The sequence below is a fragment of the Dendrobates tinctorius genome, unplaced genomic scaffold (assembly GCF_039654945.1).
Source record: "Dendrobates tinctorius isolate UK_male_01 unplaced genomic scaffold, ASM3965494v1 ptg000107l, whole genome shotgun sequence".
In the NCBI taxonomy this organism is placed as follows: Eukaryota; Metazoa; Chordata; class Amphibia; order Anura; family Dendrobatidae; genus Dendrobates; species Dendrobates tinctorius.
The window spans coordinates 23,003,934-23,076,022 of record NW_027361775.1 but is presented as its reverse complement, the minus strand read 5'-3'; the positions used below and the strand labels follow the sequence as shown (position 1 = coordinate 23,076,022).

At 44.1% G+C, this 72,089-nt stretch overlaps 1 long non-coding RNA gene across 1 annotated transcript; it reads right to left on the bottom strand.

Annotated features, from left to right (window-relative positions):
• Positions 1 to 46,317: 46,317 nt before the first annotated feature.
• LOC141100648 (uncharacterized) lies at positions 46,318 to 50,599 on the bottom strand. The gene is made up of 2 exons (XR_012234732.1): positions 50,510 to 50,599; positions 46,318 to 47,427 (listed from the first exon to the last, which is right to left on the bottom strand). It is a non-coding gene; the product is annotated as an uncharacterized lncRNA (long non-coding RNA).
• Positions 50,600 to 72,089: the final 21,490 nt, after the last annotated feature.

Sequence of the window (72,089 nt, the reverse complement as noted above, 5' to 3'; positions counted from 1 at the left end):
ATCCCGTGTGATACTGCTCTCCTGAAATACTCTGTGCTGCTGTCACCCTGCTGGTTTTATGTGTGATCTACATGGTAGTATTGTGTATGATCTATATGGCGGCATTATGTGTGAACTATATGGTGGTATTAGGTGTGAAGTATATGGCGGTATTATGTGAGAACACTATGGCAGTATTATCTGCAGGAAGGGGACCCATTCTAGGGTGGTTCTGGCTGAGCACCTGCACACGGGTCAGGGGTAATAAATGCAGTCAGGGGAGGGCTGGTGAGGCAGCTGAAGAGAGGGGTCTCATTTTTATCATTACTGTATGGCTACATTTCCCACCCAGCCTGCTTCCCAGCGTCACCCCGGACTGCGCCTGTCGCCTCGCTTTCACACATCGCCAGGACAGGATCTGAGGAGAGGAATGGGGTCTTTGCATGCAAGGTCTGGATCAGAACTGGCCATCAATCAGCAGAAATTTTTCCTGGATTTCTGTGGTGCTGTCACCCTGCTCCTCCCCCTTATATCTCCCTCTGTGCCCCCCATAGACCAGCACACTGCTCTCCTGAAATACTCTGTGCTGCTGTCACCCTGCTCCCAGAATCCTTCCTGCCTGCCATCCTCGGTGACAGAAGACCCCATTCCTCTCCTCAGATCCTGTCCTGGCAATGTGTGAAAGCGAGGCGACAGGGGCCAGATATATGGTGGAAGGAGCCGGGTGACAGCAGCACAGAGTATTTCAGGAGAGCAGTGTGCTGGTCTATGGGGGGCACCCTGTTCGGTGCCAGGGATTGTACATAGAATGCTGTGTTTTATACACCTGGATGGACCGTCTGTTTGTCTGCTCCACAGAAATCCAGGAAACATTTCTGCTGATTGATGACCTGTTCTGATCTAGACTTTGCATGCAAAGACAGTCAGTAACTTTGCAGGCCCCATCAAAATGGCTGATCACTGTGTTCCTACATGTCATCCTCGCTTTTCCCTTAGCAAACACCCAGAAGGGGAGGAGAGGAGTGACATCACACCTATGTCAGCAGATTCCGCCCATAATTACTGCAGGGCAGTAATGTGAGCTAGTTGTACGCTAGGTTTTTGTGCCAAATTTCAGTAACTGCTCCCCCTAGTGTTAACAAGTGGAAATGCCAAACTTTTTAAAATTATTTTTCATATTTTACAAAATTAAAAACAAATAATATTTTTTAAGAAAATGTAAACATTAATTCTTTACATTTTTTCAATTGCTGAAAAAATTTTTTTTGGATGGCACCTTCCCTCCTTTAATAAGTTTAGTCCTCTGAGAAACCGCCTCTTCTACAACAGGATTAAGGCTCAGTGATAACTTAGGTACTTAAAATATTGTAGTACAAAAACTGAAATGTTTATAAATTTAACACTTTCTAACTTTTTTTTATATTTACATGTCTGATCTCCTCAAAGAGCAGAAAAAAAGTAGAAAGTCAAAAAGCAAACCATAATTACCTAGGGTTTATTTTGCTCAAAATACAAAGACACATGCTTGTCTAACAAGAAATTCAATACTGGTCTAGGGAGTGCTAATAATGGGTTCTGGGGCGCAATATACTGCCTTGCCCAAGGTATTGGCAATTATATTGGCAAAAGCTGAGCTGGGCAGTGCAGCTGATAACCAGCTGCAGAGGTCACCTTGAATATGAAGAGCAGTGGGTGTAACACAGGGCAGCCGTCATCTTACCATGTGGGTGTTACCTCTTCATTCCAATGTATTGTGAGTCCTGCTCTTTCCCCTGGCAGAGCTGACACTAGAGGTATCTCTGCTCACTGAGAACAGGAGGATGCTGCGTGCATTGTAACTAAAGCCTATTGGCCTAGCCGATCGCTGCAAACGACTTTCGACTAACCTCTGCACTAATCCGTACCTCCCACTCCCGACTCCAAGACTTCTCCCGTGCTGCTCCTATCCTCTGGAATGCCCTACCCCAAGAAATTAGGACTAACCACAATTTGCATAGTTTTAGGCGCTCCCTCAAAACACATTTGTTCAGAGCGGTTTATCACGTTCACTAATCAAAGTCATTCTATGTGTAAGTGTGCGTGTGTAGCAAATTCACTATATCCATCCATCCTTCACTCCCTCAAGATGGCTGGACCTTCATTGTAAAAATACAATTGTAAATACACCCCTGTACTCTGTATCTCCCCCACCTCATTGTAGATTGTAAGCTCTCACAAGCAGGGTCATCTTATTTCGTCTTATTTTGCTTTAATTATTGTATTGTTAACGTTGTTACTTATGGCTTGTGTTTTGAAACTGTTAAACTGTAAAGCGCTGCGGAATATGTTGGCGCTATATAAATAAAGATTATTATTATTATTTATTAAAGCATCCTAAAGCTTTTTTTTTTCATTTGTGTGCTGGGTGGCTTGGCTCCCCCTCTCCTCACAGCGCAAGTGTAGCTGTAAAAGAAACTTTGCGCTTGATATCTCTATATATAGAAATGAATGTATGTGTGTGTCACCAACCAATCACGAAGCATCTTTCATTTCACCAGAGCTGTTCAAAAGAAGCTCAGCTGTGATTGGTTGCTATGATCAACAGTTTTCTCACTGCATGACAACACCTCAGCAGACACTGACATGGTGGGAGAAATCTAGCGTCCCCAGGAACATAAGCTCCAGCCATTGTCTGCCCCCCAGAAAGGAGCACAGAGCACATGACAGAAATGAATCCCCTCTCCCGTGGATCAATGGTATGTAAGTTAGGGCAAATCCACTCAGCGTTTTGGTACTGACCCCAGGCCTTTCTTAAAGGGATCTCCGGTATGGAAGGCAGGGTAAATCCATCCAGTGCTTTGGTTCTGACCCCATGCCTCTCTTAGGGTAAGTGCACATGTTGCGGATTGTGCTGCTGATTTTTCTGCGCGGATTTGGCAAAAGACCTGCGTTTTATCTGCGGATTAGCCTGCAGTTTTCCCCTGCGGTTTGACACCTGTACAATGGACCAGGTGTAAAACCGCTGCGGATTCTGCACAAAGAATTGACATGCTGCGGATTTGAAACCGCAGGAAATCCGCGCGGAAACATCCGCAGCATGTGCACTGCGGTTTTCATTTTCCATAGAAAATAAAGGTACTGTACAACACAGCAGAAACTGCTGCGGATCCGCAGGGCCAAATCCGCTGCGGATCCGCAGCAGAATCCACAGCGTGTGCACACACCCTTAAAGGGATCCTCCGGTATGGAAGTCAGGGCAATTGCCTTCGAATGCTCTGGTACTGACCCCAGGCTGACGTGTGATGATGTAGGATATTAGGGGTAGTAGTCCGGTGGCTCTGGCTGATGGGATGATGGGGGATATTATAGTGAATGTGGCTATGCGGAGTGGGCAAGGCTATACATATATATATATATATATATATATTAGATGGATGGATGGATGGATAGATAGATGGATAGATATAGATATAATCATTATAATTTGTTATAACTAAGCGTAGTTAGTTACTATGCCCGGGCAACGCCGGGCTCTTCAGCTAGTAGTAAATATTGATCACTGCAGTGGGAGGCAGCGACAACTGTCACCCCCCTCTGGAGTCTGGAGGACTATGAGGAGTGCATTATACTGTATGGAGGACTAAGGGGGTGCATTATACTGTACTATATGGAGGACTATGGGTTGTGCAGTATACTATATGGAGAATTAGTCTCAATTATACTATATAATATTGTGTGAAGAGCTGTGTGGGGGCCAATATACTGTTTGGATTGGTAGTGGGGGTCATTATAGAGTGAAGAGAGGTGTGGGGGCTATTTTTCTGTATGTAGGCCCATTTTATGCTGCATGGAGGGCTGTGGGAGGGTCACAATTGGGGAATCATACTTTGCCTCAGGAGTTGAGGGGAGGTACAGTAGAGTCATCATACTGTGCGTGTAGAGGGTACTGTGGAAGAATTCACTGTGGGGGTATCATACAATGTTAGTGGGGCACTTTTGTTGGCATCATACTATATGGGTACAATTTTCCCCTTAGATACCCTGCCCATTTTTTTTTACTTTTCTGGTTTTCCCTCCCTTTCTTCCCAGAGCCATAACTTTTTTATTTTTCCGTAAATATGGCCATGTGGGAGCTTGATTTTAGCATGACGAGTTGTACGTTTGAACAACTCAATTTGTAGAAACAACAAGGCACTCAAAAATGGTAAGTCTCTGTTTGGTGCTCAAGTAGGGTATCCAGCCCTTATATAGCAAAGGTAATGAACTTGGCACTCAAATTATGATGAAAAAGAAATCAATTTTATTGGCATCCAAAAAAAAAAAATACTTTAAACGTTTTCGGTCCAACATAGGACCTTCATCAGAGAATTTTTGATTGCTGTTGAGGCATGTACGAAAAAGAGAATAAAGAAATATAATTGAATATTACATGATGCACAAAATAGTGAATAATAAATAAAGAAGTAAATTATAAAAAATGAGTCAGTCAATATGGCGCATCTTTATAGATGGGACACAGGAGAGTGTTCCACAAAAACCACGTGATCTGTGATTTTTCTGTGAATGATATCTATGTACAACTCGGTGTCAAGGAAATAAAATCAACATTAAAATGACTTATTCTTATGCTGGTTGAGATCAGCGGTGTTCATTCTCATAAGACCATTCAGGATAGTGAAAGGATATAGGTGCCCCAAGATAATAGATGCGCATTGTGGCACATTTAGAGAGACAAAGTGATGTTTGTTATATATGCAGATCGGGTATTTTTTGGACCTCCTGGGAGGAAAGAAAAGAATAACATCAGGCTATATACCACATATTGTATTGTACAGTGCAGTGAACATCCTACAGTGAAATGCCCATTTTATGTATGACAGTCTTATCTCCCATAGTCATGCTCATAATGGGTTAAGAGGCGGGGACTATCTCTGTACTTACCTGGATGCTTTACTTATGAGTATAGATAAAAGCGCACTTTGGTATGGCGACATCCGTCGCTGAGGAATAGTGCTGAAAAAAGGATTCCATAAGGTAAGTGTAGATGTTAGCTTAAATAAAGCGCAGCGAAGATCAGTAGCCATATGGATTACCTGCGATGGTGGCCCCTTCTGGCGTGCGGTCTGTACCGCTGTATGTGGAGGACGCCATGCTTAATTATGTGCTTCCGGGTTTTTAACCTGGCGGGGTGATGCAATGTACCTCTTTATCGCGGTCATGTGATAATGGTAATGGCGCCTGCGCTGTAAGAAAACCAGACGCTTAGGCCGTGTTTATGTGGTCATGGTAACGTTGCCTGCGCTCTGAGTAAGCAGTCGCTTAGGCCGTGTCACAGTGGTCATATGACCTGGATAAGCGCGCATGCGCTGTCTGGGGGAGAAGAGAGAAGGGAGGCGCTGGTCATTATGTGTGTCAGTACGCATGTCCTGAGAGAGTGCTCAATAGTATATGGGTCGCCCTCGCACACCCAGGGCAGCGGGGTACTCGATACCGGGCCGGTGTCAAGGTGGGAATGTGTCACAGCAGCGGTGACCCGGTCCGTGGCCCTGGGCGCCCAATATCAATGGCGGTGATGTTAATGGTGTTAAAGTTTATTAGAATAGTTTGTGACGCCACCCGTGGTGTTTGGCAAGTAAGATGTTGAGCCAACGCTGCATGCAGATCTACTGGGACTGATGGTGTGGTGCAGCAAAGATGGTGTAGCTCCCCACAGGTGGAGCTGGAGTCCCAGGGCAGTGTAGGTGCAATGGATGAGGAGAGGCGCAGAATGGTATGGAGGCTGGTACCCAGGTGTAGTGGTGCGTGAATAACTGGAGGACACCCGAGTATGCGGTTCCAAAGCTCACTGTTTGCAGTTCACTCAACTGCCTGCCTCCGTACCATGTTCTCCAGGTCAGGGCTCCAGCCAACCTCCAGGCAGGATAGGATTCTCCCACACTCCGCCAACATGTACCTTACTGAACGACTCCTCCAATGCGCCTTTAGGTGCGAAGCACTCCAGTACTTAGTTAGCCTGGAATGCCTCTCTAGGTGTTCCTAGTCTTTACTTGTATGACAGACAGCTGTAGCCTGCTTCGGGGACTCCTCACTGCGTCCCGGCTCTCTATTCAGTTGCTGTTGTGTCCCAAGTCTATGATGGGAGCAAGGCGTTAGCGGCTCACTACTCCGGTGTCTGTTGCCGGACATAAAGATCCAATCAACCTCAGGGACCGGGCCCCGGCCTTTGCGCTCTCTGGACTGGAAGGGTTCTCTATCTTTCTTCAACCAGCTTCCCACCATCCTTCTATTCTCCATTCCGATCAGTTCTATCTCTCTTATGGAATCTGTAGTCTCCAGTCTACGTCTCTTTCTCCTCTCTTCCTTCCCTAGGGAGCTCGTTCCACTAAGACCAGTCCTCAGCCTCTCCTGACTGACTGCCTTCCTCCGCCTTGAGCTCCTCTCAGGCTGACCTGCTGTCAGCCTGCTCTCTCTCTCTCAGACCCTCGTCTGACTGACCTCCTTCTCTGGGACTCACCCCAGACTGACCTGAACTCCTACACCTTCCCTCTCTTTTATAGCTAACTTCACCTGCCTCCCCAGCACCTCTCGTGTTACGAAGCCAGGGACCACAAAAGGCACCCTATGACCTTTCCAGCATAAAGCATGGATGGGTCCCTGCTGAACTATCCTGTGTGTGGGGTGCAGGTGTGGAGCGTTGCCAGGAGTTCCCACCTTACCTGGATGGTGGGGCACTACACCTTTGGAGAAGGTGCAGTACCTCTGTGGCGACTGAAGCCTCAGGGGCGCCACATACCCCCCGTTAAACACAGCACATTCGCGGGCTGTAAGACAACAAAAGGTAAAATACAGGAACACACAAAAATTTTCAAATGCTATTCAACAATACTTATCTAATCTTCCTAATGTAGGAGGCACATTTCTTAAACGTTACAAACAGGTTAACTTCCTATCTTAGTATCAACAATTTACTTAAGTGCAATTCCTAATTCAAAGTGCTATACTCAACACATTTTCTTTATTACATTTCCTATCAATTATTCTCTTTTTCTTTTTCTCTCTCTACTGGACGCAAGACACTGACCATCTGTACTTGGCCTGTCACCTGTCACTTTCAATTCTTCAGTCTTTATTCAATTCTCACATTCTATCTCAAAACTTTTCTAATTCCCTGTATCAAATATTCTATAAAAGACATTTACTTTTCACAAGACACAACATTATCAAATACGTTATCATAAAGCATTCAAAGATTCTTGCACAGTGCTGAACACTGCTCCCAGCCGGGCTTTCTTGCAGTGTCCCTTGAGGTAGACATCATTCTTCGAAAAGTGTCCATGCAAAAACATTATCTTCGCAAAGTGTCTTTATATGTAAAACCAAGAAAGGGCACCTAAAGAGGTGCAACTATTTACAATAAAAGTTTTTGGATCAATCAGCGTCTATGATCTCCACAGTTCCATTTCAAAAACAACGCTGCCAATCAAAAACTGGGCAACATGATGAACAAAAAGGCAAAGGCACAACTGGTGCTAACAAAACCCTCCTGGGTAACGAGATTTAGTAAATTATTTTAACGGCTACCAGATTCCAAGTAGTCATTAGCAATCCGCAGGTACTCCTCTTCCCACGGTGTCAAGCCAGGAATCTTTGGTTTGGGCTGCCAAACTGGAGGTGATGCATTAGCAGCCTGGTTCTTGGAAACAGATACCTGAGCAGTCTGTAGGGTACCGGACATACCTGAGGTCTCCCGGCGGTGCGGCCCCGGCTCCGGTGCAGATGATAAAGGAGCAGTTGCGGGTTCTGGATCCGCAGGGGTCTCTGTGGGGACCGGCGCGGCCGCGCCAGGTCCAGGCGGTAGCTCTGCTTCCACTCTCGGGTCCTGCGGTAACTTCTCCGGGCCGGTGGTGCTCAACCGCACAGTCAAAGTAGATGTGTAGGTCAGCGCCGCCCGGGTACAGTCCAGTGCGGTAGCAGCGGGTACCGATGGAGAGGGTGGTACCACTGGTGTAGGCCCCGCCGGGGCGGGCTGCCGTCTCAGCTTCTCCAAAGCTTCCTTCTTCTGCTGCAGACGGGTGGTCAGTTCCATAATTTCCTCAGCTAATTGCCGGCAGTTCATTCCGGAATCAGGGTTGGAGCCGTCAGCCATGGCGCCAGGGAGATTCAGTTCCCCGCGCTCCGCAGGCCTCCTTCCCGTGCTCTCCAAGATGGCGTTCTGGCGTTCTTCCTCTTGCTCCGCACTTCTGCTCGCCACTGGCTTTCTCTGCCCCTCCTTCCGGGGGCGGCGTCTTCTTCCAGCACCTCCATACCAAGCCAGTATACGAACCCCTCGGGGGATGGGGCATGCATCGGTCACATAGTAATTCAGGCAGGGACAGCCCAAGACTCTTCGCGGTCTTTTCTTAGGACCTCCCATCTCTTCACGCCCTTCTTCTCCGTGCCAGCGGCCATTTCTAATGTCCATTTTACAGTCTATTAAATTTGGTCTTCTGCACATTTTCCAAAGTTGTAAATCCAAGGCACACAGAACCCGATGGCATCGGGTCTCGTCATCCTGTTCGTGACACCAAAATTGGGTCGCCCTCGCACACCCAGGGCAGCGGGGGGGTACTCGGTAGCAGGCCGGTGTCAAGGTGGGAATGTGTCAAAGCAGCGGTGACCCGGTCCGTGGCCCTGGGCGCCCAATATCAATGGCGGTGATGTTAATGGTGTTAAAGTTTATTAGAATAGTTTGTGACGCCACCCGTGGTGTTTGGCAAGTAAGATGTTGAGCCAACGCTGCATGCAGATCTGCTGGGACTGATGGTGTGGTGCAGCAAAGATGGTGTATCTCCCCACAGGTGGAGCTGTAGTCCCAGGGCAGTGTAGGTGCAATGGATGAGGAGAGGCGCAGAATGGTATGGAGGCTGGTACCCAGGTGTAGTGGTGCGGGAATAACTGGAGGACACCCGAGTATGTGGTTCCAAAGCTTTACTCACTGTTTGCAGTTCACTCAACTGCCTGCCTCCGTACCGTGTTCTCCAGGTCAGGGCTCCAGCCAACCTCCAGGCAGGATAGGAGTCTCCCTTCCACACTCCGCCAACATGTACCTTACTGAACGACTCCTCCAATGCGCCTTTAGGTGCGAAGCACTCCAGTACTTAGTTACCCTGGAATGCCTCTCTCTAGGTGTTCCTAGTCTTTACTTCTATGACAGACAGCTGTAGCCTGCTTCGGGGACTCCTCACTGTGTCCCAGCTCTATTCAGTTGCTGTTGTGTCCCAAGTCTATGATGGGAGCAAGGCGTTAGCGGCTCACAACTCCTCTGGTGTCTGTTGCCGGACATAAAGATCCAATCAACCTCGGGGACCGGGCCCCGGCCATTGCGCTCTATTGACTGGAAGGGTTCTCTATCTTTCTTCAACCAGCTTCCCACCGTCCTTCTATTCTCCTTCGTTCTGATCAGTTCTATCTCTCTTATGGAATCTGTAGTCTCCAGTCTACGTCTCTTTCTCCGTCTCTTCCTTCCCTAGGGAGCACGTTCCACTAAGACCAGTCCTCAGCCTCTCCTGACTGACTGCCTTCCTCCGCCTTGAGCTCCTCTCAGGCTTACCTGCTGTCAGCCTGCTCTCTCTCTCTCTCTCAGACCCTCGTCTGACTGACCTCCTTCTCTGGGACTCACCCCAGACTGACCTGAACTCCTACACCTTCCCTCTCTTTTATAGCTAACTCCACCCGCCTCCCTAGCACCTCTCGTGTTACGAAGCCAGAGACCACAAAAGGCACCCTATGACCTTTCCAGCATAAAGCATGGATGGGTCCCTGCTGAACTATCCTGTGTGTGGGGTGCAGGTGTGGAGCGTGGTCAGGAGTTCCCACCTTACCTGGATGGTGGGGCACTACACCTTAGGAGAAGGTGCAGTACCTCTGTGGCGACTGAAGCCTCAGGGGTGCCACATATACAGTCATAAATAAACTGTGCTTTAGTATTAGCTGCGCCTGTATTGTAATTGAAAGGGCATTACTTGGAGGCAATGGCTGAATATGCAACTCTATGTTATAATAGAGTAAAGTAGAATATGAATAAAAATTACATGGCTAAGACATCTGAATCTGCGCTTAGGAGGGCAGAAACACCCTAGGTGTATGTGTACATATATATACACACTTGTATATCTATGCTCACACTCAGGAGAAATATATTTATATATTTATATATGGAGCACACACTGATAGTGTATCAATTTTAAGCAGTATTATAAAAGCATGTGATGTTTGTACAGTGACCCAATGTAATACAGTCTGTATATATATGTAACGCACTGCACGGACTGGCCGGCACCTCTCCTGACCTGACCATGACAGCGTGATGGATTACTATGCAGCTGTCAAGCTCAGGTCAGGAGAGCCGACAGCCAGTGCAAGTTTTACGATGCGATTCTCCCACGAGAAATAAGGCAGTGTGTCTCTGCCCTTAGGCCTATCCTTCACAGCCACGGGAACCTGCCAGTAGCCACAGACCAGATCGAGGGATGAATCTTCCCCATTTGTTCCAGGGAGAACTCCGTGAGATTTGCTTACATTTCCTCTAGGAGATGGTGGCTGGCTCAGATCTCACCCCTATTTTCCTTTGCGTTAAGGGACATTGACAAAGTCATCAGGTCCCCCTTCACAAGCATCAATTCTATGTCATCAGTCCACATTGCGAGGTCTTGCAGCATTACGTACACTTGAGCTATCGCCTGAATACTTACCCCACTTAAATTTATACAGCGCACGGGTACAGTGGCTAGAGTGCAGGCAACCAACAGTCCTGGGGTTGAGCAAAAAAGGAAAAAAAAATGCGGCACTCACCAGATTGCAGTGTAACCAGAGTCCTTTATTTTACCATATTCGGCATGGACAGCGGTTTTAGGGCAGGTGTCCGTCTTTGTTCCCCGCATGCCTTTGTTCACCTGCCCTAAAAACCGCTGTCCATGCTGAATATGGTAAAATAAAGGACTCTGGTTACACTGCAATCTGGTGAGTGCCGCATTTTTTTTCCTTTTTTGCTGGATTCCTATGTTGTTTATTTCATGCTGAGCACCAACTATTAATTGCAAATTTTTACCGCCACTTGGTCTTTTAGGAAGGGACATGATCAGGACACAGCCAAACAAGAAATACCTGAGTGCCTTTCTTTTTTATTCTACATTTGCAGTCCTGGGGTTGTTTTGTCCCTTTCTGTAGGTTCAATCTGAACATCTACTCCTTCTCATGCCACATGGGCCCACACTGGCATAGTGAGTACGGTCTGCTCTGCAGGTAAGGTCACTGTAGCCTCCAGGAGTACCACCACCTTGCCAAGGTGCTGGGAGGCGGCCGGTAACTTCTGAATCTGACTGACCTGTAGAGCTGCTTGAATACTCTCTTACTTGCATGAGAGTGAGCTGCTCGGGTCCAATTGTTCCTTCGCTGTCTATCGGAGATTAATTGTCCTACTTCTTTCAAGACATTCATCCATAGATGGGTCTCCGTCCTCCGGTCCTTTTACCAACACAATCCTGCTCAGCTCTTTCCCGCACACTCCTACAGACATCCACAGTGCTCCAGGCAACGGGATGGGCACCTGGGTGGCAGCCACCAGTCAAATGGTTGGTTCCTTTCTGGAAGAGGCAACAATTGGGAAGTGAATTCGGAAGTAGGGCCAATTTTGACTATGCCGGGGGTCATGGGATACAGGAGTAGCATGCTCCTCAATTGCTCCACCCAGTCCCACTGCAATAAATTACTTCCTGTAAACTTCAGAAGGTTGCTAAGCATAGTCTCCAGGGGTATGCTTCCCAGGCAGACTCAGTTACAGACTGATCTACCATTTCTGCTTTGGAATGTTGCATCCTGCAGACGACGCCAAATAAAAAGCAGGTAATCGGATGCAACACGCAAACAGGGACAAGGTAACAGACTAAACTGTTTATTTCTCCAGAATGGTGGGAAAATGGGGTAACTGTGGCAATGGTGAATGATGTACAACCTGATATTTACAGCATGAAATATACAATTTCAAATATACAATGAATTCTCAGGTTCACTGTAACTGTTATGGTACTCTATCGTTATATAACTTTACAACTGCCTAACAAGGGTAGTAGTCATGGTGCTATGAGAGTCACTGTACTGTCTATTCCTCTGGCAGTGGCTCTAGTGGGGGTCTCCGGTTCTTCCCACTAAGCTGCAAGTCCTCCTGACAAAGCCTGACAGAGTCCACTGGGCCTCTCTCACATCAACCGATCCCATCCAGTATGTTGCACTACCGCAGACCAACCCCTGTACCGTACGCCAGTGCTGGAAGCAATGGCCCGGCTCATTCGTGCCTCTTGTTCACCCTTGCAGCCATCCTTCCCCGAGCGAAGATTCCCAACAAACTTTTGGTGCTTGACCGGCGACAGGTGTCTCACGTACCAAGTGGGATGAGGCTGAGGCTCAGCTTTTGACTAGTGTTGACTGGGCTCCGGATCTTGGCCAACGCAGGTCTGATCTTCAGCCTTGACCAGTATTGTCTGGATTCTTGAACTTGCCTGGCGCAGGTCTGGTTCCTAAATATTGCTCTGTATGACCTGGTTCCTGAACTTTGACTGGCGTCATCTAGACTCTGAATCTAGATGTGCCACAAACGCTGGCACAAACTTTGTCTACCTCGGCACACGTCTTGCCCATCCCTCGTGTTGGCGCTAAATCTCTTGTCTTGGCTCGCTGGCCTCTTATACCAGGGAACTGTGTCATCAAGGTCACCTGACCCCGTGCTCCATTTAAACTTGTCCTTCCTGTAACTCTGCTTATTCTGGTTGGTTCCTCAGGGTCCCGAATGAACAGTATGTGGAAGTCCTTATACTGAGATGCCGCAGAGCGCTCAGAATTCTCATCCTTAACTTGACACACTCTTACAGGTAAACCAGAAAGAATGTAATATAATATGATAAATAATATATGTCCTGTCTGAGGAGCAACTTCTTCCACCACACTGCCTACAAGACAGAGACTAATGGGTAATCGAGTCCTGAAAGGAAAACAATAGTTCTGAGTTTATAGCTAGGATTCTGCCATTACAGGCCGCAGGTGTCCACATTAATCACAATGAGGTTATTAATAACAGTTTTACATGTCATCTCCACTAGTGATCACAATAAAGATCTGATCGTGGACAAATTCAATGACAGGAGAAATATCTAAGTAATTCTATATATGCCAAGTTATATGTTTATATGTCAGTTGTCTCTAATAGAGGAGAAGATGAAGAAAAAGTTGAGGAGGAGGATGGAGACGTTATATAAGTGGAAATGTATGGATAATGAGAGGATCATATAGACATTATATATTAAATGAGGGATATACAACATGGCCTCACATACAGTCATATGTTAAAGTTTGGGCACCCCTATTAATGTTAACCTTTTTTCTTTATAACAATTTTGGTTTTTGCAACAACTATTTCAGTTTCATATATCTAATAACTGATGGACTCAGTTATATTTCTGGATTCAAATGAGGTTTATTGTACTAACAGAAAATGTGCAATCTGCATTTAAACAAAATTTGACCAGTGCAAAAGTATGGGCACCCTTATCATTTTCTTGATTTGAACACTCCTAACTACTTTTTACTGACTTCCTGAAGCACTAAATTGGTTTTGTAACCTCATTGAGCTTTGAACTTCATAGCCAATACAGAGCACTTTGCACAAGGAGAAGCTGTATGGGAAAGTGATGCGAAAGAAGCCTTTTCTGCAAGCACGCCACAAACAGAGTCGCCTGAGGTATGCAAAAGCACATTTGGACAAGCCAGTTACATTTTGGAAGAAGGTCCTGTGGACTGATGAAACAAAGATTGAGTTGTTTGGTCATACAAAAAGGCATTATGCATGGAGGCTAAAAAACACAGCATTCCAAGAAAAAAACTTGCTACCCACAGTAAAATTTGGTGGAGGTTCCATCATGCTTTGGGGCTGTGTGGTAAAATGCCGGCACCGGGAATCTTGTTAAAGTTAAGGGTCGCATGGATTCAACTCAGTATCAGCAGATTCTTGACAATAATGTGCAAGAATCAGTGACGAAGTTGAAGTTACGCAGGGGATGGATATTTCAGCAAGACAATGATCCAAAACACCACTCCAAATCTACTCAGGCATTCATGCAGAGGAACAATTACAATGTTCTGGAATGGCCATCCCAGTCCCCAGACCTGAATATCATTGAACATCTGTGGGATGATTTGAAGCGGGCTGTCCATGCTCGGCGACCATCAAACTTAACTGAACTGGAATTGTTTTGTAAACAGGAATGGTCACAAATACCTTCATCCAGGATCCAGGAACTCATTAATAGCTACAGGAAGCGACTAGAGGCTGTTATTTTTGCAAAAGGAGGATCTACGATTAATGTCACTTTTATGTTGAGGTGCCCATACTTTTGCACCGGTCAAATTTTGTTTAAATGCAGATTGCACATTTTCTGTTACTACAATAAACCTCATTTGAATCCAGAAATATAACTGAGTCCATCAGTTATTAGATATATGAAACTGAAATAGCTGTTGCAAAAACTAAAATTGTTATAAAGAAAAAAGGTTAACATTAATAGGGGTGCCCAAACTTTAACATATGACTGTATATATGGTCATGACGTATACTGAATTGTATATAGTTTCTATAAGGAGTATGTGTGCTCATAGATACAAGGAGGCATTTTTTTTTACTAGTTATCAGAGCAGATATACAAAGATGGTCTCATGTGACAGCTATATATAGTTAACCTTTTCTGTTACATAGAGCCAATAATTTCCCCTATAAGTCTGAACTCAGACGTCTGTGTTTCCTGGTCGGTATTTGGACCACAAGGCCAAAGCCAGACACGGGTCACCTCACCCAAACTTAACAGGAACATATATGGTTATAAGGCTTTTGAGTTTAGATCTGGGGACCCCAGGCCGGTCCAGATATCATAGTCCACAGACAGATCATGAATTAAACCAGCCTACGAAATATTGACTCTATGACACCATTACACATCACTCTGCCATATGCATTGTTTCTAATTATTAATATTATGTCCATAGTATCCTCACTTTAAATTACCACAGTAGATCTGATGGTGGATGTATTTACTGTCAGGAGAAACACTGATATATTTATTATATGATGTTATATTTCTAATAGAGAAGAAAGTGAAAAACAGCAAGAAAAGGGAGGAAATGAGGAGAAATAGACAACGAGCAATGAAGCAATTGCGTAAGTGGAAAGACCCCCAACTTAATGACTTGCATGTGTACCGGAGTCCATGAGATAGTCCTGACCTCCCAGCATGGTCCGAGGATATTACATCTGTCCTGATAGAAGGGATGAAATCATCGATCGTTTCTACCGGACTGGAGAAGCGATCAATGATTGTTTCTCCTGTTTCCTTCTCCTTTGCTGATCATAGAGAATGATATGGGACGTGGCGGCTGTGTGCTGCTATGTTCAGTGTGCTGCTCTTCTAAAGAGAGACTGTCACCCTGAAAATGCAAACTCAGCTGGTTAAAAATATTATTTAGGTGACTAGATGTAAATGTAGTGAGTGACCAGCTTCCAAAAGGAACCGGAAATCAGAGAGTGTCCGCAAAAACACAGAGTAAGTGAGCGCTCCACCTTGTGATCGCTCGACCATGTGAGTGTGACCATGAGCTCATGCACTGAATTTAGGAAGTGCTCTCTGTGAGAATGCGAGAGAATGCGAGCGCTGTGAATCAAGCTCAAGGATCTCACTGGTAAGTGCAGCGAGCCATGGGTGCGCCAAAGCACCTTCATTTAACATAGTAACATAGTTATTAAGGTTGAAGGAAGACTTTAAGTCCATCTAGTTCAACCCATATCCTATCCTAACTTGCCCTAACATGTTGATCCAGAGGAAGGCAAAAAAAACCCATGTGGCAAACAGTAAGCTTCACATTGGGGGAAAAATTCCTTCTCGACTCCACATACGGCAATCAGATTAGCTCCCTGGATCAACGCAATAATAAGGAAATTAGTGTATACACCCTGTAATATACCTTTCAAGAAAGGGATCCAGTCCCTTCTTAAAATTTTAGTGGGGAATCACTCATTACAACACCATATGGCAGAGAGTTCCATAGTCTCACTGCTCTTACAGTAAAGAATCCGCGTCTGTGATTATGCTTAAACCTTCTTTCCTCCAGACATAGAGGATGCCCCTTGTCCCCATCACAGGTCTAAGGCTATGTGCACACGTAGTTTTTTGGGTGTGCGGATTTTGGAGAGAAAACCGCAGGTAAATCCGCAGGACAAAAGTCCTGCGGTTTATCTGCGGTTTTGCCTGAGGTTTTGCCCTGTGGTTTTACACCTCATAATGGATGAGGTGTAAAACTGCAGCGTTTCTGCACCAAACAATTGACATGCTGCGGATTGTAAACCGCAGCATGTGCACTGCGTTTTTTTTCCATTGAAAATAAAGGTACTGTACCACTCAGCAGAATCTGCTACGTTTCTGCAGAGCCAAAACCGCTGCGGAAACGCAGCAGCAGATTTCACTACGTGTGCACATACCCTAAGAGTAAGAAGATCATTAGAAAGGTCTTTGTACTGTCCCTGCATATATTTATACATTGTAATAAGATCACCCCTAAGCCTTCGATTTTCCAAACTGAATAACCCCAAGTGTAATAACCTGTCTTGGTATTGCAGACCCCCCAGTTCCCTAATAACCTTGGACGCGCTTCTCTGCACCCGCTCCAGTTCGTCTATATCTTTCTTATACACCGGAGACCAGAACTGTACGCAGTATTCTAAATGTGGTCGCACTAGTGACTTATATAGAGGTAAAATTATGTTCTCCTCATGAGCATCTATGCCTCTTTTAATGCATCCCATTATTTTATTTGCCTTTGCAGCAGCTGCCTGACACTTGCCACTAAATGTGAGTTTGTTGTCCACACATACACCCAGGTCTTTTTCAGTGACAGTTTTGCCCAGTGTTTTACAATTAAGCACATAATTATACATCTTGTTCGTTCCAACCAAGTGCATGACCTTAAATTTATCCCCATTAAAGCTCATTTGCCATTTATCAGCCCAAGCTTCTAGTTTACATAAATCCCCCTGTAATATAAAATTGTCCTCTATTGATTACCCTGCAGAGTTTAGTGTCATCTGCAAATATTTGCATTTGGTTTAGATATGAATTTTTCTGCAACTACATCAGTGACATGTATATTTACTGGTATGATTTTTACTTTATATTTAGGGACTAGTTCCTCTGTATAAATGTTTAAGAACCTTAATTTTCATTTTGGAGCAGACAGACTCCTTTTAAAAAATGAGAAGGGAAAATTAAGGGTGAATGTACCCAAAAGCTGTGGCAGTGAGGAAACATCAGACATGTAGCAGAGACCTCACATACCTACATAGGGCATCATGATATCATGGACAAGCTACAATTATTGGGGTCTAATTCTACAATATCTTGTTTTCTTCTTTCTGAACTAGAAGACCGAAAGGCTGAATCAGGAAATGGATGAGGAACATGTAAGTAACATAAGGACATAACATATTTCCGCCTCAGTATTCTTCTTCTTCTGGTGATCTTTGTTATACATTATTATCAGAGATTTGCAAACGTGCTCGGTGATACTCTGATATCACTTGAGTATCTGGATGATCGGATGTGCTTGGCACTCGGCGTGCATTAGTTGGTGCTTGATTTTGAAACTCGAATCCCCGCCCTGCATGTTTGGTGCCTGTAACACAGCCAATAAGCATGCAGGGATTGCCTATGAGTTACTGTAGTATCGTAGCCATCTTAGTGGTGGCATTACTGTGATTGGCTGGCCATATGACATCATCAGGGGTCATAAAAGGAAAGGCGCCACCACGCTCAGCACACTGATGCCTTAGCATAACTCAGGGACAGCTGTTATTGGAGGGAGAGAGTGTTTGTCTAGGGCTGTGTGTGCACTCTTGAACATGTAACAAGGACGACCGGGGTGTGGGGTAGTTATGGCCAAGTTTCTTAAAGGCACAGTCCACAGACTGAATCCACTGAGCAAACGGTCAGCGAGCGCCCCCAGCTCCTTGTACATGAAATAGACAGGACTGACACAGATCCTTCCCATGGGTTACCTATTCTTTCCAGCCACTGTAGTCCGGCTATCAAAATCCAGGGTCACCGCTGTGATCCAATAGGGATAACTTATCTCACAAATTGCAAACACAGCATAATACCACGAAAGCACATTTCAGGACTAACAAAGCATAACATATAAAATGTGCAAACAGGGCCGCATGGGCTCCGCGTGGGGGAGGGGCAAACAATGTTCTCTGCCACGTCCTTACGAACACATCAGAGAGCTCTAGCAGTGATACTGGTGCGGATTCTGAACATTCATACTAACAGCCCTTGTAAGTGCTAAATCTGTGCTTTGCTGTTTGTATCAGATACATTTTGCATTTAGCCTACAGAGTGTTGCATGAGCAGGGAGAGTGACAAAATAAAGTCTCTCGGCAAGGCTTAGGGCTTTTCTTGGTGAAAAAATTGACTATAGGTTTACGTGCTCTCTGGTACATTTCACTGGTATATAACACTCAAAAGCACATTGAAAAAATGTTTCTGAATTCAATTACTCACCCATAGAATATTACGTGCTTTGTGGTAAATTTGTGTAATATATAACAATCCGAAATAGCTTGGAAAAATTTTTCTGGATTCAATTACTCATCCATAGAGTATGACGTAATTCTTGTATTAAAAATAAAAATTGTTGCTTTTTTTTATATTTAGTGCGATCTTGCTCCCCTCTCAAATATCATTTGTTTTTTTATGGATATCACCCTCGATGGACTTCTGCTTCAGCTTCATACTACTTGCAGCACTGCATGATCCGTGCAGTGGGACTGGAGAGGAGGTGAGCTGATGTTTGTTGCTTCTTTCTTGAGATTTAGTGCCATCTCGCTCCCCTCTCAAATATCATTTGTTTTTTTATGGATATCACCCTTGCTGGACTTCTACTTCACCTTTATACTACCTGCAGCACTGCATGATCGGCGCGGTGAGAGTGGAGAGGAGGTGAGCTGATCTTTGTTGCTTCTTTCTAGATATTTAGTGCGATCTTGCTCCCCCCTCAAATATCGTTCTTTTTTATGGATATCACCCTCGCTGGACTTCTGTTTCACCTTCATACTACATGCAGCACTGCATGATCCGCGCGGTGGGACTGGAAAGGAGGTGAGCTGATCTTTGTTACTTCTTTTTTGTTATTTAGTGTGATCTTGCAACCCTCTCAAATATCATTTGTTTTTGTTTTTTATGGATATCACCCTCGTTGGACTTCTGCTTCACCTTCATACTACTTGCAGCACTGCATGATCCACACGGTGGGACTGGAGAGGAGGTGAGCTGATCTTTGTTGCTTCTTTTTTGATATTTAGTGTGATCTTGCTCCCCTCTCAAATATCATTTGTTTTTTTATGGATATCACCCTCGCTGGATTTCTGCTTCACCTTCATATAACTTGCAGCAATGCATGATCCAAACGATGGGACTGGAAAGGAGGTGAGATGATCTTTGTTGCTTCTTTTTTGATATTTACGGTGATCTTGCTCCCCTCTCAAATATCATTTTTTTATGGATATCACCTTCGCTGGACTTCTGCTTCACCTTTATACTACTTGCACCACTGCATGATCCATGCGGTGGGACTGGAGAGGAGGTGAGCTGATCTTTGTTGCTTCTTTTTTGATATTTAGAGCGATTTTCCTCCCCTCTCAAATATCATTTGTTTCTGCTTCACCTTCATTCTACTTGCAGCACTGCATGATTCGCACGGTGGGACTGAAGAGGAGGTGAGCTGATCTTTGTTGCTTCTTTTTAGATATTTAGTGCGATGTTGCTCCCGTCTCAAATATCATTTGTTTTTTATGGATATCATCCTCGCTAGACTTCTGCTTCACCTTCATACTACTTGCACCACTGCATGATCCGTGCGGTGGGACTGGAGAGGAGGTGAGCTGATTTTTGTTGCTTCTTTTTTTATATTTAGTGCGATCTTGCTCCCTTCTCAAATATAATTTGGTTTTTTTATGGATATCACCCTCGCTGGACTTCTGCTTCATTTTCATACTACTTGCATCACTGCATGATTCGCGCTGTGGGACTGGAGAGGAGGTGAGCTGATCTTTGTTGCTTCTTTTTTGATATTTAGTGCGATCTTGCTCCCCTCTCAAATATCTTTTTTTTTATGGATATCACCCTCGCTGGACTTCTGCTTCACCTTCATACTACTTGCACCACTGCATGATCCGTGCGCTGGGGAGAGGAGGTGAGCTGATCTTTGTTGCTTCTTTTTTGATATTTAATGTGATCTTGCTCCCCTCTCAATTATCATTTGTTTTTTTTATGGATATCACCCTCGCTGAACTTCTGCTTCACTTTCATACTACTTGCACCATTGTATGATCCATGCGGTGACACTGGAGAGGAGGCGAGCTGATCTTTGTTGCTTCTTTTTTGATATTTAGTGCGATCTTGCTCCCCTTTCATATATCTTTTGCTTTTTTATGGATATCACCCTCGCTGGACTTCTGCTTCATCTTCATACTACTTGCATCACTGCATGATCCGCGCGGTGGGACTGAAGAGGAGGTGAGCCGATCTTTGTTGCTTCATTTTTGAAATTTACTGTGATCTTGCTCCCTTCTCAAATATGATTTGTTTTTTATGGATATCACCCTCGCTTGAATTCTGCTTCACCTTCATACTACTTGCAGCACTGCATGATCTGCGTGTTGGGTCTGGAGAGAAGGTGAGCTGATCCTTGTTGCTTCTTTTTTGATATATAGTGCGATCTTGCTCCCCTCTGAAATATCATTTGTTTTTTTTTCATGGATATCACCCTCGCTGGATTTCTGCTTCACCTTCATACAAATTGCAGCAATGCATGGTCCACTCGGTGGGACTGGAAAGGAGGTGAGCTGATCCTTGTTGCTCTTTTTTTGATGTTTAGTGCGATCTTGCTCCCCTCTCAAATATAATTTTATTTTTTTATGGATATCACCCTCGCTGGAGTTCTGCTTCACCTTCATACTACTTGCACCACTGCATGATCCGTGTGGTGGGACTGGAGAGGTGAGCTGATCTTTCTTGCTTTTTTGATATTTAGTGCGATATTGCACCCCTCTCAAATATCATTTGTTTTTTTATGGCTATCACCCTCGCTGGACTTCTGCTTCACCTTCATACTGCTTTCAGCACTGCATGATCCGCGTGGTGGAACTGGTAAGGAGGTGAGCTGATCTTTGTTGCTTCTTTTTTGATATTTAGTGAGATCTTGCTCCCCTCTCAAATATCATTTGTTTTTTTATTTATTTCACCCTCACTGGACTTCTGTTTCACCTTCATACTACTTGCAGCACTGCATGATCCACGCGGTGGGACTGGAGAGGAGGTGAGCTGATCTTTGTTGGTTCGTTTTTTATATTTAGTGCGATCTTCCTCCCCTCTCAAATATCATTTTTTTTAATGGCTATCACCCTAGCTGGACTCCTGCTTCACCTTCATACTGCTTCCAGCACTGCATGATCCGCGCGGTGGGCCTGGAGAGGAAGTGAGCTGATCTTTGTTGCTTCTTTTTTGATATTTAGTGCGATCTTGCTCCCCTCTCAAATATAATTTTATTTTTTTAATGGCTATCACCCTCGCTGGACTCCTGCTTCACCTTCATACTACTTGCACCACTGCATGATCCGTGCGCTGGAACTGGGGAGGAGGTGAGCTGATCTTTGTTGCTTCTTTTTTTTATATTTAGTGCGATCTTCCTCCCCTCTCAAATATCATTTTTTTTTAATGGCTATAACCCTCGCTGGACTCCTGCTTCACCTTTATACTACTTACACCACTGCATGATCCGTGCGCTGGAACTGGGGAGGAGGTGAGCTGATCTTTGTTGCTTCTTTTTTGATATGTAGTGCGATCTTTCTCCCCTCTCAAATATCATTTATTTTTTTATGGATATCACCCTCGCTGGACTTGTGCTTTACCTTCATACTACTTGCAGTACTGCATGATCCACGCGGTGGGACTGGAGAGAAGGTGAGCTGATATTTGTTGCTTCTTTTTTGATATTTAGTGCGATCTTGTTCCCCTCTCAAATATCATTTGATTTTTTTATGGAAATCACCCTCGCTGGAGTTCTGCTTCACCTTCATACTAGTTGCACCACTGCATGATCCGTGCGGTTTGACTGAAGAGGTGGTGAGTTGATCTATGTTGCTTCTTTTTTTATATTTAGTGCGATCTTGCTCCCATTTCAAATATCATTTGTTTTTTTTATGGATATCACCCTCGCTGGACTTCTGCTTCATCTTCATACTACTTGCATCATTGCATGATCCGCACGGTGGGACTGGAGAGGAGGTGAGCTGATCTTTGTTGCTTCTTTTTTGATATTTAGTGCGATCTTGCTCCCCTCACAAATATAATTTTTTCATGGATATCACTCTCGCTGGACTTTTGCTTCACCTTCATAATATTTGCACCACTGCATGATCTGTGAGGTGGGACTGGAGAGGAGGTGAGCTGATCTTTCTTGCTTATTTTTTGATATTTAGTGCGATCTTGTACCCCTCTCAAATATCATTTGTTTTTTTAAGGCTATCTCCCTCGCTGGACTTCTGCTTCACCTTCATACTACTTGCAGACCTACATGATCCTCACGGTGGGACTGGAGAGGAGGTGAGCTGATCTTTGTTGCTTCTTTTTTGATATTTAGTGCGATCTTGCTCCCCTCAAATATCATTTGTTTGTTTATGGATATCACCCTCTCTGGACTTCTGCTTCACCTTCATACTACGTGAAGCAGTGCATGATCTGCGCGGTGGGACTGGAGAGGAGGTGAGCTGATCTTTGTTGCTACTTTTTTGATTTATAGTGCAAACTTGCTCCCCTCTCAAATATAATTTGTTTATTTATGGATATCACCCTCGCTGGACTTCTGCTTCACCTTCATACTACTTGCAGCACTGTATTATCCGTGCGGTGAGATTGAAGAGGAGGTGAGCTGATCTTTGTTGTTTTTTGATATTTAGTACGATCTTGCTCCCCTTTCTAATATCATTTGTTTATTTATGGATATCACCCTCGTTGGACTTCTGCTTTACCTTCATTCTACCTGCTGCACTGGATGATCCGCGCGGTGGGACTGGAGAGGAGGTGAGCTAATCTTTGTTGCTTCTTTTTTTATATTTAGTGCGATCTTGTTCCTCTCAAATATCTTTTGCTTTTTTTATGGATATTAACCTCGCTGGACTTCTGCATCACCTTCATACTACTTGCATCATTGCATGATCCGCGTGGTGGGACTGGAGAGGAGGTGAGCTGATCTTTGTTGCTTCTTTCTTGATATTTAGTGCGATCTTACTCCCCTCTCAAATATAATTTGTTTTCTTTATGGATATCACCCTCCCTGGACTTGTGCTTCACCTTCATACTGCTTCCAGCCCTGCATGGTCCGCGTGGTGGAACTGAAGAGGAGGTGAGCTAATCTTTGTTGCTTCTTTTTTGATTTTTAGTGAGATCTTGCTCCCCTCTCAAATTTCATTTGTTTTTTTATGGATTTCACCCTCACTGGACTTTAGTTTCACCTTCATACTACGTGCACCACTGTATGATCTGCGCGGTGGGACTGGAGAGGAGGTGAGCTGATCTTTGTTGCTTCTTTTTTGATGTTTAGTGCGATCTTGCTCCCCTTTCAAATATCATTTGTTTTCTTATGGATATCACCCTCGTTGGACTTCTGCTTCACCTTCATTCTACTTGCATCACTGCTTGATCCGCGCCGTGTGACTGGAGAGGAGGTGAGCTGATCTTTGTTGCTTCTTTTTTGATATTTAGTGCAATCTTGCTCTCCTCTTAAATATCTTTTTTTTTTATGGATATCACCCTCGCTGGACTTCTGCTTCACCTTCATACTACCTGCATCACTGCATGATCCGCGCGGTGGGACTGTAAAGGAGGTGAGCTGATCTTTTTTGCTTCTTTTTTGATATTTGGTGCGATCTTGCTCCCCTCTCAAATATCGTTTGTTTTTTATGGATATCACCCTCGCTGGAATTCTGCTTCACCTTTATGCTACTTCCAGCACTGCATGATCCGCGCAGTGGGACTGGGGAGAAGGTGAGCTGATCCTTCTTGCTTCTTTTTTGATATTTAGGGCGATCTTGCACCCCTCTCAAATATCATTTGTTTTTTATGGCTATCACCCTCGCTGGACTTGTGCTTCACCTTCATACTGCTTCCAGCACTGCATGATCTGCGTGGTGGAACTGGAGAGGAGGTGAGCTGATCTTTGTTGCTTCTTTTTTGATATTTAGTGAGATCTTGCTCCCCTCTCAAATATCATTTGTTTTTCATGGATTTCACCCTCACTGGACTTCTGTTTCACCTTCATACTACTTGCAGCACTGCATGATCCATGCGGTGGGACTGGAGAGGAGGTGAGCTGATTTCTGTTGCTTCTTTTTTTATATTTAGTGCGATCTTGCTCCCCTCTCAAATATCTTTTGTTTTTTTATGGCTATCACCCTCGTTGGACTTCTGCTTCGCCTTCATACTGCTTCCAGCACTGCATGATACGTGCGGTAGGACTGGAGAGAAGGTGAGCTGATCTTTGTTGCTTCTTTTTTGATATTTAGTGCAATCTTTCTCCCCTCTGAAATATTATTTGTTTTTTAAGGATATCACCCTTGCAGGACTTCTGCTTCATCTTCATACTACTTGCACCACTGCATGATCCGTGCGCTGGGACTGGGGAGGAGGTGAGCTGATCCTTCTTGCTTCTTTTTTGATATTTAGGGCGATCTTGCACCCCTCTCAAACATCATTTGTTTTTTCTATGGATGTCACCCTCGATGGACTTGTGCTTTACCTTCATACTGCTTGCAGCACTGCATGATCCGCGCGGTGGGACTGGAGAGAAAGTGAGCTGATCTATATTGCTTCTTTTTGGATATTTAGTGCGATCTTCCACCCCTCTCAAATATCATTTGTTTCTTTATGGCTATCATCCTCGCTGGACTTGTGCTTCACCTTCATACTGTTTCCAGCACTGCATGATCCGCGTGGTGGAACTGGAGAGGAGGTGAGCTGATCTTTGTTGCTTCTTTTTTTGATATTTAGTGAGATCTTGCTCCCCTCTCAAATATCATTTGTTTATTTATGGATTTCACCCTCACTGGACTTCTGTTTCACCTTCATACTAATTGCAGCACTGCATCATCCACGCGGTGGGACTAGAGAGAAGATGAGCTGATTTTTGTTGCTTCTTTTTTTATATTTAGTGCGATCTTGCTCCCCTCTCAAATATTATTTGTTTTTTTATGGATATCACCCTTGCTGGACTTCTACTTCATCTTCATACTACTTGCACCACTGCATGATCTGTGCGCTGGGACTGGGGAGGAGGTGAGCTGATGTTTGTTGCTTCTTTTTTGATATTCAGTGCGATCTTGCTCCCCTCTCAAATATCATTTGTTTTTTTATGGATATCACCCTCGCTGGACTTCTGCTTCACCTTCATACTACTTGCAGCACCGCATGATCCGTGCGGTGGGACTGGAGAGGAGGTGAGCTGATCTTTGTTGCTTCTTTTTTGATATTTAGTGCTATCTTGCTCCCAGCTCCCCTCTGAAACTTCATTTATTTTTTCTATGGATGTCACCCTCGATGGACTTGTGCTTTAGCCTTCGTACTACTTGCAGCACTGCATGATCCGCGCGGTGGGACTGGAGAGAAGGTGAGCTGATCTATACTGCTTCTTTTTTTATATTTAGTGCGATCTTGCACCCCTCTCAAATATCATTTGTTTTTTATGGCTATCACCCTCGCTGGACTTGTGCTTCACCTACATACTGTTTCCAGCACTGCATGATCCGCGTGGTGGAACTGGAGAGGAGGTGAGCTGATCTTTGTTGCTTCTTCTTTAATATTTAGTGAGATCTTGCTCCCCTCTCAAATATCATTTGTTTCTTTATGGATTTCACCCTCACTGCACTTATGTTTCACCTTCATACTACTTGCAGCACTGCATGATCCACGCGCTGGGACTGGAGAGGAGGTGAGCTTATTTTTGTTTCTTTTTTTATATTTAGTGTGATCTTGCTCCCCTCTCAAATATTGTTTGTTTTTTTATGTTCATCACCCTCGTTGGACTTCTGCTTCACCTTCATACTGCTTCTAGCACTGCATGATCCGCGCTGTGGGACTGGAGAGGAGGTGAGCTGATCTTTGTTGCTTCTTTTATGATATTTAGTGCGATCTTGCACCCCTCTCAAGTATTATCTGTTTTTTATGGCTATCACCCGCGCTTGACTTGTGCTACACCTTCATACTGCTTCCAGCACTCCATGATCCGCGTGGTTGAACTGGAGAGGAGGTGAGCTGATCTTTGTTGCTTCTTTTTTGATTTTTAGTGAGATCTTGCTCCCCTCTCAAATATCATTTGTTATTTTATGGCTATCACCCTCGCTGGACTTCTGCTTCACCTTCATACTGCTTCCAGCACTGCATGATCCACGCGGTGGGACTGGAGAGGATGTGAGCTGATTTTTGTTGCTTCTTTTTTTATATTTAGTGCAATTTTGCTCCCCTCTCAAATATCATTTAATTTTTTTATGGCTATCACCCTCGCTGGAGTTCTGCTTCACCTTCATACTATTTCCAGCACTGCATGATCCGCGCGGTGGGACTGGAGAGGAGGTGAGCTGATCTTTGTTGCTTCTTTTTTGATATTTAGTGCGATCTTGGTCCCCTCTCAAATATCATTTGTTTTTTTATGGATATCACCCTCGCTGGACTTCTGCTTCCCCTTCATACTACTTGCATCACTGCTTGATCCGCGCCGTGTGACTGGAAAGGAGGTGAGCTGATCTTTGTTGCTTCTTTTTTGATATTTAGTGCAATCTTGCTCCCCTCTCAAAAATCATTTGTTTTTTTATGGATATCACCCTCGTTGGACTTCTGCTTCACCTTCATACTACCTGCATCACTGCATGATCCGCGCGGTGGGACTGGAAAGGAGGTGAGCTGATATTTGTTGTTTCTTTTTTGATATTTAGTGCGATCTTGCTCCCCTCTAAAATATCGTTTGTTTTTTATGGATATCACCCTCGCTGGAATTCTGCTTCACCTTTATGCTACTTCCAGCACTGCATGATCCGCACAGTGGGACTGGAGAGAAGGTGAGCTGATCTTTCTTGCTTCTTTTTTGATATTTAGTGCGATCTTTCACCCCTCTCAGATGTCATTTGTTTTTTTATGGTTACCACCCTCGCTGGACTTGTGCTTCACCTTCATACTGCTTACAGCACTGCATGATCCGTGTGGTAGAACTGGAGATGAGGTGAGCTGATCTTTGTTGCTTCTTTTTTGATATTTAGTGAGATCTTGCTCCCCTCTCAAATATCATTTGTTTTTTCATGGATTTCACCTTCACTGGACTTCTGTTTCAACTTCATACTACTTGCAGCACTGTATGATCCACGCGGTGTGACTGGAGAGGAGGTGAGCTGATTTTTGTTGCTTCTTTTTTTTATATTTATTGCGATCTTGCTCCCTTCTCAAATATCTTTCGTTTTTTTATGGCTATCACCCTCATTGGACTTCTGCTTCACCTTCATGCTGCTTACAGCACTGCATGTTGCGCGCGGTGGGACTGGAGAGAAGGTGAGCTGATCTTTGTTGCTTCTTTTTGATATTTAGTGCGATCTTGCTCCCCTCTGAAATATTATTTGTTTTTTTTTCATGAATATCACCCTCGCTGGACTTCTGCTTCACCTTCATACAAATTGCAGCAATGCATGGTCCACTCGATGGGACTGGAAAGGAGGTGAGCTGATCTTTTTTGCTCCTTTTTTTGATATTTGGGGTGTTCTTGCTCCCCTCTCAAATATATTTTTATTTTTTTATGGATATCACCCTCGCTGGACTTCTGCTTTACCTTCATACTACTTGCACCACTGCATGATCCGTGCGGTGGGACTGGACAGGAGGTGAGCTGATCTTTGTTGCTTCTTTTTTGATATTTAGTGCGATCTTGCTCCCCTCTCAAATATCATTTGTTTTTTTTATGGATATTACCCTCGCTTGAATTCTGCTTCACTTTCATACTACTTTCAGCACTGCATGATCTGCTCGATGGGTCTAGAGAGGAGGTGACCTGATCCTTGTTGCTTCTTTTTTGATATATAGTGCGATCTTGATCCCCTCTAAAATTTCATTGTTTTTTTTTATGGATTTCACCCTCACTGCACTTATGTTTCACCTTCATACTACTTGCAGCACTGCATGATCCACGCGGTGGGACTGGAGAGGAGGTGAGCTGATTTTTGTTGCTTCTTTTATGATATTTAGTGCGATCTTGCACCCCTCTCAAATATCATTTGTTTTTTATGGCTATCACCCGCGCTTGACTTGTGCTGCACCTTCATACTGCTTCCAGCACTCCATGAGCCGCGTGGTTGAACTGGAGAGGAGGTGAGCTGATCTTTGTTGCTTCTTTTTTGATATTTAGTGAGATCTTGCTCCCCTCTCAAATATCATTTGTTATATCATTTGCTATCACCCTCGCTGGACTTCTGCTTCACCTTCATACTGCTTCCAGCACTGCATGATCCACGCGGTGGGACTGGAGAGGATGTGAGCTGATTTTTGTTGCTTCTTTTTTGATATTTAGTGCAATCTTACTCCCCTCTCAAATATCATTTAATTTTTTTATGGCTATCACCCTCGCTGGAGTTCTGCTTCACCTTCATACTACCTGCATCACTGCATGATCCGCGCGGTGGGACTGGAAAGGAGGTGAGCTGATCTTTGTTGTTTCTTTTTTGATATTTAGTGCGATCTTGCTCCCCTCTAAAATATCGTTTGTTTTTTTATGGATATCACCATGGCTGGAATTCTGCTTCACCTTTATGCTACTTCCAGCACTGCATGATCCGCACAGTGGGACTGGAGAGAAGGTGAGCTGATCTTTCTTGCTTCTTTTTTGATATTTAGTGCGATCTTTCACCCCTCTGAGATGTCATTTGTTTTTTTATGGTTACCACCCTCGCTGGACTTGTGCTTCACCTTCATACTGCTTACAGCACTGCATGATCCGTGTGGTGGAACTGGAGAGGAGGTGAGCTGATCTTTGTTGCTTCTTTTTTGATATTTAGTGAGATCTTGCTCCCCTCTCAAATATCATTTGTTTTTTCATGGATTTCACCTTCACTGGACTTCTGTTTCAACTTCATACTACTTGCAGCACTGTATGATCCACGCGGTGGGACTGGAGAGGAGGTGAGCTGATTTTTGTTGCTTCTTTTTTTATATTTATTGCGATCTTGCTCCCTTCTCAAATATCTTTCGTTTTTTATGGCTATCACCCTCGTTGGACTTCTGCTTCACCTTCATACTGCTTACAGCACTGCATGATGCGCGCGGTGGGACTGGCGAGAAGGTGAGCTGATCTTTGTTGCTTCTTTTTGATATTTAGTGCGATCTTGCTCACCTCTCAAATATCATTTGTTTTTTTATGGATATCACCCTCGCTGGACTTCTGCTTCACCTTCATACTACTTGCAGCACCGCATGATCCGTGCGTTGGGACTGGAGAGGAGGTGAGCTGATCTTTGTTGCTTCTATTTTGATATTTAGTGCGATCTTGCTCCCTGCTCCCCTCTGAAACATCATTTGTTTTTTCTATGGATGTCACCCTCGATGGACTTCTGCTTCACCTTCATACTACTTGCACTACTGCATAATCCGTGCACTGGGACTGGGGAGAGGAGATGAGCTGATCTTTGTTGCTTCTTTTTTGATATTTAATGTGATCTTGCTCCCCTCTCAAATATAAGTTGTTTTTTTATGGTATCACCCTGGCAGGACTTCTGCTTCACCTTCATACTACCTGAAGCACTGCATGATCTGCGCGGTGGGACTGGAGAGAAGGTGAGCTGATCTTTGTTGCTACTTTTTTGATATATAGTGCAAACTTGCTCCCCTCTCAAATATAATTTGTTTATGGATATCACCCTCGCTGGACTTCTGCTTCACCTTCATACTACTTGCAGCACTGCATTATCCGTGCGGTGAGATTGAAGAGGAGGTGAGCTGATCTTTGTTGCTTTTTTGATATTTAGTACGATCTTGCTCCCCTTTCTAATATCATTTGTTTTTTTTATATATATCACCCTTGTTGGACTTCTGCTTTACCTTCATTCTACCTGCTGCACTGGATGATCTGCGCGGTGGGACTGGAGAGGAGGTGAGCTAATCTTTGTTGCTTCTTTTTTTATATTTAGTGCGATCTTGTTCCTCTCAAATATCTTTTGCTTTTTTTATGGATATTAACCTCGCTGGACTTCTACATCACCTTCATACTACTTGCATCATTGCATGATCCGCGTGGTGGGACTGGAGAGGAGGTGAGCTGATCTTTGTTGCTTCTTTCTTGATATTTAGTGCGATCTTACTCCCCTCTCAAATATCATTTGTTTTCTTTATGGATATCAACCTCCCTGGACTTGTGCTTCACCTTCATACTGCTTCCAGCCCTGCATGGTCTGCGTGGTGGAACTGGAGAGGAGGTGAGCTAATCTTTGTTGCTTCTTTTTTGATATTTAGTGAGATCTTGCTCCCCTCTCAAATTTCAATAGTTTTTTTAATGGATTTCACCCTCACTGGACTTTAGTTTCACCTTCATACTACGTGCACCACTGTTGATCCGCGCGGTGGGACTGGAGAGGAGGTGAGCTGATCTTTGTTGCTTCTTTTTTGATACTTAGTGTGATCTTGCTCCCCTTTCAAATATCATTTGTTTTTTATGGATATCACCCTCGTTGGACTTCTGCTTCACCTTCATTCTACTTGCATCACTGCTTGATCCGCGCCGTGTGACTGGAGAGGAGGTGAGCTGATCTTTGTTGCTTCTTTTTTGATATTAAGTGCAATCTTGCTCCCCTCTTAAATATCATTTGTTTTTTTATGGATATCACCCTCGCTGGACTTCTGCTTCACCTTCATACTACCTGCATCACTGCATGATCCGCGCGGTGGGACTGTAAAGGAGGTGAGCTGATCTTTGTTGCTTCTTTTTTGATATTTAGTGAGATCTTGCTCCTTTCTCAAATATCATTTGTTTTTCATGGATTTCACCCTCACTGGACTTCTGTTTCACCTTCATACTACTTGCAACACTGTATGATCCATGCGGTGGGACTGGAGAGGAAATGAGCTTATTTTTGTTGCTTCTTTTTTTATATTTAGTGCGATCTTGCTCCCCTCTCAAATATCATTTGTTTCTTTATGGATTTCACCCTCACTGGACTTCTGCTTCACCTTCATACTGCTTTCAGCACTGCATGATCCGCGCGGTGGGACTGGAGAGAAGGTGAGCTGATCTTTGTTGCTTCTTTTTTGATATTTAGTGCGATCTTGCTACCCTCTCAAATATCATTTGTTTCTTTATGGATTTCACCCTCACTGGACTTCTACTTCATCTTCATACTACTTGCACCACTGCATGATCCGTGCGCTGGGACTGGGGAGGAGGTGAGCTGATCTTTGTTGCTTCTTTTTTTATAATTAGTGTGATCTTGCTCCCCTCTCAAATATTGTTTGTTTTTTTATGTTCATCACCCTCGTTGGACTTCTGCTTCACCTTCATACTGCTTCCAGCACTGCATGATCCGCGCTGTGGGACTGGAGAGGAGGTGAGCTGATCTTTGTTGCTTCTTTTATGATATTTAGTGCAATCTTGCTCCCCTCTCAAATATTATTTGTTTTTTTTTTGGATATCACCCTCGCTGGACATCTGCTTCATCTTCATACTACTTGCAACCCTGCATGATCCATGCGCTGGGACTGGAGAGGAGGTGAGATGATCTTTGTTGCTTCTTTTTTATATTTAGTGCGATCTTGCACCCCTCTCAAATATCTTTTTTTTTTTTATGGCTATCACCCTCGCTTGACTCGTGCTACACCTTCATACTGCTTCTGGCACTCCATGATCCGTGTGGTTGAACTGGAGAGGAGGTGAGCTCATCTTTGTTGCTTCTTTTTTGATATTTAGTGAGATCTTGCTCCCCTCTCAAATATCATTTTTTTTTATGGATTTCACCCTCACTGGACTTCTATTTCACCTTCATACTACTTGCAGCACTGCATGATCCACGCGGTGGGACTGGAGAGGAGGTGAGCTGATTTTTGTTGCTTCTTTTTCTATATTTAGTGCGATCTTGCTCCCCTCTCAAATATCATTTGTTATTTTATGGCTATCACCCACGCTGGACTTCTGCTTCACCTTCATACTGCTTCCAGCACTGCATGATCCACGCGGTGGGACTGGAGAGGATGTGAGCTGATCTTTGTTGCTTCTTTTTTGATATTTAGTGCGATCTTGCTCCCCTCTCAAATATTATTTGTTTTTTTATGGATATCACCCTTGCTGGACTTCTACTTCATCTTCATACTACTTCCATCACTGCATGATCTGTGCGCTGGGACTGGGGAGGAGGTGAGCTGATCTTTGTTGCTTATTTTTTGATTTTTAGTGAGATCCTGCTCCCCTCTCAAATATAATTTGTTTTTTTATGAATATCACCCTCGCTGGACTTCTGCTTCACCTTCATACTACTTGCAGCACCGCATGATCCGTGCGGTGGGACTGGAGTGGAGGTGAGCTGATCTTTGTTGCTTCTTTTTTGATATTTAGTGCGATCTTGCTCCCTGCTCCCCTTTGAAACATCATTCGTTTTTTCTATGGATGTCACCCTCGATGGACTTGTGCTTTACCTTCGTACTACTTGCAGCACTGCATGATCCGCGCGGTGGGACTGGAGAGAAGGTGAGCTGATCTTTGTTGCTTCTTTTTTTATATTTAGTGTGATCTTGCTCCCCTCTCAAATATTGTTTGCTTTTTTATGTTCATCACCCTCGTTGGACTTGTGCTTCACCTTCATACTGCTTCCAGCACTGCATGATCCGCGCGGTGGGCCTGGAGAGGAGGTGAGCTGATCTTTGTTGCTTCTTTTTTGATATTTAGTGCGATCTTGCTCCCCTCTCAAATATCATTTTTTTTTTAATGGCTATCACCCTCGCTGGACTCCTGCTTCACCTTCATACTACTTGCACCACTGCATGATCCGTGCGCTGGAACTGGGGAGGAGGTGAGCTGATCTTTGTTGCTTCTTTTTTGATATTTAGTGCGATCTTGCTTCCCTCTCAAATATCATTTATTTTTTTATGGATATCACCCTCGCTGGACTTGTGCTTTTCCTTCATACTACTTGCAGTACTGCATGATCCACGCGGTGGGACTGGAGAGAAGGTGAGCTGATATTTGTTGCTTCTTTTTTGATATTTAGTGCGATCTTGTTCCCCTCTCAAATATCATTTGATTTTTTTATGGAAATCACCCTCCCTCGCTGGAGTTCTGCTTTACCTTCACACTACTTGCACCACTGCGTGATCCGTGCGGTGGGACTGAAGAGGTGGTGAGTTGATCTATGTTGCTTCTTTTTTTATATTTAGTGCGATCTTGCTCCCATTTCAAATATCATTTGTTTTTTTATGGATATCACCCTCGCTGGACTTTTGCTTCATCTTCATACTACTTGCATCATTGCATGATCCGCACGGTGGGACTGGAGAGGAGGTGAGCTGATCTTTGTTGCTTCTTTTTTGATATTTAGTGCGATCTTGCTCCCCTCACAAATATAATTTTTTCATGGATATCACTCTCGCTGGACTTCTCCTTCACCTTCATAATACTTGCACCTCTGCATGATCCGTGAGGTGGGACTGGAGAGGAGGTGAGCTGATCTTTGTTGTTTCTTTTTTGATATTTAGTGCGATCTTGCTCCCCTCTGAAATATTATTTGTTTTTTTTCATGGATATCACCCTCGCTGGACTTCTGCTTCACCTTCATACAAATTGCAGCAATGCATGGTCCACTCGATGGGACTGGAAAGGAGGTGAGCTGATCTTTTTTGCTCCTTTTTTGATATTTGGGGCGTTCTTGCTCCCCTCTCAAATATATTTTTATTTTTTTATGGATATCACCCTCGCTAGACTTCTGCTTTACCTTCATACTACTTGCACCACTGCATGATCCGTGCGGTGGGACTGGAGAGGAGGTGAGCTGATCTTTGTTGCTTCTTTTTTGATATTTAGTGCCATCTTGCTCCCCTCTCAAATATCATTTGTTTTTTTTATGGATATTACCCTCGCTTGAATTCTGCTTCACCTTCATACTACTTGCAGCACTGCATGATCTGCTCGATGGGTCTAGAGAGGAGGTGACCTGATCCTTGTTGCTTCTTTTTTGATATATAGTGCGATCTTGATCCCCTCTAAAATTTCATTGTTTTTTTTATGGATATCACCCTTGCTGGACTTCTGCTTCGCCTTCAGACTACTTGCACCACTGCATGATCCGTGCGGTGGGACTGGAGAGGAGGTGAGCTGATCTTTGTTGCTTCTTTTTTTATATTTAGTGCGATCTTGCTCCCCTTTCAAATATCATTTTTTTTTTTATGGATATCACCTTTGCTGGACTTCTGCTTTACCTTTATACTACTTCCAGCACTGCATGATCCGCGCGATGGGACTGGAGAGAAGGTGAGCTGATCGTTCTTGCTTATTTTTTGATATTTAGTGCAATCTTGCACCCCTCTCAAATATCATTTGTTTTTTTATGGATATCACCCTCTCTGGACTTCTGCTTCACCTTCATACTACGTAAAGCAGTGCATGATCTGCGCGGTGGGACTGGAGAGGAGGTGAGCTGATCTTTGTTGCTACTTTTTTGATTTATAGTGCAAACTTGCTCCCCTCTCAAATATAATTTGTTTATTTATGGATATCACCCTCGCTGGACTTCTGCTTCACCTTCATACTACTTGCAGCACTGCATTATCCGTGCGGTGAGATTGAAGAGGAGGTGAGCTGATCTTTGTTGCTTTTTTGATATTTAGTACGATCTTGCTCCCCTTTCTAATATCATTTGTTTTTTTATGAATATCACCCTCGTTGGATTTCTGCTTTACCTTCATTCTACCTGCTGCAGTGGATGATCCGCGCGGTGGGACTGGAGAGGTGAGCTAATCTTTGTTGCTTCTTTTTTTATATTTAGTGCGAACTTGTTCCTCTCAAATATCTTTTGCTTTTTTTATGGATATTAACCTCGCTGGACTTCTGCATCACCTTCATACTACTTGCATCATTGCATGATCCGCGTGGTGGGACTGGAGAGGAGGTGAGCTGATCTTTGTTGCTTCTTTCTTGATATTTAGTGCGATCTTACTCCCCTCTCAAATATAATTTGTTTTCTTTATGGATATCACCCTCCCTGGACTTGTGCTTCACCTTCATACTGCTTCCAGCCCTGCATGGTCCGCGTGGTGGAACTGAAGAGGAGGTGAGCTAATCTTTGTTGCTTCCTTTTTGATTTTTAGTGAGATCTTGCTCCCCTCTCAAATTTCATTTGTTTTTTTATGGATTTCACCCTCACTGGACTTTAGTTTCACCTTCATACTACGTGCACCACTGTATGATCTGCGCGGTGGGACTGGAGAGGGGGTGAGCTGATCTTTGTTGCTTCTTTTTTGATGTTTAGTGCGATCTTGCTCCTTTTTCAAATATCATTTGTTTTCTTATGGATATCACCCTCGTTGGACTTCTGCTTCACCTTCATTCTACTTGCATCACTGCTTGATCCGTGCCGTGTGACTGGAGAGGAGGTGAGCTGATCTTTGTTGCTTTTTTGATATTTAGTGCAATCTTGCTCTCCTCTTAAATATCTTTTTTTTTATGGATATCACCATCGCTGGACTTTTGCTTCACCTTCATACTACCTGCATCACTGCAGGATCCGCGCGGTGGGACTGTAAAGGAGGTGAGCTGATCTTTTTTGCTTCTTTTTTGATATTTGGTGCGATCTTGCTCCCCTCTCAAATATCGTTTGTTTTTTATGGATATCACCCTCGCTGGAATTCTGCTTCACCTTTATGCTACTTCCAGCACTGCATGATCCGCGCAGTGGGACTGGGGAGAAGGTGAGCTGATCTTTCTTGCTTCTTTTTTGATATTTAGGGCGATCTTGCACCCCCTCTCAAATATCATTTGTTTTTTTATGGCTATAAACCTCGCTGGGCTTGTGCTTCCCCTTCATACTGCTTCCAGCACTGCATGATCTGCGTGGTGGAACTGGAGAGGAGGTGAGCTGATCTTTGTTGCTTCTTTTTTGATATTTAGTGAGATCTTGCTCCCCTCTCAAATATCATTTGTTTCATTATGGCTATCACCCTCGCTGGACTTGTGCTTCACCTTCATACTGTTTCCAGCACTGCATGATCCGCGTGGTGGAACTGGAGAGGAGGTGAGCTGATCTTTGTTGCTTCTTTTTTGATATTTAGTGAGATCTTGCTCCCCTCTCAAATATCATTTGTTTATTTATGGATTTCACCCTCACTGGACTTGTTTCACCTTCATACTAATTGCAGCACTGCATCATCCACGCGGTGGGACAAGAGAAAAGATGAGCTGATTTTTGTTGCTTCTTTTTTTATATTTAGTGCGATCTTGCTCCCCTCTCAAATATTATTTGTTTTTTTATGGATATCACCCTTGCTGGACTTCTGTTTCACCTTCATACTACATGCAGCACTGCATGATCCGCACGGTGGGACTGGAAAGGAGGTGAGCTGATCTTTGTTACTTCTTTTTTGTTATTTAGTGTGATCTTGCAACACTCTCAAATATCATTTGTTTTTTTTTATGGATATCACCCTCGTTGGACTTCTGCTTCACCTTCATACTACTTGCAGCACTGCATGATCCACGCGGTGGGACTGGAGAGGAGGTAAGCTGAACTTTGTTGCTTCTTTTTTGTTATTTAGTGCGATCTTGCTCCCCTCTCAAATATCATTTGTTTTTTTATGGATATCACCCTCGCTGCACTTCTGCTTCACCTTCATACTACTTGCAGCACTGCATGATCCACACGGGACTGGAGAGGAGGTGAGCTGATCTTTGTTGCTTCTTTTTTGATATTTAGTGTGATCTTGCTCCCCTCTCAAATATCATTTGTTTTTTTATGGATATCACCCTCGCTGGATTTCTGCTTCACCTTCATATAACTTGCAGCAATGCATGATCCACACGATGGGACTGGAAAGGAGGTGAGATGATCTTTGTTGCTTCTTTTTTGATATTTACGGTGATCTTGCTCCCAAATATCATTTTTTTATGGATATCACCTTCGCTGGACTTCTGCTTCACCTTTATACTACTTGCACCACTGCATGATCCGTGCGGTGGGACTGGAGAGGAGGTGAGCTGATCTTTGTTGTTTCTTTTTTGATATTTAGAGCGATTTTGCTCCCCTCTCAAATATCATTTTTTTTTAAGGATCTCACCCTCACTGGACTTCTGCTTCACCTTCATTCTACTTGCAGCACTGCATGATTCGCACGGTGGGACTGAAGAGGAGGTGAGCTGATCTTTGTTGCTTCTTTTTAGATATTTAGTGCGATGTTGCTCCCGTCTCAAATATCATTTGTTTTATTATGGATATCATCCTCGCTAGTCTTCTGCTTCACCTTCATACTACTTGCACCACTGCATGATCCGTGCGGTGGGACTGGAGAGGAGGTGAGCTGATTTTTGTTGCTTCTTTTTTTATATTTAGTGCGATCTTGCTCCCCTCTCAAATATAATTTGGTTTTTTTATGGATATCACCTTCGCTGGACTTCTGCTTCATTTTCATACTACTTGCATCACTGCATGATTCGCGCTGTGGGACTGGATAGGAGGTGAGCTGATCTTTGTTGCTTCTTTTTTGATATTTAGTGCGATCTTGCTCCCCTCTCAAATATCTTTTTTTTATGGATATCACCCTCGCTGGACTTCTGCTTCACCTTCATACTACTTGCACCACTGCATAATCCGTGCACTGGGACTGGGGAGAGGAGATGAGCTGATCTTTGTTGCTTCTTTTTTGATATTTAATGTGATCTTGCTCCCCTCTCAATTATCATTTGTTTTTTTATGGATATCACCCTCGCTGAACTTCTGCTTCACTTTCATACTACTTGCACCATTGTATGATCCGTGCGGTGACACTGGAGAGGAGGCGAGCTGATCTTTGTTGCTTCTTTTTTGATATTTAGTGCGATCTTGCTCCCCTTTCATATATCTTTTGCTTTTTTATGGATATCACCCTCGCTGGACTTCTGCTTCATCTTCATATTACTTGCATCACTGCATGATCCGCGCTGTGGGACTGAAGAGGAGGTGTGCCGATCTTTGTAGCTTCATTTTTGAAATTTACTGTGATCTTGCTCCCTTCTCAAATATGATTTGTTTTTTATGGATATCACCCTCGCTTGAATTCTGCTTCACCTTCATACTACTTGCAGCACTGCATGATCTGCGTGTTGGGTCTGGAGAGAAGGTGAGCTGATCCTTGTTGCTTCTTTTTTGATATATAGTGCGATCTTGCTCCCCTCTGAAATATCATTTGTTTTTTTTTCATGGATATCACCCTCGCTGGATTTCTGCTTCACCTTCATACAAATTGCAGCAATGCATGGTCCACTCGGTGGGACTGGAAAGGAGGTGAGCTGATCCTTGTTGCTCTTTTTTTGATATTTAGTGCGATCTTGCTCCCCTCGCAAATATAATTTTATTTTTTTATGGATATCACCCTCGCTAGAGTTCTGCTTCACCTTCATACTACTTGCACCACTGCATGATCCGCGTGGTGGAACTGGTAAGGAGGTGAGCTGATCTTTGTTGCTTCTTTTTTGATATTTAGTGAGATCTTGCTCCCCTCTCAAATATCATTTGTTTTTTTATTTATTTCACCCTCACTGGACTTCTGTTTTACCTTCATACTACTTGCAGCACTGCATGAACCACGCGGTGGGACTGGAGAGGAGGTGAGCTGATTTTTGTTGGTTCGTTTTTTATATTTAGTGCGATCTTCCTCCCCTCTCAAATATCATTTTTTTTTAATGGCTATCACCCTCGCTGGACTTCTGCTTCACCTTCATACTGCTTCCAGCACTGCATGATCCACGCGGTGGGCCTGGAGAGGAGGTGAGCTGATCTTTGTTGCTTCTTTTTTGATATTTAGTGCGATCTTGCTCCCCTCTAAAATATCATTTTTTTTTTAATGGCTATCACCCTCGCTGGACTCCTGCTTCACCTTCATACTACTTGCACCACTGCATGATCCGTGCGCTGGAACTGGGGAGGAGGTGAGCTGATCTTTGTTGCTTCTTTTTTGATATTTAGTGCGATTCTCCTCCCCTCTCAAATATCATTTTTTTTAATGGCTATAACCCTCGCTGGACTCCTGCTTCACCTTCATACTACTTGCACCACTGCATGATCCGTGCGCTGGAACTGGGGAGGAGGTGAGCTGATCTTTGTTGCTTCTTTTTTGATATTTAGTGCGATCTTGCTCCCCTCTCAAATATCATTTATTTTTTTATGGATATCACCCTCGCTGGACTTGTGCTTTACCTTCATACTACTTGCAGTACTGCATGATCCACGCGGTGGGACTGGAGAGAAGGTGAGCTGATATTTGTTGCTTCTTTTTTGATATTTAGTGCGATCTTGTTCCCCTCTCAAATATCATTTGATTTTTTTATGGAAATCACCCTCTCTGGAGTTCTGCTTCACCTTCATACTACTTGCACCACTGCATGATCCGTGCGGTGGGACTGAAGAGGAGGTGAGTTGATCTATGTTGCTTCTTTTTTTATATTTAGTGCGATCTTGTTCCCATTTCAAATATCATTTGTTTTTTTTATGGATATCACCCTCGCTGGACTTCTGCTTCATCTTCATACTACTTGCATCATTGCATGATCCGCACGGTGGGACTGGAGAGGAGGTGAGCTGATCTTTGTTGCTTCTTTTTTGATATTTAGTGCGATCTTGCTCCCCTCACAAATATAATTTTTTCATGGATATCACTCTCGCTGGACTTCTGCTTCACCTTCATAATACTTGCACCACTGCATGATCCGTGAGGTGGGACTGGAGAGGAGGTGAGCTGATCTTTGTTGTTTCTTTTTTGATATTTAGTGCGATCTTGCTCCCCTCTGAAATATTATTTGTTTTTTTTTTCATGGATATCACCCTCACTGGACTTCTGCTTCACCTTCATACAAATTGCAGCAATGCATGGTCCACTCGATGGGACTGGAAAGGAGGTGAGCTGATCTTTTTTGCTCCTTTTTTGATATTTGGGGCGTTCTTGCTCCCCTCTCAAATATATTTTTATTTTTTTATGGATATCACCCTCGCTGGACTTCTGCTTTACCTTCATACTACTTGCACCACTGCATGATCCATGCGGTGGGACTGGAGAGGAGGTGAGCTGATCTTTGTTGCTTCTTTTTTGATATTTAGTGCGATCTTGCTCCCCTTTCAAATATCATTTGTTTTTTTTATGGATATTACCCTCTCTTGAATTCTGCTTCACCTTCATACTACTTGCAGCACTGCATGATCTGCTCGATGGGTCTAGAGAGGAGGTGACCTGATCCTTGTTGCTTCTTTTTTGATATACAGTATAGTGCGATCTTGATCCCCTCTAAAATTTCATTGTTTTTTTTATGGATATCACCCTCGCTGGACTTCTGCTTCACCTTCACACTACTTGCACCACTGCATGATCCGTGCGGTGGGACTGGAGAGGAGGTGAGCTGATCTTTGTTGCTTCTTTTTTGATATTTAGTGCGATCTTGCTCCCCTTTCAAATATCATTTGTTTTTTTTATGGATATCACCCTCGGTGGACTTCTGCTTTACCTTTATACTCCTTCCAGCACTGCATGATCCGTGCGATGGGACTGGAGAGGTGAGCTGATCTTTCTTGCTTATTTTTTGATATTTAGTGCGATCTTGCACCCCTCTCAAATATCATTTGTTTTTTGAAGGCTATCTCCCTCGCTGGACTTCTGCTTCACCTTCATACTACTTGCAGACCTACATGATCCTCACGGTGGGACTGGAGAGGTGAGCTGACCTTTGTTGCTTCTTTTTTGATATTTAGTGCGATCTTGCTCCCCTCAAATATCATTTGTTTTTTTTTGGATATCACCCTCTCTGGACTTCTGCTTCACCTTCATACTACGTGAAGCAGTGCATGATCTGCGCGGTGGGACTGGAGAGGAGGTGAGCTGATCTTTGTTGCTACTTTTTTGATTTATAGTGCAAACTTGCTCCCCTCTCAAATATAATTTGTTTATTTATGGATATCACCCTCGCTGGACTTCTGCTTCACCTTCATACTACTTGCAGCACTGCATGATTCGCACGGTGGGACTGAAGAGGAGGTGAGCTGATCTTTGTTGCTTCTTTTTAGATATTTAGTGCGATGTTGCTCCCGTCTCAAATATCATTTGTTTTATTATGGATATCATCCTCGCTAGTCTTCTGCTTCACCTTCATACTACTTGCACCACTGCATGATCCGTGCGGTGGGACTGGAGAGGAGGTGAGCTGATTTTTGTTGCTTCTTTTTTTATATTTAGTGCGATCTTGCTCCCCTCTCAAATATAATTTGGTTTTTTTATGGATATCACCTTCGCTGGACTTCTGCTTCATTTTCATACTACTTGCATCACTGCATGATTCGCGCTGTGGGACTGGAGAGGAGGTGAGCTGATCTTTGTTGCTTCTTTTTTGATATTTAGTGCGATCTTGCTCCCCTCTCAAATATCTTTTTTTTATGGATATCACCCTCGCTGGACTTCTGCTTCACCTTCATACTACTTGCACCACTGCATGATCCGTGCGCTGGGGAGAGGAGGTGAGCTGATCTTTGTTGCTTCTTTTTTGATATTTAATGTGATCTTGCTCCCCTCTCAATTATCATTTGTTTTTTTATGGATATCACCCTCGCTGAACTTCTGCTTCACTTTCATACTACTTGCACCATTGTATGATCCGTGCGGTGACACTGGAGAGGAGGCGAGCTGATCTTTGTTGCTTCTTTTTTGATATTTAGTGCGATCTTGCTCCCCTTTCATATATCTTTTGCTTTTTTATGGATATCACCCTCGCTGGACTTCTGCTTCATCTTCATATTACTTGCATCACTGCATGATCCGCGCGGTGGGACTGAAGAGGAGGTGTGCCGATCTTTGTAGCTTCATTTTTGAAATTTACTGTGATCTTGCTCCCTTCTCAAATATGATTTGTTTTTTATGGATATCACCCTCGCTTGAATTCTGCTTCACCTTCATACTACTTGCAGCACTGCATGATCTGCGTGTTGGGTCTGGAGAGAAGGTGAGCTGATCCTTGTTGCTTCTTTTTTGATAAATAGTGCGATCTTGCTCCCCTCTGAAATATCATTTGTTTTTTTTTCATGGATATCACCCTCGCTGGATTTCTGCTTCACCTTCATACAAATTGCAGCAATGCATGGTCCACTCGGTGGGACTGGAAAGGAGGTGAGCTGATCCTTGTTGCTCTTTTTTTGATATTTAGTGCGATCTTGCTCCCCTCGCAAATATAATTTTATTTTTTTTATGGATATCACCCTCGCTAGAGTTCTGCTTCACCTTCATACTACTTGCACCACTGCATGATCCGCGTGGTGGAACTGGTAAGGAGGTGAGCTGATCTTTGTTGCTTCTTTTTTGATATTTAGTGAGATCTTGCTCCCCTCTCAAATATCATTTTTTTTTAATGGCTATCACCCTCGCTGGACTTCTGCTTCACCTTCATACTGCTTCCAGCACTGCATGATCCGCGCGGTGGGCCTGGAGAGGAGGTGAGCTGATCTTTGTTGCTTCTTTTTTGATATTTAGTGCGATCTTGCTCCCCTCTAAAATATCATTTTTTTTTAATGGCTATCACCCTCGCTGGACTCCTGCTTCACCTTCATACTACTTGCACCACTGCATGATCCGTGCGCTGGAACTGGGGAGGAGGTGAGCTGATCTTTGTTGCTTCTTTTTTGATATTTAGTGCGATCTTGCTCCCCTCTCAAATATCATTTATTTTTTTATGGATATCACCCTCGCTGGACTTGTGCTTTACCTTCATACTACTTGCAGTACTGCATGATCCACGCGGTGGGACTGGAGAGAAGGTGAGCTGATATTTGTTGCTTCTTTTTTGATATTTAGTGCGATCTTGTTCCCCTCTCAAATATCATTTGATTTTTTTATGGAAATCACCCTCTCTGGAGTTCTGCTTCACCTTCATACTACTTGCACCACTGCATGATCCGTGCGGTGGGACTGAAGAGGTGGTGAGTTGATCTATGTTGCTTCTTTTTTTATATTTAGTGCGATCTTGTTCCCATTTCAAATATCATTTGTTTTTTTTATGGATATCACCCTCGCTGGACTTCTGCTTCATCTTCATACTACTTGCATCATTGCATGATCCGCACGGTGGGACTGGAGAGGAGAGCTGATCTTTGTTGCTTCTTTTTTGATATTTAGTGCGATCTTGCTCCCCTCACAAATATAATTTTTTCATGGATATCACTCTCGCTGGACTTCTGCTTCACCTTCATAATACTTGCACCACTGCATGATCCGTGAGGTGGGACTGGAGAGGAGGTGAGCTGATCTTTGTTGTTTCTTTTTTGATATTTAGTGCGATCTTGCTCCCCTCTGAAATATTATTTGTTTTTTTTTTCATGGATATCACCCTCACTGGACTTCTGCTTCACCTTCATACAAATTGCAGCAATGCATGGTCCACTCGATGGGACTGGAAAGAAGGTGAGCTGATCTTTTTTGCTACTTTTTTGATATTTGGGGCGTTCTTGCTCCCCTCTCAAATATATTTTTATTTTTTTATGGATATCACCCTCGCTGGACTTCTGCTTTACCTTCATACTACTTGCACCACTGCATGATCCATGCGGTGGGACTGGAGAGGAGGTGAGCTGATCTTTGTTGCTTCTTTTTTGATATTTAGTGCGATCTTGCTCCCCTCTCAAATATCATTTGTTTTTTTTATGGATATTACCCTCTCTTGAATTCTGCTTCACCTTCATACTACTTGCAGCACTGCATGATCTGCTCGATGGGTCTAGAGAGGAGGTGACCTGATCCTTGTTGCTTCTTTTTTGATATATAGTGCGATCTTGATCCCCTCTAAAATTTCATTGTTTTTTTTATGGATATCACCCTCGCTGGACTTCTGCTTCACCTTCACACTACTTGCACCACTGCATGATCCGTGCGGTGGGACTGGAGAGGAGGTGAGCTGATCTTTGTTGCTTCTTTTTTGATATTTAGTGCGATCTTGCTCCCCTTTCAAATATCATTTGTTTTTTTTATGGATATCACCCTCGGTGGACTTCTGCTTTACCTTTATACTACTTCCAGCACTGCATGATCCGCGCGATGGGACTGGAGAGGTGAGCTGATCTTTCTTGCTTATTTTTTGATATTTAGTGCGATCTTGCACCCCTCTCAAATATCATTTGTTTTTTTAAGGCTATCTCCCTCGCTGGACTTCTGCTTCACCTTCATACTACTTGCAGACCTACATGATCCTCACGGTGGGACTGGAGAGGTGAGCTGACCTTTGTTGCTTCTTTTTTTATATTTAGTGCGATCTTGCTCCCCTCAAATATCATTTGTTTTTTTTTGGATATCACCCTCTCTGGACTTCTGCTTCACCTTCATACTACGTGAAGCAGTGCATGATCTGCGCGGTGGGACTGGAGAGGAGGTGAGCTGATCTTTGTTGCTACTTTTTTGATTTATAGTGCAAACTTGCTCCCCTCTCAAATATAATTTGTTTATTTATGGATATCACCCTCGCTGGACTTCTGCTTCACCTTCATACTACTTGCAGCACTGTATTATCCGTGCGGTGAGATTGAAGAGGAGGTGAGCTGATCTTTGTTGCTTTTTTGATATTTAGTACGATCTTGCTCCCCTTTCTAATATCATTTGTTTTTTTATGTATATCACCCTCGTTGGACTTCTGCTTTACCTTCATTCTACCTGCTGCACTGGATGATCCACGCGGTGGGACTGGAGAGGAGGTGAGCTAATCTTTGTTGCTTCTTTTTTTATATTTAGTGTGATCTTGTTCCTCTCAAATATCTTTTGCTTTTTTTATGGATATTAACCTCGCTGGACTTCTGCATCACCTTCATACTACTTGCATCATTGTGGGTCTGGAGAGGAGGTGAGCTGATCTTTGTTGCTTCTTTCTTGATATTTAGTGCGATCTTACTCCCCTCTCAAATATAATTTGTTTTCTTTATGGATATCACCCTCCCTGGACTTGTGCTTCACCTTCATACTGCTTCCAGCCCTGCATGGTACGCGTGGTGGAACTGAAGAGGAGGTGAGCTAATCTTTGTTGCTTCTTTTTTGATTTTTAGTGAGATCTTGCTCTCCTCTCAAATTTCATTTGTTTTTTTATGGCTATCACCCTCGCTGGACTTCTGCTTCACCTTCATACTGCTTCCAGCACTGCATGATCTGCGTGGTGGAACTGGAGAGGAGGTGAGCTGATCTTTGTTGCTTCTTTTTTGATATTTAGCGAGATCTTGCTCCCATCTCAAATATCATTTGTTTTTCATGGATTTCACCCTCACTGGACTTCTGTTTCACCTTCATACTACTTGCAGCACTGCATGATCCATGCGGTGGGACTGGAGAGGAGGTGAGCTGATTTTTGTTGCTTCTTTTTTTATATTTAGTGCGATCTTGCTCCCCTCTCAAATATCTTTTGTTTTTTTATGGCTATCACCCTTGTTGGACTTCTGCTTCGCCTTCATACTGCTTCCAGCACTGCATGATACGCGCGGTAGGACTGGAGAGAAGGTGAGCTGATCTTTGTTGCTTCTTTTTTGATATTTAGTGCGATCTTTCTCCCCTCTGAAATATTATTTGTTTTTTAAGGATATCACCCTTGCTGGACTTCTGCTTCATCTTCATACTACTTGCACCACTGCATGATCCGTGCGCTGGGACTGGGGAGGAGGTGAGCTGATCTTTGTTGCTTCTTTTTTGATATTCTGTGCGATCTTGCTCCCCTCTCAAATATCATTTGTTTATTTATGGATTTCACCCTCACTGGACTTCTGTTTCACCTTCATACTAATTGCAGCACTGCATCATCTACGCGGTGGGGCTAGAGAGAAGATGAGCTGATTTTTGTTGCTTCTTTTTTTATATTTATAAAACAAAACCATACGGAACCAAATGTATATCCCAGTAGAGTCGCCCACTATATAGTGCCGTCTCAATGGGAAATGGACACTCCAGCATAACATATTAAACAGAGAAAAAAAGGGGAGTACAAGTCCAATAACATAAAAATAATAAGCAAAGTTTATTAAACATGTAGTACTGACAGTTACATAAATGACAGAAGATATATAAAGGATCAGATAAGTATCTGCTGCTTGTTAGTCCTAAGAATTGACAAAATAAAGTGCTTAGTGCCTGTAACAAATATGGGCCATACTTGAGGGATATAAAGGTAAGAGAGATCCTAACAGGTGCGCATCCTGAAAAAATCACTATCCCAAGCCATAGTGCTTACCCATATTGAACTCTGCCAAGGACCACAAGCAGCGCCGCCACCGACGCGCGTTTTGCCTCTTTTTCAAGGTGCCGTACTGTGTTGTGTAAGGGGCCGAGTTATATATCCTGTTACCAGGTGCTCCAATCAAGCGGCGCGTGTGTCCAGTGTCCTGCCCCGGAAGCTGCATCACCACCGGCGACAGCGCGGCGTCGCGTCTCAGACGACGTCACTGTGACGTCACTGACCCGCAGACGCCACTGATGCGCCTCAGCAATGCTCCATGGGCACACACCGCAGACATGCGCACTGGAGCCAACAATCTAGGTAATACATCCAAGAAAGGGAAATGGGTCCTAAATATAACAGATTGCACAAAGTGGATATATATATTAACAAATCCAAAAGATTAATGAATACTAGCTAATAACAACTATATCATTAATAATAGTGAAAATAAAAAATATAAAACATATATAATCCCTTACAATAGACATTAATGTGATTATACTATCAACTATGTATTCCTTTTATATATAAAGGAGAGATGGTGCATGTGAAATGCTTCAAAAAAGGTGCACACATAAATGTGATTATACTATCAACTATGTATTCCTTTTATATATAAAGGAGAGATGGTGCATGTGAAATGCTTCAAAAAAAGTGCACACATAATACATGTGACATATATAAAATGATGCACCAACGTGAATAAAAGTATTTATCTTCTTTTCTTTTTATTATTCATCTTTTTTCTTCTTTTTCTTGTTAATTAAAAATAGTCCCATAAGCCTAACTTGATATGATGTTCTTGAGCCAGGATATAACACCAAAGGTCCCTCCAGATCTTCCCCACTAAACGTCCTAGAAATTACGGTGTTCCATTAAAGATGACTGAAGGGAAATAAACCAATACAGTGAACATACAAACATATATAATAAAAACAAAACCATATCACAACACAAAAATTACAGATATGAGCTAAAACTCAACTGCTCATTGAGTCCAGCCGGTGTGATGGTATCAAGAACTGTGATCCACCGGCATTCTCTTTGAGCTAAGACACGTTTGGTGTCACCCCCCCTTATTCCCGCACGGATCCTGTCAATACCCCAAGCTTGGAGTCCACTCGGATCACATTTATGTTTCAACCGAAAGTGTCTTGGAATAGGTTTGAGAGCATTAATATCCTCCACTTCACGTGCCACCATTATATCTCTCACATGTTCTCTTATGCGAACGCGTAGTTCACGTGTAGTTAATCCAACATATATTAGCCCACACGGGCAAACTGCATAATAGACCACATATGTGGTACTACACGTGATGTAACCTCTAATTTTGAATTCACGACGGCCATCCGATGAAGTGAACGATAATGCTCTCCGAAGATTCCTACATGCTAGGCACACACCACATGGAAAAAATCCATTCCTGGGTGTGCCAGCCTGAAAGAAATCTATACTTTTGGTGGTATAATGACTCCTCACTAGCATGTTCTTGAGGGTATTACACCTCCGCGCAGTCATAAGGGGGCGTTCAGAAAGGCACTCACGTAAAATTGGGTCAGTTCTCAGAACCGCCCAATGTCGGTTCAAGATAGATCTCATCAGGTCCCATTTATGATTGTATGTTGAAATAAATCTTACTTCTCCATCCATTTTAGGTTTGGATTTTTTCCACCTGTTTCCCAAGAGATCAACCCTAGAAGATCTTTTGGCCCGCCAGTAACCTCTCCTAATGCTTTTACCACTGTAGCCTCTTTGGGCAAATCTTTCCCCAAGGTCCACCGCCTGAGCCTCAAATAAGGCATCAGTTGAGCAAATCCTCCTGGCACGCAAAAATTGTCCAACTGGAATAGACCTGATCGTGGAATGCGGATGTGACGAGGATGCATGCAGAAGGGCATTCACAGAAGTCTCCTTTCTAGATAGATCGGTGTGAATTAAACCATCATCCTGTACTTTTAACATAACATCAAGAAATGTAATTTGATGATGGTGAAAAGCATACGTGAGATGGATATTGAAGCTGTTCTGGTTCAGAACCCCCACAAAGTCATGTAACTCAGAGACAGGGCCTTGCCAGATAAATAGAACATCATCAATGTATCTGAATCATCCCGCAATCTGGGGAGCGGCCAGTGCGCCATCCGAGAAAATCTCCCTCTCCCAATAACCCAAGAAAAGATTAGCATAGGATGGCGCACAGGCCGCCCCCATTGCGGTGCCCTGTCTCTAGAAAATATCTATCCTTGAAGGTAAAGAAGTTGTGGGTAAGAACGAACTCCAACAGCTCCAAGACCAACTCACGCATGTCCGGATCTAAATTACTCGTTTCCAGGAAGAATCTGGAAGCCCTCAATCCATCCACGTGTCGAATACTGGTGTAAAGCGATTCGACATCTGCTGTAACCAAAATCATATCCGCATCCACAAACAGGCCATCCAATCTCCTGAGGACATCATTAGTGTCCCTGACATAGGAGGGCAGCGTCTCAACCTGCGGATGTAGATAGTATTCAATGAATTTGCAGGCTGGGTCGCATAGCCCCCATGCCAGACACAATGGGACGTCCAGGAGGAAGCACAGGATCCTTATGGACCTTGGGGAGAAGATAAAAAGTGGGAATCACCGGAGTATGAACCAAAAGGCCCTGCAAGACTTTTTTAGTTATAATACCTCTTTCATATGCCATTTCAAGAATATTATGTAATTCATTCTGAAAGATCTTAAGAGGACTGTTTGGCAACTGAGAATAATTTTCTTTATTTCTCAATTGTCTGAAGGCCTCTTTTTCATATTTATCTACAGGCCAGAGAACCACGTTTCCCCCCTTGTCAGCCGATTTAATAACAATGTCATCCCAACTTCCAATTTCACATAAAGCCACTCTTTGTTATGGGGTCAAATTATCGCTTTTTTTATAATTGGTGATGGTCTTAAGATCTTCAGTCACCAACCTTGTAAATATCTCGACCTGGGGACAAAGTGAGAAAGGGGGAAACGTGGTACATCTGGCTGCAATAGGAGGTAAAGATCCACTTACCGAATCTCCATGAGACTCATTCTCCAATTCTTCTAGAGTACGTATTGCCTCAGCTTCTGAGACCGATAAACTTTGGTCTGACAGAGGGCGTGAATGTAATTTTCTAAGGATGATCTTTCGGGAAAACAGGTGGAGATCCTTTACCGCTGTAAAGTAATCAAAATTATTTACTGGAGAGAACGATAAACCAAGTTGTAATACACTTTTGTGAAGATCAGAGAGCACATGTGAGGAGAGGTTAATTACCTCTAGTGTGTTTGTTCGAGCTTTTTTATCACTCTTTGGTGAATTAGCCATTTTTCTTTTGTTGGTTTTTCCATTCTTCCAACGTCTATCTCTCACATGATCCCTCCTGTCCCACAAAGGCCGTACACCATCTGAAGTATTCATGGGTTCTTCCAGTGATGATACCGATGAAAGTGAGGTGGACCTTCCTCTTATGGGATTTTTATTATTATTACCATTCATTTGGCGATAACGCCATTTATAAATCCGATCCTGTTGTCGATCAGTAAGGTCACGCTGATATTTTTTAGTTTTTCTCTGAACAACCTCCGTTTCACATTTTTTTAAAAATGTCTCCACCTCCACTTTCACCTTGGCTGCCATCTCACCAGTAAGGTTTTTATTCACCTCATCCTGTATAGATCCAATTTCTACATCTAATTCATTTAGTTGTTTTTCATTATATTTAGACAGTAATTCCATATATTTCCTTGAACATGTGGAAGCAGCATCCTCCCACTGGTTGACAAACTCACTGTCATTAATATTAAAGGATGGGAACACTTGTATCCGTAAGCCTCTTGGTATGAGGCCACAGATTAGGTACTTATCCATGAATGCCTTATTCCACCATAACCGTGTACGTTTATTGAGTAGCTCTTTATATTTAATAATCAATGTACTAGTGTCACCAAATTTACAATCCGTATTGATACCAGATCCTTCATTAAAAACTTTATCAAGTTAGATCAACCCTAGATCTTCTAGGGTTGATCTCTTGGGAAACAGGTGGAAAAAATCCAAACCTAAAATGGATGGAGAAGTAAGATTTATTTCAACATACAATCATAAATGGGACCTGATGAGATCTATCTTGAACCGACATTGGGCGGTTCTGAGAACTGACCCAATTTTACGTGAGTGCCTTTCTGAACGCCCCCTTATGACTGCGCGGAGGTGTAATACCCTCAAGAACATGCTAGTGAGGAGTCATTATACCACCAAAAGTATAGATTTCTTTCAGGCTGGCACACCCAGGAATGGATTTTTTCCATGTGGTGTGTGCCTAGCATGTAGGAATCTTCGGAGAGCATTATCGTTCACTTCATCGGATGGCCATCGTGAATTCAAAATTAGAGGTTACATCACGTGTAGTACCACATATGTGGTCTATTATGCAGTTTGCCCGTGTGGGCTAATATATGTTGGATTAACTACACGTGAACTACGCGTTCGCATAAGAGAACATGTGAGAGATATAATGGCGGCACGTGAAATGGAGGATATTAATGCTCTCAAACCTATTCCGAGACACTTTCGGTTGAAACATAAATGTGATCCGAGTGGACTCCAAGCTTGGGGTATTGACAGGATCCGTGCGGGAATAAGGGGGGGTGACACCAAACGTGTCTTAGCTCAAAGGGAATGCCGGTGGATCACAGTTCTTGATACCATCACACCGGCTGGACTCAATGAGCAGTTGAGTTTTAGCTCATATCTGTAATTTTTGTGTTGTGATATGGTTTTGTTTTTATTATATATGTTTGTATGTTCACTGTATTGGTTTGTTTCCCTTCAGTCATCTTTAATGGAACACCGTAATTTCTAGGACGTTTAGTGGGGAAGATCTGGAGGGACCTTTGGTGTTATATCCTGGCTCAAGAACATCATATCAAGTTAGGCTTATGGGACTATTTTTAATTAACAAGAAAAAGAAGAAAAAAGATGAATAATAAAAAGAAAAGATAAATACTTTTATTCACGTTGGTGCATCATTTTATATATGTCACATGTATTATGTGTGCACTTTTTTTGAAGCATTTCACATGCACCATCTCTCCTTTATATATAAAAGGAATACATAGTTGATAGTATAATCACATTTATGTGTGCACCTTTTTTGAAGCATTTCACATGCACCATCTCTCCTTTATATATAAAAGGAATACATAGTTGATAGTATAATCACATTAATGTCTATTGTAAGGGATTATATATTTTTTATATTTTTTATTTTCACTATTATTAATGATATAGTTGTTATTAGCAAGTATTCATTAATCTTTTGGATTTGTTCATATATATATATCCACTTTGTGCAATCTGTTATATTTAGGACCCATTTCCCTTTCTTGGATGTATTACCTAGATTGTTGGCTCCAGTGCGCATGTCTGCGGTGTGTGCCCATGGAGCATTGCTGAGGCGCATCAGTGGCGTCTGCGGGTCAGTGACGTCACAGTGACGTCGTCTGAGACGCGACGCCGCGCTGTCGCCGGTGGTGATGCAGCTTCCGGGGCAGGACACCGGACACACGCGCCGCTTGATTGGAGCACCTGGTAACAGGATATATAACTCGGCCCCTTACACAACACAGTACGGCACCTTGAAAAAGAGGCGAAACGCGCGTCGGTGGCGGCGCTGCTTGTAGTCCTTGGCAGAGTTCAATATGGGTAAGCACTATGGCTTGGGATAGTGATTTTTTCAGGATGCGCACCTGTTAGGATCTCTCTTACCTTTATATCCCTCAAGTATGGCCCATATTTGTTACAGGCACTAAGCACTTTATTTTGTCAATTCTTAGGACTAACAAGCAGCAGATACTTATCTGATCCTTTATATATCTTCTGTCATTTATGTAACTGTCAGTACTACATGTTTAATAAACTTTGCTTATTATTTTTATGTTATTGGACTTGTACTCCCCTTTTTTTCTCTGTTTAATATATTTTTTTATATTTAGTGCGATCTTGCTCCCCTCTCAAATATTATTTGTTTTTTTATGGATATCACCCTTGCTGGACTTCTACTTCATCTTCATACTACTTGCACCACTGCATGATCCGTGCACTGGGACTGGGGAGGAGGTGAGCTGATCTTTGTTGCTTCTTTTTTGATATTCAGTGCGATCTTGCTCCCCTCTCAAATATCTTTTGGTTTTTTATGGCTATCACCCTCGTTGGACTTCTGCTTCGCCTTCAAACTGCTTCCAGCACTGCATGATACGCGCGGTAGGACTGGAGAGAAGGTGAGCTGATCTTTGTTGCTTCTTTTTTGATATTTAGTGCGATCTTTCTCCCCTCTGAAATATTATTTGTTTTTTAAGGATATCACCCTTGCTGGACTTCTGCTTCATCTTCATACTACTTGCACCACTGCATGATCCGTGCGCTGGGACTGGGGAGGAGGTGAGCTGATCTTTGTTGCTTCTTTTTTGATATTCAGTGAGATCTTGCTCCCCTCTCAAATATCATTTGTTTATTTATGGATTTCACCCTCACTGGACTTCTGTTTCACCTTCATACTAATTGCAGCACTGCATCATCCACGCGGTGGGACTAGAGAGAAGATGAGCTGATTTTTGTTGCTTCTTTTTTTATATTTAGTGCGATCTTGCTCCCCTCTCAAATATTATTTGTTTTTTTATGGATATCACCCTTGCTGGACTTCTACTTCATCTTCATACTACTTGCACCACTGCATGATCCGTGCGCTGGGACTGGGGAGGAGGTGAGCTGATCTTTGTTGCTTCTTTTTTGATATTCAGTGCGATCTTGCTCCCCTCTCAAATATCATTTGTTTTTTTATGGATATCACCCTCGCTGGACTTCTGCTTCACCTTCATACTACTTGCAGCACCGCATGATCCGTGCGGTGGGACTGGAGAGGAGGTGAGCTGATCTTTGTTGCTTTTTTTTTTATATTTAGTGCTATCTTGCTCCCAGCTCCCCTCAGAAACATCATTTATTTTTTCTATGGATGTCACCCTCGATGGACTTGTGCTTTACCTTCGTACTACTTGCAGCACTGCATGATCCGTGCGGTGGGACTGGAGAGAAGGTGAGCTGATCTATATTGCTTCTTTTTTTATATTTAGTGCGATCTTGCACCCCTCTCAAATATCATTTGTTTTTTATGGCTATCACCCTCGCTGGACTTGTGCTTCACCTACATACTGTTTCCAGCACTGCAAGATCCGCGTGGTGGAACTGGAGAGGAGGTGAGCTGATCTTTGTTGCTTCTTTTTTTATATTTAGTGAGATCTTGCTCCCCTCTCAAATATCATTTGTTTCTTTATGGATTTCACCCTCACTGCACTTATGTTTCACCTTCATACTACTTGCAGCACTGCATGATCCACGCGGTGGGACTGGAGAGGAGGTGAGCTGATTTTTGTTGCTTTTTTTATATTTAGTGTGATCTTGCTCCCCTCTCAAATATTGTTTGTTTTTTTATGTTCATCACCCTCGTTGGACTTCTGCTTCACCTTCATACTGCTTCTAGCACTGCATGATCCGCGCTGTGGGACTGGAGAGGAGGTGAGCTGATCTTTGTTGCTTCTTTTATGATATTTAGTGCGATCTTGCACCCCTCTCAAATATCATTTGTTTTTTATGGCTATCACCCGCGCTTGACTCCTGCTTCACCTTCATACTGCTTCCAGCACTCCATGATCCGCGTGGTTGAACTGGAGAGGAGGTGAGCTGATCTTTCTTGCTTCTTTTTTGATATTTAGTGAGATCTTGCTCCCCTCTCAAATATCATTTGTTATTTTATGGCTATCACCCTCGCTGGACTTCTGCTTCACCTTCATACTGCTTCCAGCACTGCATGATCCACGCGGTGGGACTGGAGAGGATGTGAGCTGATTTTTGTTGCTTCTTTTTTGATATTTAGTGCAATCTTGCTCCCCTCTCAAATATCATTTAATTTTTTTATGGCTATCACGGTCGCTGGAGTTCTGCTTCACCTTCATACTATTTCCAGCACTGCATGATCCGCGCGGTGGGACTGGAGAGGAGGTGAGCTGATCTTTGTTGCTTCTTTTTTGATATTTAGTGCGATCTTGGTCCCCTCTCAAATATCATTTGTTTTTTTATGGATATCACCCTCGCTGGACTTCTGCTTCCCCTTCATACTACTTGCATCACTGCTTGATCCGCGCCGTGTGACTGGAAAGGAGGTGAGCTGATCTTTGTTGCTTCTTTTTTTATAATTAGTGTGATCTTGCTCCCCTCTCAAATATTGTTTGTTTTTTTATGTTCATCACCCTCGCTGGACTTCTGCTTCATCTTCATACTACTTGCAGCCCTGCATGATCCGTGCGCTGGGACTGGAGAGGAGGTGAGATGATCTTTGTTGCTTCTTTTTTATATTTAGTGCGATCTTGCACCCCTCTCAAATATCTTTTTTTTTATGGCTATCACCCTCGCTTGACTTGTGCTACACCTTCATACTGCTTCCAGCACTCCATGATCCGCGTGGCTGAACTGGAGAGGAGGTGAGCTGATCTTTGTTGCTTCTTTTTTGATATTTAGTGAGATCTTGCTCCCCTCTCAAATATCATTTTTTTTATGGATTTCACCCTCACTGGACTTCTATTTCACCTTCATACTACTTCCAGCACTGCATGATCCACGCGGTGGGACTGGAGAGGAGGTGAGCTGATTTTTGTTGCTTCTTTTTCTATATTTAGTGCGATCTTGCTCCCCTCTCAAATATCATTTGTTATTTTATGGCTATCACCCACGCTGGACTTCTGCTTCACCTTCATACTGCTTCCAGCACTGCATGATCCACGCGGTGGGACTGGAGAGGATGTGAGCTGATCTTTGTTGCTTCTTTTTTAATATTTAGTGCGATCTTGCTCCCCTCTCAAATATTATTTGTTTTTTTATGGATATCACCCTTGCTGGACTTCTACTTCATCTTCATACTACTTGCACCACTGCATGATCCGTGCGCTGGGACTGGGGAGGAGGTGAGCTGATCTTTGTTGCTTCTTTTTTGATTTTTAGTGCGATCCTGCTCCCCTCTGAAACATCATTTGTTTTTTCTATGGATGTCACCCTCGATGGACTTGTGCTTTACCTTCGTACTACTTGCAGCACTGCATGATCCGCGCGGTGGGACTGGAGAGAAGGTGAGCTGATCTTTGTTGCTTCTTTTTTTATATTTAGTGTGATCTTGCTCCCCTCTCAAATATTGTTTGCTTTTTTTTGTTCACCACCCTCGTTGGACTTGTGCTTCACCTTCATACTGCTTCCAGCACTGCATGATCTGCGCGGTGGGCCTGGAGAGGAGGTGAGTTGATCTTTGTTGCTTCTTTTTTGATATTTAGTGCGATCTTGCTCCCCTCTCAAATATCATTTTTTTTTTAATGGCTATCACCCTCGCTGGACTCCTGCTTCACCTTCATACTACTTGCACCACTGCATGATCCGTGCGCTGGAACTGGGGAGGTGAGCTGATCTTTGTTGCTTCTTTTTTGATATTTAGTGCGATCTTCCTCCCCTCAAATATCATTTTTTTTTAATGGCTATAACCCTCGCTGGACTCCTCCTTCACCTTCATACTACTTGCACCACTGCATGATCCGTGCGCTGGAACTGGGGAGGAGGTGAGCTGGTCTTTGTTGCTTCTTTTTTGATATTTAGTGCGATCTTGCTTCCCTCTCAAATATCATTTATTTTTTTATGGATATCACCCTCGCTGGACTTGTGCTTTTCCTTCATACTACTTGCACCACTGCATGATCCACGCGGTGGGACTGGAGAGAAGGTGAGCTGATATTTGTTGCTTCTTTTTTGATATTTAGTGCGATCTTGTTCCCCTCTCAAATATCATTTGATTTTTTTATGGAAATCACCCTCGCTGGAGTTCTGATTCACCTTCATACTACTTGCACCACTGCATGATCCGTGCGGTGGGACTGAAGAGGTGGTGAGTTGATCTATGTTGCTTTTTTTTTTATATTTAGTGCGATCTTGCTCCCATTTCAACTATCATTTGTTTTTTTTATGGATATCACCCTCGCTGGACTTCTGCTTCATCTTCATACTACTTGCATCATTGCATGATCCGCACGGTGGGACTGGAGAGGAGGTGAGCTGATCTTTGTTGCTTCTTTTTTTATATTTAGTGCGATCTTGCTCCCCTCACAAATATAATTTTTTCATGGATATCACTCTCGCTGGACTTCTGCTTCACCTTCATAATACTTGCACCACTGCATGATCCGTGAGGTGGGACTGGAGAGGAGGTGAGCTGATCTTTGTTGTTTCTTTTTTGATATTTAGTGCGATCTTGCTCCCCTCTGAAATATTATTTGTTTTTTTTTCATGGATATCACCCTCGCTGGACTTCTGCTTCACCTTCATACAAATTGCAGCAATGCATGGTCGACTCGATGGGACTGGAAAGGAGGTGAGCTGATCTTTTTTGCTCCTTTTTTGATATTTGGGGTGTTCTTGCTCCCCTCTCAAATATATTTTTATTTTTTTATGGATATCACCCTCGCTGGACTTCTGCTTTACCTTCATACTACTTGCACCACTGCATGATCCGTGCGGTGGGACTGGAGAGGAGGTGAGCTGATATTTGTTGCTTCTTTTTTGATATTTAGTGCGATCTTGCTCCCCTCTCAAATATCATTTGTTTTTTTTATGGATATTACCCTCGCTTGAATTCTGCTTCACCTTCATACTACTTGCAGCACTGCATGATCTGCTCGATGGGTCTAGAGAGGAGGTGACCTGATCCTTGTTGCTTCTTTTTTGATATATAGTGCGATCTTCATCCCCTCTAAAATTTCATTGTTTTTTTTATGGATATCACCCTTGCTGGACTTCTGCTTCACCTTCAGACTACTTGCACCACTGCATGATCCGTGCGGTGGGACTGGAGAGGAGGTGAGCTGATCTTTGTTGCTTCTTTTTTGATATTTAGTGCGATCTTGCTCCCCTTTCAAATATCATTTGTTTTTTTTATGGATATCACCCTCGCTGGACTTCTGCTTTACCTTTATACTACTTCCAGCACTGAATGATCCGCGCGATGGGACTGGAGAGAAGGTGAGCTGATCTTTCTTGCTTATTTTTTGATATTTAGTGCGATCTTGCACCCCTCTCAAATATCATTTGTTTTTTTATGGATATCACCCTCTCTGGACTTCTGCTTCACCTTCATACTACGTGAAGCAGTGCATGATCTGCGCGGTGGGACTGGAGAGGAGGTGAGCTGATCTTTGTTGCTACTTTTTTGATTTATAGTGCAAACTTGCTCCCCTCTCAAATATAATTTGTTTATTTATGGATATCACCCTCGCTGGACTTCTGCTTCACCTTCATACTACTTGCAGCACTGCATTATCCGTGCGGTGAGATTGAAGAGGAGGTGAGCTGATCTTTGTTGCTTTTTTGATATTTAGTACGATCTTGCTCCCCTTTCTAATATCATTTGTTTTTTTATGTATATCACCCTCGTTGGACTTCTGCTTTACCTTCATTCTACCTGCTGCACTGGATGATCCGCGCGGTGGGACTGGAGAGGAGGTGAGCTAATCTTTGTTGCTTCTTTTTTTATATTTAGTGCGATCTTGTTCCTCTCAAATATCTTTTGCTTTTTTTATGGATATTAACCTCGCTGGACTTCTGCATCACCTTCATACTACTTGCATCATTGCATGATCCACGTGGTGGGACTGGAGAGGAGGTGAGCTGATCTTTGTTGCTTCTTTCTTGATATTTAGTGCGATCTTACTCCCCTCTCAAATATAATTTGTTTTCTTTATGGATATCACCCTCCCTGGACTTGTGCTTCACCTTCATACTGCTTCCAGCCCTGCATGGTCCGCGTGGTGGAACTGAAGAGGAGGTGAGCTAATCTTTGTTGCTTCCTTTTTGATTTTTAGTGAGATCTTGCTCCCCTCTCAAATTTCATTTGTTTTTTTATGGATTTCACCCTCACTGGACTTTAGTTTCACCTTCATACTACGTACACCACTGTATGATCTGCGCGGTGGGACTGGAGAGGAGGTGAGCTGATCTTTGTTGCTTCTTTTTTGATGTTTAGTGCGATCTTGCTCCCCTTTCAAATATCATTTGTTTTCTTATGGATATCACCCTCGTTGGACTTCTGCTTCACCTTCATTCTACTTGCATCACTGCATGATCCGCGCGGTGGGAATGTAAAGGAGGTGAGCTGATCTTTGTTGCTTCTTTTTTGATATTTGGTGCGATCTTGCTCCCCTCTCAAATATCGTTTGTTTTTTATGGATATCACCCTCTCTGGAATTCTGCTTCACCTTTATGCTACTTCCAGCACTGCATGATCCGCGCAGTGGGACTGGGGAGAAGGTGAGCTGATCTTTCTTGCTTCTTTTTTTATATTTAGTGCGATCTTGCACCCCTCTCAAATATCATTTGTTTTTTTATGGCTATCACCCTCGCTGGACTTATGCTTCACCTTCATACTGCTTCCAGCACTGCATGATCTGCGTGGTGGAACTGGAGAGGAGGTGAGCTGATCTTTGTTGCTTTTTTTTGATATTTAGTGAGATCTTGCTCCCCTCTCAAATATCATTTGTTTTTCATGGATTTCACCCTCACTGGACTTCTGTTTCACCTTCATACTACTTGCAGCACTGCATGATCCATGCGGTGGGACTGGAGAGGAGGTGAGCTGATCTTTGTTGCTTCTTTTTTATATTTGGTGCGATCTTGCTCCCCTCTCAAACATCATTTGTTTTTTCTATGGATGTCACCCTCGATGGACTTGTGCTTTACCTTCATACTGCTTGCAGCACTGCATGATCCGCGCGGTGGGACTGGAGAGAAGGTGAGCTGATCTATATTGCTTCTTTTTGGATATTTAGTGCGATCTTGCACCCCTCTCAAATATCATTTGTTTCTTTATGGCTATCACCCTCGCTGGACTTGTGCTTCACCTTCATACTGTTTCCAGCACTGCATGATCCGCGTGGTGGAACTGGAGAGGAGGTGAGCTGATCTTTGTTGCTTCTTTTTTGATATTTAGTGAGATCTTGCTCCCCTCTCAAATATCATTTGTTTATTTATGGATTTCACCCTAACTGGACTTCTGTTTCACCTTCATACTAATTGCAGCACTGCATCATCCACGCGGTGGGACTAGAGAGAAGATGAGCTGATTTTTGTTGCTTCTTTTTTTATATTTAGTGCGATATTGCTCCCCTCTCAAATATTATTTGTTTTTTTATGGATATCACCCTTGCTGGACTTCTACTTCACCTTTATACTACCTGCAGCACTGCATGATCGGCGCGGTGAGAGTGGAGAAGGAGGTGAGCTGATCTTTGTTGCTTCTTTCTAGATATTTAGTGCGATCTTGCTCCCCCCTCAAATATCGTTCTTTTTTATGGATATCACCCTCGCTGGACTTCTGTTTCACCTTCATACTACATGCAGCACTGCATGATCTGCGCGGTGGGACTGGAAAGGAGGTGAGCTGATCTTTGTTACTTCTTTTTTGTTATTTAGTGTGATCTTGCAACCCTCTCAAATATCATTTGTTTTTGTTTTTTTTATGGATATCACCCTCGTTGGATCTGCTTCACCTTCATACTACTTGCAGCACTGCATGATCCACGCGGTGGGACTGTAGAGGAGGTAAGCTGAACTTTGTTGCTTCTTTTTTGTTATTTAGTGCGATCTTGCTCCCCTCTCAAATATCATTTGTTTTTTTTATGGATATCACCCTCGCTGGAATTCTGCTTCACCTTCATACTACTTGCAGCACTGCATGATCCTCACGGTGGGACTGGAGAGGAGGTGAGCTGATCTTTGTTGCTTCTTTTTTAATATTTAGTGTGATCTTGCTCCCCTCTCAAATATCATTTGTTTTTTTATGGATATCACCCTCGCTGGATTTCTGCTTCACCTTCATATAACTTGCAGCAATGCATGATCCACACGATGGGACTGGAAAAGAGGTGAGATGATCTTTGTTGCTTCTTTTTTGATATTTACGGTGATCTTGCTCCCCTCTCAAATATCATTTTTTTATGGATATCACCTTCGCTGGACTTCTGCTTCACCTTTATACTACTTGCACCACTGCATGATCCGTGCGGTGGGACTGGAGAGGAGGTGAGCTGATCTTTGTTGCTTCTTTTTTGATATTTAGAGCGATTTTGCTCCCCTCTCAAATATCATTTGTTTTTTTAAGGATATCACCCTCACTGGACTTCTGCTTCACCTTCATTCTACTTGCAGCACTGCATGATTCGCACGGTGGGACTGAAGAGGAGGTGAGCTGATTTTTGTTGCTTTTTTTATATTTAGTGCGATCTTGCTCCCCTCTCAAATATAATTTGGTTTTTTTATGGATATCACCCTCGCTGGACTTCTGCTTCATTTTCATACTACTTGCATCACTGCATGATTCGCGCTGTGGGACTGGAGGGGAGGTGAGCTGATCTTTGTTGCTTCTTTTTTTATATTTAGTGCGATCTTGCTCCCCTCTCAAATATCTTTTTTTTTATGGATATCACCCTCGCTGGACTTCTGCTTCACCTTCATACTACTTGCACCACTGCATGATCCGTGCGCTGGGGAGAGGAGGTGAGCTGATCTTTGTTGCTTCTTTTTTGATATTTAATGTGATCTTGCTCCACTCTCAATTATCATTTGTTTTTTTTATGGATATCACCCTCGCTAAACTTCTGCTTCACTTTCATACTGCTTGCACCATTGTTTGATCCGTGCGGTGACACTGGAGAGGAGGCGAGCTGATCTTTGTTCCTTCTTTTTTGATATTTAGTGCGATCTTGCTCCCCTTTCATATATCTTTTGCTTTTTTATGGATATCACCCTCGCTGGACTTCTGCTTCATCTTCATATTACTTGGATCACTGCATGATCCGCGCGGTGGGACTGAAGAGGAGGTGAGCCGATCTTTGTTGCTTCATTTTTGAAATTTACTGTGATCTTGCTCCCTTCTCAAATATGATTTGTTTTTTATGGATATCACCCTCGCTTGAATTCTGCTTCACCTTCATACTACTTGCAGCATTGCATTATCTGCGTGTTGGGTCTGGAGAGAAGGTGAGCTGATCCTTGTTGCTTCTTTTTTGATATATAGTGCGATCTTGCTCCCCTCTGAAATATCATTTGTTTTTTTTTCATGGATATCACCCTCGCTGGATTTCTGCTTCACCTTCATACAAATTGCAGCAATGCATGGTCCACTCGGTGGGACTGGAAAGGAGGTGAGCTGATCCTTGTTGCTCTTTTTTTGATATTTAGTGCGATCTTGCTCCCCTCTCAAATATAATTTTATTTTTTTATGGATATCACCCTCGCTGGAGTTCTGCTTCACCTTCATACTACTTGCACCACTGCATGATCCGTGTGGTGGGACTGGAGAGGTGAGCTGATCTTTCTTGCTTTTTTGATATTTAGTGCGATCTTGCACCCCTCTCAAATATCATTTGTTTTTTTATTTATTTCACCCTCACTGGACTTCTGTTTCACCTTCATACTACTTGCAGCACTGCATGATCCACGCGGTGAGACTGGAGAGGAGGTGAGCTGATTTTTGTTGGTTCGTTTTTTATATTTAGTGCGATCTTCCTCCCCTCTCAAATATCATTTTTTTTTAATGGCTATCACCCTTGCTGGACTTCTGCTTCACCTTCATACTGCTTCCAGCACTGCATGATCCGCGCAGTGGGCCTGGAGAGGAGGTGAGCTGATCTTTGTTGCTTCTTTTTTGATATTTAGTGCGATCTTGCTCCCCTCTAAAATATCATTTTTTTTTTAAATGGCTATCACCCTCGCTGGACTCCTGCTTCACCTTCATACTACTTGCACCACTGCATGATCCGTGCGCTGGAACTGGGGAGGTGAGCTGATCTTTGATGCTTCTTTTTTGATATTTAGTGCGATCTTCCTCCCCTCTCAAATATCATTTTTTTAATGGCTATAACCCTCGCTGGACTCCTGCTTCACCTTCATACTACTTGCACCACTGCATGATCCGTGCGCTGGAACTGGAGAGGAGGTGAGCTGATCTTTGTTGCTTCTTTTTTGATATTTAGTGCGATCTTGCTCCCCTCTCAAATATCATTTATTTTTTTATGGATATCACCCTCGCTGGACTTGTGCTTTACCTTCATACTACTTGCAGTACTGCATGATCCACGCGGTGGGACTGGAGAGAAGGTGAGCTGATATTTGTTGCTTCTTTTTTGATATTTAGTGCGATCTTGTTCCCCTCTCAAATATCATTTGATTTTTTTATGGAAATCACCCTCTCTGGAGTTCTGCTTCACCTTCATACTACTTGCACCACTGCATGATCCGTGCGGTGGGACTGAAGAGGTGGTGAGTTGATCTATGTTGCTTCTTTTTTTATATTTAGTGCGATCTTGCTCCCATTTCAAATATCATTTGTTTTTTTATGGATATCACCTTCGCTGGACTTCTGCTTCATCTTCATACTACTTGCATCATTGCATGATCCGCACGGTGGGACTGGAGAGGAGGTGAGCTGATCTTTGTTGTTTCTTTTTTGATATTTAGTGCGATCTTGCTTCCCTCACAAATATAATTTTTTCATGGATATCACTCTCGCTGGACTTCTGCTTCACCTTTATAATACTTGCACCACTGCATGATCCGTGAGGTGGGACTGGAGAGGAGGTGAGCTGATCTTTGTTGTTTCTTTTTTGATATTTAGTGCGATCTTGCTCCCCTCTGAAATATTATTTGTTTTTTTTTCATGGATATCACCCTCACTGGACTTCTGCTTCACCTTCATACAAATTGCAGCAATGCATGGTCCACTCGATGGGACTGGAAAGGAGGTGAGCTGATCTTTTTTGCTCCTTTTTTGATATTTGGGGCGTTCTTGCTCCCCTCTCAAATATATTTTTATTTTTTTATGGATATCACCCTCGCTGGACTTCTGCTTTACCTTCATACTACTTGCACCACTGCATGATCCATGCGGTGGGACTGGAGAGGAGGTGAGCTGATCTTTGTTGCTTCTTTTTTGATATTTAGTGCGATCTTGCTCCCCTCTCAAATATCATTTTTTTTTTATGGATATTACCCTCGCTTGAATTCTGCTTCACCTTCATACTACTTGCAGCACTGCATGATCTGCTCGATGGGTCTAGAGAGGAGGTGACCTGATCCTTGTTGCTTCTTTTTTGATATATAGTGCGATCTTGATCCCCTCTAAAATTTCATTGTTTTTTTATGGATATCACCCTCGCTGGACTTCTGCTTCACCTTCACACTACTTGCACCACTGCATGATCCGTGTGGTGGGACTGGAGAGGAGGTGAGCTGATCTTTGTTGCTTCTTTTTTGATATTTTGTGCGATCTTGCTCCCCTTTCAAATATCATTTGTTTTTTTTATGGATATCACCCTCGCTGGACTTCTGCTTTACCTTTATACTACTTCCAGCACTGCATGATCCGCGCGATGGGACTGGAGAGAAGGTGAGCTGATCTTTCTTGCTTATTTTTTGATATTTAGTGCGATCTTGCACCCCTCTCAAATATCATTTGTTTTTTTAAGGCTATCTCCCTCGCTGGACTTCTGCTTCACCTTCATACTACTTGCAGACCTACATGATCCTCACGGTGGGACTGGAGAGGAGGTGAGCTGACCTTTGTTGCTTCTTTTTTGATATTTAGTGCGATCTTGCTCCCCTCAAATATCATTTGTTTTTTATGGATATCACCCTCTCTGGACTTCTGCTTCACCTTCATACTACGTGAAGCAGTGCATGATCTGCGAGGTGGGACTGGAGAGGAGGTGAGCTGATCTTTGTTGCTACTTTTTTGATTTATAGTGCAAACTTGCTCCCCTCTCAAATATAATTTGTTTATTTATGGATATCACCCTCGCTGGACGTCTGCTTCACCTTCATACTACTTGCAGCACTGCATTATCCGTGCGGTGAGATTGAAGAGGAGGTGAGCTGATCTGATCTTTGTTGCTTTTTTGATATTTAGTACGATCTTGCTCCCCTTTCTAATATCATTTGTTTTTTTATGTATATCACCCTCGTTGGACTTCTGCTTTACCTTCATTCTACCTGCTGCACTGGATGATCCGCGCGGTGGGACTGGAGAGGAGGTGAGCTAATCTTTGTTGCTTCTTTTTTTATATTTAGTGCGATCTTGTTCCTCTCAAATATCTTTTACTTTTTTTATGGATATTAACCTCGCTGGACTTCTGCATCACCTTCATACTACTTGCATCATTGCATGATCCGCGTGGTGGGACTGGAGAGGTGAGCTGATCTTTGTTGCTTCTTTCTTGATATTTAGTGCGATCTTACTCCCCTCTCAAATATAATTTGTTTTCTTTATGGATATCACCCTCCCTGGACTTGTGCTTCACCTTCATACTGCTTCCAGCCCTGCATGGTCCGCGTGGTGGAACTGAAGAGGAGGTGAGCTAATCTTTGTTGCTTCTTTTTTGATTTTTAGTGAGATCTTGTTCCTCTCAAATATCTTTTGCTTTTTTTATGGATATCACCCTCGCTGGACTTCTGCTTCATCTTCATACTACTTGCATCATTGCATGATCCGCACGGTGGGACTGGAGAGGAGGTGAGCTGATCTTTGTTGCTTCTTTTTTGATATTTAGTGCAATCTTGCTCCCCTCACAAATATAATTTTTTCATGGATATCACTCTCGCTGGACTTCTGATTCACCTTCATAATACTTGCACCACTGCATGATCCGTAAGGTGGGACTGGAGAGGAGGTGAGCTGATCTTTGTTGTTTCTTTTTTGATATTTAGTGTGATCTTGCTCCCCTCTGAAATATTATTTGTTTTTTTTCATGGATATCACCCTCACTGGACTTCTGCTTCACCTTCATACAAATTGCAGCAATGCATGGTCCACTCGATGGGACTGGAAAGGAGGCGAGCTGATCTTTTTTGCTCCTTTATTGATATTTGGGGCGTTCTTGCTCCCCTCTCAAATATATTTTTATTTTTTTATGGATATCACCCTCGCTGGACTTCTGCTTTACATTCTTACTACTTGCACCACTGCATGATCCATGAGGTGGGACTGGAGAGGAGGTGAGCTGATCTTTGTTGCTTCTTTTTTGATATTTAGTGCGATCTTGCTCCCCTCTCAAATATCATTTGTTTTTTTTATGGATATTACCCTCGCTTGAATTCTGCTTCACCTTCAGACTACTTGCAGCACTGCATGATCTGCTCGATGGGTCTAGAGAGGAGGTGACCTGATCCTTGTTGCTTCTTTTTTGATATATAGTGCGATCTTGATCCCCTCTAAAATTTCATTATTTTTTTTATGGATATCACCCTCGCTGGACTTCTGCTTCACCTTCACACTACTTGCACCACTGCATGATCCATGCGGTGGGACTGGAGAGAAGGTGAGCTGATCTTTCTTGCTTATTTTTTGATATTTAGTGCGATCTTGCACCCCTCTCAAATATCATTTGTTTTTTCTCTATCGCCTCATTGGGGGACACAGAGACCATGGGTGTATGCTGCTGCCACTAGGAGGCTGACACTATGCAAATAAGAAAGTTAGCTCCTCCTCCGCAGTATACACCTCACCGACAGGAAGTAAGATATCCAGTTTAGCTTAGTGTCAGTAGGAGGTGGACACGGGTCTTTCATAGACCCATATCTACCTCAGTGTGCGTCGTTGCTTTTCAGATCTTTCGGAGGGATACAGAGTGAATAGTCACAGCTGTAGTCCCACAAGAGACTGTGAGTACGGCGTGTACTGCCACCCCGTATCCTCACAGCTCTCCGATGCAGGACCAACAGCCTTCTCATGCGGCCTCCAGCACGGGTTCGTGTCAGCGATCCAGATGGTCCTCGTCTCCCGTCTCCCACCCACTCGCCTACCAGAGCCTGTCGGTTTGGATGAGGCGCGGACATACTTCTACTAGGACGTTCAAGGTACCTTTTTTCCAACAGGTTTTCCATGGAACGGTCCGAGGACAGGGTAAGTATAGGGCCCCAGTCGCATCCTCCATCAGCAGCTTCAGACATCCTTCAGGAGCGGTCGCCGTGGCGGTGCTGCAAGGCCTCCACGACCGTCCCGCGCTTCCAGACTGCCGCCGCATGTGCCCCACAGCCCGTTTTTCTTCATCTCGGCCAGGCTTCAGACAGCAGCGTTCGGGCTGCGATACCTCAGCGCAACCCCTTGCTGACAGGCGGCCGCCGCACTTAATTTAGGCCCCGGCTTCAGTTTGGGCCTAGTCCAGCGTCGCGGCCACGCCCCCTCCTTCATTCTCAGGCGGCTTTTCCTCCCGCCCGTTCTAAGCCCGCCCACCGCCTCCCCTCCTGCTCCCAGGCGCCCTGAGGCGGCGATCAGCCCACCATTGTCAGCGGGCAGTGTTGGGCCTAGTCCAGCGTCGCGGCCACGCCCCCTCCTTCATTCTCAGGCAGCTTTTCCTCCCGCCCGTTCTAAGCCCGCCCACCGCCTCCCCTCCTGCTCCCAGGCGCCCTGAGGCGGCGATCAGCCCACCATTGTCAGCGGGCAGAGTCATGTTTGGCGTCGGCGGTTAGCTCCGCCCATCCTATCAGGAAAAGCGCGCTTCCTTCTCGTGCTTCTCAGGCGGCCGCTATTTTCTCTCCTGTCAACCAGACACTGTCAGCCGGACACTGCACTCTGCTGCGACCCTGCAAATCCAGACGAGCTGTGCAGCATCGCGTACTGGGGTTATCCACAGGACAACAGACCGTGAGTAGTTCTGCTTCGGCAGACTGACACCCTCCTCCCTGTCCCCCAATCTTCCGGCATTCCTTCAGTGACTGTCCCTCATTATGTGTACAACTAAGCCTGATCATGCTCGCTCCCACGGGCACTTTAGTTCAAGTTCTTTGCATGTTCTTCTGCAAACGCAAACTTCGCTCAGGTCAGTCCACTCCCCAGTCAGTGGCGGTTCTTGATAAGTTGCCCCTGGATACTTCAGTATCCACTAGGTTGCAAGAGGCTCCATCTGAGCCAGCCAGCATGAGTCGCAAAAGACCCAGGCAAGTTCTCCGGCCGGAATCCTCCCCTCGTCCCATCTCGCCACATAGTCCGTCCCAGCAGTCTTCTTCCCGTGCCTCCTCACCTGAGTCAGGCGAAGCGTTCTCGGACGCGCCATCCGAAGACATTTTAGAGCTGGATTCGGACCATGACGCGGACATGAAGGTTACGGTTCAGAACCTCATTGCAGCGTTTAACCACTCCTTCGAAATGACAGACTCCCCTGCGAAATCCTCAGATCAGGAGGTTTCGTTCAAACGGGAACTCTGAGTTTGACAAGCGTCTTACCAGGGAAAGAGTAAATCCGACCAGGCACTTTCAATGAGGGAAGCGCCTCGGCGTACGGTATCCATTTTCTCAAGAGCTCACCGACCACGTCGGCTTCCCCCGCTGTTGACGCTCCCGTGTCCAGACTATCTAACAACACGGTCCTCCCGATTTCAGTTGTGGCGTCTCTGAAAGATTCTAACGACAGGATCATAGAATCTTTAGCAAAGTCAGCATTCGAAGCGGCTGCGACGGTGCTAAGTCCTGCCTTCGCTTCCACTTGGGTAGCAAAGGCCATAGCTACCTGGGCAGAGAATTTCCGCCAGGGCATTCTGGATAGGGCCCAACCAGAGCGATTGGCCGAGCTAGCCAACCAGATCTCCCATGCAGGGGATTATTTGGTCTCAGCCTCCTTGGATGCCGCGTCTTGCGCAGCTCAAGCGTCTAGCAACGTTGTTGCAATCCGGCGTATAATTTGGCTCAAGGCTTGGCAGGCGGATTTGTCTTCAGAAAAGTCCCTTACCAATCTGCCTTTTCAGGGAGCGCATCTTTTCAGATCCCAGCTGGTCCAGATTATTAAAGACTCCACTGGAGGTACAAGCTCTCTTCTCCCTCAGTCCAAGCCTCGTAGACCTCCTCCAAGGCGTCAGTTTAGCTTTCGGTCTTTCCACCGCTTCGCGACGGCAGAAGCCTTGTCCAACCAACAAAGCCGCAAGCACGCCAGGATAGGAAGAAGGTCTCCTTTAAGCCCACTCCCTCCTGGCGGTCTCACTCCTCTCAGGGCAGATCCTCCAGATCCAGAACTGGACGGTCCACATCAGCATGACTATCACGACACCTGCCTTAGTTCCGGGTTTTTTTGCATCCATCGCCTCCCTCCTCAGTTCCGGGGTGATCGTCCCCGTTCTCGAGTCAGAACCGTTTCACAGGGTTTTATTCAAGCCTGTTTGTGGTTAAAAAAAAAAAAAAAGAGGCGGCACGGTCCGGCCCATCCTGGACCTCAAGTTACTGAACAGGAGGGTCCGCCTACGACATTTCAGGATGGAGTCTCTTCGTTCAGTAATCGCTTCCATAGAAGCGCCGGAATTCATGGGCTCAATAGACATTCAACATGCCTATCTGCATGTGCCCATCCTTTTTGGGCATCAGAAATTCCTGCACTTCGTGTTTCACCAGGACCTCTACCAGTTTGTCGCCCTGCCGTTCGGTCTCACCATCACACTCAGAGTATTTACAAGGATCATGGCGGCGTTGATTGCCTTGTTGAGGATCAGAGGTCTGGTCCTCTTTCCGTACCTCGACGACATTCTAATCAAAGTTCCGCTTGTTCACCAGACTCGCAAGGTCTACCCTCTACACCCTGTCCAATTTAGGGTGGCTTGTCGACAAACGATGTCCTGCTCCGACACTACGTCTTGTGTTTCTAGGCCTATTATTCGACACCCGTCGATCCGGGGTTTTTCTTCCACTAGAGAAAATGATCTCTCTGCGGCGAGATGTACGGTCACTGCAGAGCTCACGGATTCCATCTTTCCGGTCAGCCATGAAGGTCTTGGGAAAGATGGTGGCAACGGCCGAAGCGGTTCCCTTTACCCATTTCTCTCAAGACCGCTTCAACAAGCCTTCCTGTCTCGGTAGAACAGGTCTGTCCTTTCCCTGGATCGGCCAATTCACCTTTTGCCCTGTGTCAAACAATCCCTCAATTGGTGGCTGACGTCACCTCTCTCTCTTTCTCTGGGCAGGTCATTGTGACAACGGACGCCAGTCCTTTGGGCTGGGGTGCAGTGTTTCGCAATCACGCTGTTCAGCGTCGGTGGTCGACTCAATACACAAGTCTGTCTATCAATGTCCTCAAGATACGGACGATTTATCTGTCTCTCGTTCTCTGGGAAATGCTCAGGGGTCTGCACTCCGTATTCAGACAAACTATGCCACAGCGGGGGCATATGTCAATCTCCAAGGGGGGACACGAAATTCCTCAGCTCTAGCGGAAGTGCCCAAGATTGTACACTGGGCAGATATATCAGTCCCAGTAATTCTGCGGTGCACATTCCCGGCGTGCTCAACTGGGCCGCCGTTTTTCTCGGCCGCGAGGTCTCGCAGCGGGAGAATGGTCCTTACATCCGGACGTCTTTCATCAGCTTTCCCGTCATTTGGGGACTCCGGAGGTAGATCGCCTAAACAGCAAAGTCCCACAGTTCGTATCCAGGGCCCGAGATTCTCTTGCAGCGGGCGCAGATGCTCTGACCATTCCCTGGTCTCAGTTCGAGCTCCCTTACCCTTTCCCTCCCCTTCCTCTTCTTCCCAAGTTGTTGAAAAAAAAATCAAGGCGGTAGGGGTTCCAGTCATCGTCATCGCTCCGGATTGGCCCAGAAGTTTTTGGTTCACGGACGTCGTCAACCTGCTCGCGGGCGCCCCCTGGAAGCTTCCAGACAGAGCAGATCTGCTTTCTCAGGGTCCGATTTGCCACCCTAATTCTCAGCCGCTCTATTTAACGGCATGGCTGTTGAGACCGCGGTTCTGAAACGTTCTGGTTCTTCGGATCGGGTTTTTCACACCATGATCCGGGCTAGGAAGCCTTCGTATTCCAAAATTTATTATCGTACGGGGACGGCTTATTTCACTTGGTGCGAGGCCAATAACATTCCGCCCATGTCCTTTTTCATTCCCTTCTGTCCTGGCGTTCCTCCAGACAGGCCTTGATGCAGGCTTTGCCCTCAGCTTTTTGAAAGGTCAAGTTTCGGCGTTTTCCATTCTGTTCCAGAAGACATAGGCCTCCCATCCGCAGGTCAAGACCTTCCTTCAGTGGTGGCTCATGCGGCACCTCCATACCGCGTTCCTGTGGATCCATGGGATCTTAATCTGGTTCTCGAGGTTCTGCAAAGTCCACCTTTCCAACCTCTCAGGGAAGTTTCTCTATCCCTTCTCTTCTGGAAGGTAGCATTCCTGGTGGCCATCACCTCCATCCGGCGCGTGTCGGAATTGGCGGCCCTTTCTTGTCGCTCCCCTTTCTTGGTACCCCACTAGGATAAGGTGGTCCTGCGGCCTCCGCCCTCTTTCCTTCCTAAGGTGGTGTCCACTTTCCACCTGTATGAGGATATTGTTCTCCTGTCCTTTTGTCCGGGTCCAACTCATCCTCTTGAACGTTACTTGAACAAGCTAGACCTGGTCAGTGTGATGAAAGTCGACCTTGTTAGGACGACTCCCTTGCGGAAGACAGACTCCCTCTTCGTCATTCCAGATAACGCGCGGAAAGGTCAGCCGGCCTTCAAGGCTGCTATTGCTCGCTGGATCAGATCGGCAATTTTGGAAGCCTACCGGGTCAAGCATCGAGTGGTCCCTCCTGGAATTAGAGCTCACTCTACCCGGGCAGTGTGTGTCTCCTAGGCGGTGCATCACACAGCTTCTGCTCGGCAGCTTTGCAAAGCTGCAACCTGGTCATCTCTTCACACGTGTGTGAAATTTTCCAGGGTCCACACCTATGCTTCGGCGGATGCCAGCCTAGGAAAAAGGATCCTGCAGGCAGCGGTGGTGAGTCCGCTTGCCTGATTGATATTTGTTTTCCCTCCCCAGGGACTGCTTTGGGACGTCCCATGGTCTCTGTGTCCCCCAATGAGGCGATAGAGAAAACAGGATTTTTGGGTTGCTTACCGTAAAATCTGTTTCTCGGAGCCTTCATTGGGGGACACAGCACCCTCCCATGTTTTACAACTCCTGCTATTTGCTATGTGTCTTGTGGTTACAGTTGAGTTGTCTGTTTATTCTCTATTCTGTTGTTTCTCCTACTGCTTTCTCACTAACTGGATATCTTACTTCCTGTCGGTGAGGTGTATACTGCGGAGGAGGAGCTAACTTTCTTATTTGCATAGTGTCAGCCTCCTAGTGGCAGCAGCATACACCCATGGTCTCTGTGTCCCCCAATGAAGGCTTCGAGAAACAGATTTTACGGTAAGCAACCCAAAAATCCTGTTTTTAAGGCTATCTCCCTCGCTGGACTTCTGCTTCACCTTCATACTACTTGCAGACCTACATGATCCTCACGGTGGGACTGGAGAGGAGGTGAGCTGACCTTTGTTGTTTCTTTTTTGATATTTAGTGCGATCTTGCTCCCCTCAAATATCATTTGTTTTTTTATGGATATCACCCTCTCTGGACTTCTGCTTCACCTTCATACTACGTGAAGCAGTGCATGATCTGCGCGG